Source organism: Lithobates pipiens, unplaced genomic scaffold (assembly GCF_037356315.1).
Source record: "Lithobates pipiens isolate NorthernLeopardFrog02 unplaced genomic scaffold, aLitPip1_a1.2 Scaffold_23, whole genome shotgun sequence".
Classification (NCBI taxonomy): domain Eukaryota; kingdom Metazoa; phylum Chordata; class Amphibia; order Anura; family Ranidae; genus Lithobates; species Lithobates pipiens.
The window spans coordinates 4176776-4248864 of NW_027507785.1; the positions used below are offsets into that span (position 1 = coordinate 4176776).

Consider the following 72089-nt stretch of genomic DNA (forward strand, 5'->3'; position numbering starts at 1 on the left):
CCTTGTAAGTGCAGTGGGTATAAGTAGAAGAATATTTTGGATTTATGGACATCTCTGCATGACTGCAGGGTATTCTTATCATTTATTATAATATTGCCAGGAAAAAGTTGTCTTTTTGAAACATGAAACTGGAGTTCTTACACAAACAGCATGATAGGAAAAAGCTATTGTTATATTTATGCAAGCTGGACCCAGTAATGAAGGGTTCACCCCGATATATCAGAACTGTAGCTTTATGCAAAGTTGCTATTAGACAAAGTTACAGACATTATTTTGGTTGAATATTTAATTTTTAATAGTCCGACATTCTGCACAGCAAATATATAGCTAAGTGTTTGTCTAATGAAAGGTTCAAAATATGAATTTGTTTTGTGTGTTTATGTACAAATCTAACAATGAAAAATGTGTACATTTGAATCCAGCCACCTTATTGCCTCTATTGGAGGAGGCTGGAGACAAAGAAAAAGCACATGTGTTAAATTGATGACGTGGGAATCAGCTGCTGTGAGCCCAGTGCAGGACACACTCCCTGAAGACCCGAGTATTTACTTTTTTGTAGTGTTATTCCTGGTTTTATACCGAGGATGAAGTTTATCACCCAGAAGGATACCCTGTATTCAGAGTCATTGGATCCTTTTCTCCCCAGCTCAAGAAGCAGAGCTCCATGTTTTAGAAAAGCCTGTGAGCTATAAAGAGAGTATATATGTATATAGATAGTCGAGATATAGAGAGCTTTTGGTTCTGTTTGAAGGGCCAGAAGTTTGTTTTTACTTCGGCGGGTAAACCAATCAAGCATGCCAAGTTAATTTGATCGGCTGTTTTCAGCCTTCCAGGTTCTTGCTGAGGTAGCCATACTAACAGTAAAACTCACATATGGAAGCAGACCAGGTGACTCTAAGGCCGCGTACACACGGGCGGACTGTTCGCCCAACTTTGTTCGTCAAACAGTTTGACAAACAGTCCGCTCAAAATTTGCATGAGCGGACTTGACCACACACGATGAACGAACAGTCCGCTGAAACCGTGCGCGATGACGTGAACGGCACGTACGACGGGACTAGAAAAACGACGTCCTATACACTGCAATGCAACCTTCGCCGTGTAAATTCTTTCTGAGCATGCGCGAGACTTAGTTTGACGAACAAGCCTACACACGAGCGGACTGTCCGCTCAAACCAAGTTTCAGCAGACTGTCTAACGGGAATTCCGAAAAACTTTGTTCGTCAGACTGTCCGCTGAAACTGTCCATTGAAGCCCACACACGAGCGGACTGTCCGCTGAAACACTGTTCAGCGGACAAAGTTGGGCGAACAGTCCGCCCGTGTGTACGCGGCCTAAGGATGCTGCATTTACAGCCCCGGACACTTGCTGGGTCTGTGCAACTCACAGATTCCACCCTAGTTCTGGCCCAGTATAGCTGGGATTAATAATTCAACTTTAAGGACCCCAGAACGAGAAGAACAAGTGGTACACAGAGGGCAACTTCTTACGAAACAAGACTTTGGAAAAGGTGATCATTTATGTTTGTCAGACACTCTTTTCCCTTCAGCTTGACACATGGACCATGTCATCAGTCACAAGCAGTTATGGCTGCCTTAGTAAATGAGCGTGGAATAGAGCCAGGGTTCTCCACAGTTGTTTTTATAACACACCACTTCTTGTTTTACCTGTTACCAAAGGTGTTACCAAAAGCTGAACATCCCTTCCAGAGATAACAAAAAGATACATCCAGATGCCCAAGTCAGGATCTTACGAGCGTGTATTTTGTTTGTATGGACATGTTTTCTGGATGTCCAGTGGCAAATGTTACTGCAAAGGCCACAGTGAAAAGTGTTATCAGAAGTAGTTCGTAAGTACAGAGTGCAGAATCTACAGAGAGTAACAGAGGAAATCATTTTTATAGGAGAGTCCTTACTAGAAGTTTTGAGGTTTTATTTTTACACCCCCTACTGTCTACAATGTAGCGGACAAAGTAGAGTAAGAAACTAGAAAACTTTTGCCTGAATGTTTTATTATATTTTAACAAGCCCGTAAGTGGATGTTGGACTCTCTCCCTTTGGGATTTGGGTTGGGAGTGTGTTACTCACTTGCTTATATTTTGTCTCAGCAGCTGAAGTCCTCCATTCGGATCTCACAGAGAATGTTGCAGATTTTTTTAAGGTTTTTGACAAACTTATTTATGTGTTTTCTCCCCAATTCCAGATCCTAAAAGTTTGGAAGGATCTAAAACTGAAGCCAGTTGACTTGTGGATTGTTAAGAGACATTTATATATAAGGAAATGTTTGGAGACTCAATATAGCATCTATTGCATGTACAGTTGTGCAAAACTTGAAGGAAAAGTCACCTGGATCCACACCAGACACTGTAATATGACCAAATGAAAGAAATCTCTGTGTTTGATTTGTTTCCCTCTTGCAATAACAGTCTAGGGTACTTTTTGATACAATTACTTTAATTGTAAGGGATATATATATATTTGAAAAGTGGTTTAGCCATGTTGAAGTCATATTTGTCTTTTGTACCTCTTTGTCACGTACCTGGTAAGCGAGCCCAGAATGCAGGGAGCGGCCTCTCTTAGCCTCTGGCTCGAGAACCCTTGAGGGTGGTAACAGGAATTCAAAAGTTCAGAGGGCACAAGTGCCTGGCAAGGGTAAGGCAGGTCCGGATTGTCAGCAGCAACACAAGCAGCAGGTAGGAACGGCTGGTGACAGTCGGTAGGTAGCAGCAGGCACAGGCAGATGGACTGGAATGGCAGACGATCGTCAGCAGGTGACAGCAGGCTCAGGCAGATCAAGGCAGGAAAGACAGGAGGTCGTCAGCGGTGACGGCAGGTGCTGGAAATCCGATCGGAACGGCAGGTAACAGCAGAGTCGGGTACAGGCCGGGTTGGCAACAGGCAGACAGCAGCGGTACAAGGGTAGAGGCAGAGACAGGGGCGGACTGACAACTCATGGGGCCCCCGGGCAATAGGAGATTATGGGTCTCCCAGGCAATCAGAGATTATGGGGCCACATAGCATACACAAACACACACACAGTATACAATCACACACACAGTACACACAGACATGTTTCTATTGGCTGAGAAGGTACTGAAGAGGTGAGGCAGCTATAATCTCAGGATTTACATACTGTACCTGGTTTTACTGAGGCTGACAACTCTGATGGGGCCCCTTAGTGGCATGGGGCCCTCGGGCAGTGCCCGAGTAGCCCAATAGTCAGTCCGCCCCTGGGCAGAGACGTAGTCAGACAGGCAGGTAGTCGGTGGCAGGCAGCAAACGAACATGGTCAAGAACAAGCCGGGTCACAGGAATAAAGATAACAGGTAACAGGCAATAGACTCTCCGAACACGCTGTAGACTGGACAACAAGAGGGGAGCGGAGGCAGAGTCCCTAAGTAACCTTTAGGGCGCCAAAGCGGTCGCACGACGAGTCTGCGTGCCCCCGCGAGTGGCCATGCGTCCGTTCGTGACCTCCGCGCACCCACGTGCGCTCGTTCGCCACATCGCGCACCTGCGTGCGCCCCGATCGTGCCAACGCGCACCCGCGTGCGTCCGTTCGCGTTAACACGCGCTAAAGGGAAGCGACAGGTTCTCAGCAACAGGCCCCTACGGGCAGATCTCCCATGTGCGATCGGATCGCCAGGACGGTCATGACACTCTTCCATTTTATGTAGAATTGTCTGTGTTTACATGTGCTGATAGATCAGCATACCAGCAATGAAGCTAGAAGGCCATTCTGGCCACAGGAGTGTACAGCCAGTACTCTGTAAATATGTCTTATCAATCATTTGTTTTTCACAGTGAAAAGTCATTTTGTAATGAAAAAAAGCTGCTCAGCTGTTATTTTCTCCACAATGGAGTTTTTGCCTCTTTGGCCAGGACTACGTCCACCTAAGGACGTGGAGGTTCCAGGTTAAAGGTGATAGCAGGTATGGTTAGTGATCAAAATATTGATCAAAAGAGAGGAGACTGTAATGGAAATTTGTAGGTTCTGTATATAATTGTATTCTATTTTATATGTATTGCACACTGCCCTCACTGTGCACACGGCACTAACAATGTTTTCAGTACATGTTTTGCATTCTTTCGAGTTCTGATTAGAATTAGCCTGCCTATGTTATGCCCCTTGTTACCATAAACGTACAATTGTAATATTAATGTGATACCTACGTAATCATGTGTATAAAAACCTTCACATGCGTCATAATAAAGGAGAACGGTTATTTGGAAAGATGCTGAGCGTATCTTTTGTGTCTGTTCCCTACTGCAGTAGTTATTATTAACCCCTTCCCGCCAAGCGTACGCAGATATGCGTACTCGGCTTCCGGGGGGTATACCGGGATGATGCCCGCACCTGCAGGCATCATCCCGGTACCGTTTTTTACAGCGGGCGATTGGCTTTCCAGCCATAACAACCGATGCGGCTAAAAGCCGCTCGGCTGTTATGCCGGAGGAGCGGGAGGGGACGTCCCCCCCTCCCGCCGCCTCCCGCCGCTGTTACCGGTGCTCCCGTTCGATCGGGAGCACCGATTCAACTTGCGCTGCCTCCGGCCGCTGGGGAGGAACTGGAACGAAGCCGTAATCGGCTTCGTTCCAGTCTCCTCATAGTAAACACGGAAGCGACGTCATGACGTCACTTCCCGTTTATTCGGCTGCCAATGGCGCCGGTTTTAAAAAAATATCCGGTATTCAGAATCGCCGTTTTCGGCGATCTGAATACACTGAAGTGTAAAGGAGGGGTGGGGAGGTCTTTTAGACCCCCGATCCCTCCATAAAGAGTACCTGTCACCACCTATTACTGTCACAAGGGATGTTTACATTCCTTGTGACAGCAATAAAAGTGATCAAATTTTTTTTTTTATTTTAAACAATTTAGTAATTTTAAAATAAATAAAATAAATAAAAAAATAAATAAAAATTTTTTAAAGCGCCCGCCGTCCCCGCGAGCTTGCAAAGCAAAGAAAACGCATACAGAAGTCGCGCCCGCGTATGTAAATGGTGTTCAAATCACACATGTGAGGTATCACCGCGATCGTCAGAGCGAGAGCAATAATTCTAGCACTAGACCTCCTCTGTAACGCTAACCTGGTAACCGTAAAAAATGTTTAAAGCGTCGCCTATTGAGATTTTTAGGTACCGTACTTTGTCGTCAATCCACAAGTGCGTGCAATTATAAAGTGTGACATGTTTGGTATCTATTTACTCGGCGTAACATTATCTTTCACATTATGCAAAAAAAATGGGATAATTTTACTGTTTTTTTTTTTTTTAATTAATGAAAGTGTCCCTTTTCCCAAAAAGTTGCATTTAAAACATCACTGCGCAAATACCGTATGACATAAAATATTGCAACAATCGCCGTTTTATTCTCTAGAGTCTCTGTTAAAAAAATATATATAATGTTTGGGGGTTCCAAGTCATTTTCTAGTAGAAAATATGGATTTTAACTTGTAAACACCAAATTCCAAAAACAGGCTTAGTCATGAAAGGGTTAATTTGGAACCACTAATCGATATGAGGATAGGAGTTGCCAATCATCAAAATATCCATTTCAGGTTCATCACTCTTTAGTGTAAATGAAGCGGGGGGGGGGGGGGGGTTAGGTCTGCCGGTCATTCTAGTATGTCCATTTGCTGTTTTCGGGTCTGAACATATCATTCCCAGCAGAGACATCATCTTCATAGTGAAGGAGAAGCCTCCCCCCGCGTTTCGTCAGGCAAGGGGACGATTTGATCTACGCGGCGACCATCGAAACTTGTGAAGGTAAAGGTTTGCGTCGCAAGCAGACCAAATAGTAATTTTGTAGAAGAGAAGCCCGGGATCTATTATTAGCAATCCAGATAAATCCAGTTTATTCATCGCAGCAGTTCAGAAACAAACAATCAACACGTTTCAGGAGCTGCGAAGCCTTCATCAGGGCTTGACAACGCTGGGTTGGAAAAGACGGTCCCTGCAAAGAAGTTTAGGAAGTTATTTTTAAAATGATAAAGATTGTTTAAAAATTCTAAGTTTAGTCAAAAATAAAATAAATAAATAAATAAAAAAAAATCAGCACAAGGGATGGCAATTATTTTCGAAGCCAAGTGCTGCTGGCTGCTATGTTAGTTAAAATTTGAAGTCCTCTGCACCCCCCCCCCCCATATCCCCGCAGCCATAATCATCTGATGACGAACCACGAACGCGGGCAAAAGTTTGCGAACCTCAAAGTTTGCGGCGGGCCCCATTGACTTCAATGGGAGGCGAACCTTAAAAACCTCCAGGTCATATTTTCACCCACAAAATACTTACTAGCTGTGCAAACATAGTCCCACCACATGGCCAATGACATAACACATGTATGAAGTGAATCTGGGATCGACAACTACAAGCATTCTTTTTTTATCTGTGAAATTCTGACAATTCAGGACTCAGAAGCGCATGAAGGCAATGGAGGAGAGGAAAGGTCAGGGTAAGCTATGAAGAGGGTGCAGAAGATGATCACCAGCACCGTGATATAGAGCACTGACACCAGCACCGTGATAGAGAGCACTGACACCAGCACCGTGATAGAGAGCACTGACACCAGCACCGAGATAGAGAGCACTGACACCAGCACCGTGATAGAGAGAGAGCACTGACACCAGCACCGTGATAGAGAGAGAGCACTGACACCAGCACCGAGATAGAGAGCACTGACACCAGCACCGTGATAGAGAGAGGGCACTGACACCAGCACCGTGATAGAGAGAGAGCACTGACACCAGCACCGAGATAGAGAGCACTGACACCAGCACTGTGATCGAGAGCACTGACACCAGCAATGTGATAGAAAGCACTGACACCAGCACCGTGATAGAGAGCACTGACACCAGCACCGTGATAGAGAGAGAGCACTGACACCAGCACCGAGATAGAGAGCACTGACACCAGCACTGAGATAGAGAGCACTGACACCAGCACTGTGATAGAGAGCACTGACACCAGCACCGTGATAAAGAGAGAGCACTGACACCAGCACCGAGATAGAGAGCACTGACACCAGCACTGTGATAGAGAGCACTGACACCAGCACCGAGATAGAGAGCACTGACACCAGCACCGAGATAGAGAGCACTGACACCAGCACTGTGATAGAGAGCACTGACACCAGCACCGTGATAGAGAGCACTGACACCAGCACCGTGATAGAGAGCACTAACACCAGCACCGTGATAGAGAGCACTGACACCAGCACTGTGATAGAGAGCACAGACACCAGCACCAGCACAGAGATAGAGAGCACTGACACCAGCACTGTGATAGAGAGCACTGACACCACACCAGCACCGTGATAGAGAGAGCACTGACACCAGCACCGAGATAGAGAGCACTGACACCAGCACTGTGATAGAGAGCACTGACACCAGCACCGAGATAGAGTGCACTGACAGCAGCACTGTGATATAGAGCACTGACACCAGCACCGTGATAGAGAGCACTGACGCCAGCACCGTGATATAGAGCACTGACACCAGCACCGAGATAGAGAGCACTAACACCAGCACCGTGATAGAGGGCACTGACAGCAGCACTGATACCAGCAACTGGCTGCGGGACCCAAAAATATGACACCGCTCAACTTCTTCAAACAGGAGGGTACGGGCATATAGTACGGTGTACTTTTTTTTGTACAAGGAAGTGAGCCAAATGTAGAAAAAAGGTCCGTGTGCTAGATTAAATGTGTTGAATTCCTCCGAGATCCATGCCTCATTCATTTTTATAAATGTGAGGTAGTCAACACTGTCGTGAGCTAGGCGAGTGCGCTTATCGGTCACGATCCTCCCTGCTGCGCTGAACGTCCTTTCAGACAGGACACTGGATGAGGGGCAAGCTAGTGATTTGCAGACTGTCCCTCAGTCCCTACACTGATAAAAGACTGCTGCAGAAACGAGCAGTAATCTGCAGCACAGCAGTGCACCACAACCCTATATATTGTACACCTATACCAGTCCGATACTCATCAGGAGTGTTGACTCCGCCTTGCCTTTTCTGTCCCCTCCCACCCATTCATAGAAGCCATACTATCACTCTGATTAATGACAAGTGCTCTATGAATGGAGGAGGTGGCCCTTTCATTCATCTACCCTTCCCCCGTCCATAGAGCAATTTTTTTTTTATGGATGGAAGCTATGGCTCGATGTCCGGTGGCCACCCGCAATCGCGGGGAGGAGAGGCAGAACAGGGATCTGCCTATGTAAATAAGGGGGATCCCTGTTCTGTCCGGGGACAACGCTGAGACCTGCTATTCTTAGTGATCAGGAACAGCGATCTCCTTGTTGTCCCAGGCAGCCCAGCCCCCCCCCCCACACAGTTAGAACACATCCAGGGAACACAGTTAACACCCCCCTTGATTGCCCCCTAGTGTCAACCCCTTCCCTGCCAGTGTCATTTATACATTGATCAGTGCGTTTTTATGGCACCGATCAATGTAATAATGTCACTGGTTCCCAAAAAGTGTCACTTGGGGGGTCAGATTTGTCCACCCGCAATGTCGCGCAGTCCCGCTAAAAATCTCAGATCGCCGCCATTACCAGTGAAAACATTTCAAAAATAATAAAAATCCATAAATCTATCCCCTATTTTGTAGACGCTATAACTTTGTGCAAACCAATCAATATATACGTTTATTGTGATATTTTTGGTAAAAAAAAATACTTTTTTTTTAAGACAATTTTTTTTTAAAATCTGTATTTTTTTTTGACTTTCTGCTATCATACATATTGATTTTTTCCCAAAATTTTTGTTTTTTTTTTGTTTATATATTTTTCGTAAAAAAAAAGTAGAATACATATTGGTCTAAACTAATGAATACTTTTTTTATAGCAGAAAGTAACAAAATATTGATATTTTTTTCAAAATTAACTTTTTTTTGTTGGTTACATTTTTATTTTTATTTATTTTTTATATTTTTTGATATGTATTATAGCAGAAAGTAAAAAATATAGATTTTTTTTTCAAAATTGTCTTTTTTTTTGTTAATACCACCAAAAAAAAGACAGACGATTTTGAAAAAAAAATCTATTTTTTCTTTAACTTTCTGCTATAAAACATATTTTAAAAAAACTAAAAATGTATTCATTAGTTTAGACCAATATATATTATTCTACATATTTTTCGTTAAAAAAAAAAAAAAAAAAAATCAGAAGAATGCATATTGGTCTAAACTAATGAATACATTTTTATTATTTGATATATATTATTGCAGAGTAAAAAAAAAATATTGATTTTTTTTTCAAAATTGTCGCTTTTTTTATTTGTTTATAGCACAAAAAAAGACCAAAAATTTTGAAAAAAATCTATATATATTTTTTTTTACTTTCTCCTAAATTACATATCCAAAAAAAATAAAAATGTATTCATTAGTCTAGATCAATATGTATTCTTCTACATATTTTTTGTTAAAAAAAACCAAAAAAAAAGGTATTGGTCTAAACTAATGAATACATTTCGATTTTTTTGATATATATTATAGCAGAAAGTAAAAAATATAGATTTTTTTCAAAAGTGTTGTTTTTTTTTTGTTTATAGCACACAAAAAAAGACCGACAATTTTGAAAAAAAATCTATTTTTTTTTTACTTTCTCCTATAATACATATTCAAAAAAAATAAAAATGTATTCATTAGTTTAGACCAATATTTATTCTTCTACATATTTTTTGTTTAAAAAAAATGTAGAAGAATACATATTGGTCTAAACTAATGAATAAATTATTATTTTTTTTGGATATGTATTATAGCAGACAGTAAAAAATATAGATTTTTTTGTTTATAGCACAAAAAAAAGGCAGACAATTTTGAAAAAAAATCTATATTTTTTTTTACTTTCTGTTATTATACATATCCAAAAATAAAAATGTATTAAAAAAAGTAGAAGAATACATATTGGTCTAAACTAATGAATACATTTTTTTTGGATATGTATTATAGCAGAAAGTAAAAAATATAGATTTTTTTTTCAAAATTGTCTTTTTTTTGTATATAGCACAAAAAAACAACATCATTTTCATTTAAAAAAAATGTAGAAGAATACATATTGGTCTAAACTAATGAATACATTTTTATTTTTTTATTTAATGTATTATAGCAGAAAGTAAAAAAATATAGATTTTTTCAAACTTGTTTTTTTTTGTTTGTTTATAGCACAAAAATCAAAAACTGTGATCAGATACCACCAAAAGGGACAACAAAAAGGGACAAAAAAAATGTGAAAAAAAAACATTTAAAAAAAAAAAATATTTGAAAAAAAATCATTTTTGAAAAAAGAAATTATATTTGAAAAAAAAAAACATTTTTGGAAAAATGTATTTTCTAGTTATTATTTATTTTAATTGAAATCAGCCAGTCCCCTTGTGCTCCCACGCAGAGAGGAACGTACACGCCGGTGGAGCGAGGATACGTATCACATGTGAGGTGTCGCCATCAGCGTTATAGGAAGAGCAATCGTTTTTCGCTCTGGACTTCCTTCTGCAACTTTAACCACTTGCCACAAATTCCTGTAGCTGTTTGTCATTCTGCTTCCAGGGGGATGTTTACATTCCTTGTGACAGCAATAAAAGGGATCAAAATTTTTTTATTTTTTAAGGGACAGTGTAAAAAAAAAAAGTGCCATCCGTCCGTGCACGCAGAAGCAAAAAAACAAAAAGTAGAAGAATACATATTGGTCTAAACTAATGAATACATTTTTATTTATTTTTTTATTTTATTTTTTTGGGATATGTATTATAGCAGAAAGTAAAAAATATAGATTTATTTCTTTCAAAATTTTTTTTTAATTTTTTTTTTTTGCCTATAGCACAAAAATCAAAAACGTAGATGAATACATATTGGTCTAAACTAATGAATACATTTTTATTTTATTTTTTTAAATCAAAATTAAAAATCAAAAAATCACGTGAGCAGCGCCCGCATATGTAAACGTTGTTCAAACCACACATGTGAGGTATCGCCGCGATCGTTAGAACGAGAGCGATAATTCTAGTACTAGACCTCTCCTATAACTATAAACAGGTAGCCATTAAAAATGTTTAAACTGTCACCTTTGGAAGATTTTTAAGTACCGTAGCGTGTCGTCTTTCCACGAGCGTGCGCCATTATAAAGCGCGACATGTTCGGTATTTATTTACTTGGCGTAACATCATCTTTTACATTTTACTAAAAAAAAAAAAATGGTTTCTATTGTGTATTTTTTTTTCCCCCCAAAAAAATGCGTGTTTGAAAAAAAATGCTGCATAAGCACCTTGTCACAAAAACAATTGCAATGGGCACTATTTTATTCGCTAGGTTCTCTGCTAAAAAAAAAAAAAGTATATAGTGTTTTGGGGGTTCGTTTTTTTTTTGTTTAAATTGTCGCTTTTTTTTGGTTTTTAGCGCAAAAAATAAAAACCGCAGAGTTTTTTTTTTACCAAAAATATGTAGAAGAATACGTATTGGACTAAACTGAGGATAACATTTTTATTTTTTATACATTTTTGGGGGATATTTATTATAGCAAAATGCAAAAAATTATGTTTTTTTTCAAAATTATTTATTTTTTTTGGTTTATAGCGCAAAAAATAAAAACCGCATTGGTGATCAAATACCACCAAAAGAAAGCTCTATTTGTGGGGGAAAAATAGGGACATCAATTTTTTTTTTTTTGGGGAGCCAAACTGCACGACCGTGCAATTGTCAGTTAAAGCGATGCAGTGCCGAATCGCAAAAAAAAAAAAAAAGTGCTCCGGTCTTAAGCCAGCAAAATGGTCCGGGGGCTGAAAGTGGTTAAGTTAGAAGAGAACACTATTTAAAGGGGCACTCCGGCTGCTTTTTTATTTTTTTTTATTTTTTTATTTTTATTTTTTTAAGTCAGCAGCTTACAAACACTGTAGCTGCTGACTTTTAATAAGGACACAAACCTGTCCAGCGAGCCCCTCCCATCCCCCCCTCCGAGGCCGATCCCAGAAGGCAACAGGAGGGGGGGGGGCGCTCGCCGAAGAGGGGGAAGCGCCACGGAATAGGAAGAGGCAGATTAGGAAGACTGCCTAGCAACAGGAGTTTCTGGTAAGTTAAAAAAAAAATAATAATTCTTCAATTTTTTTTTTTAAGAATATTAATGCTATTTTTTTTTTTATTTTAGGGGGACCCTCCGCTTTAATTTTTTTTTTATTGTAACCTTCATATTAAGAATTATACAGGGGGAGTCGCCCCCCCCCCCTCCCCCATCGATGTATTTATGGTTTAAAAGTTTAAAGTCACATGTGAGCTTCAGTTCTGTTATCTATAGAAATATTTTCATGGTTTTCTCCGCAGGTATATTTAGCCGGACGGTGGAGTTTGCCCTCCTTATGTTTGATTTAGATAAGCCAAGTGCTTTCTCCAAACACCTGTTCAGGAATACAGCCAAGTCCATAAATATTGGGACATGGACACAATTTTAATCTAACCAGGAGCAGGAGGATTCGGAGGCTGAGCAGCACGCGGCGGCGGCAGAATGATGAGCCCTACATCCAGGCAATGCCGAGCCCACAAGACGGAGTGACAGCCCAGCAAATGGTACAGCAAGTGATGGTGGCAGAGGGGGGTGGAGCCTGGAAGTAGGGGGTGATGGTGGCAGAGGGGGATGGAGCTGGGAAGTAGGGGTTGATGGTGGCAAAGGGGGATGGAGCCAGGAAGTAGGGGGTGATGGTGGCAGGGGGAGTGGAGCCTGGAAGTAGGGAGTGATGGTGGCAGAGGGGGATGGAGCCAGGAAGTAGGGGGTGATGGTGGCAGGGGGAGTGGAGCCTGGAAGTAGGGAGTGATGGTGGCAGAGGGGGATGGAGCCTGGAAGAAGGGGGTGATGGTGGCAGAGGGAGATGGAGCCTGGAAGTAGGGGGTGATGGTGGCAGAGGGGGATGGAGCCAGGAAGTAGGGGGTGATGGTGGCAGGGGGAGTGGAGCCTGGAAGTAGGGAGTGATGGTGGCAGAGGGGGATGGAGCCTGGAAGAAGGGGGTGATGGTGGCAGAGGGGGATGGAGCCTGGAAGTAGGGGGTGATGGTGGCAGAGGGGGGTGGAGCCTGGAAGTAGGGGGTGATGGTGGCAGAGGGGGGTGGAGCCTGGAAGTAGGGGGTGATGGTGACAGAGGGGGATGGAGCCTGGAAGTAGGGGGTGATGGTGGCAGAGGGGGTGGAGCCTGGAAGTAGGGGGTGATGGTGGCAGAGGGGGTGGAGCCTGGAAGTAGGGGGTGATGGTGGCAGAGGGGGGGTGGAGCCTGGAAGTAGGGGGTGATGGTGGCAGAGGGAGATGGAGCCTGGAAGTAGGGGGTGATGGTGGCAGAGGGGGGTGGAGCCTGGAAGTAGGCGGTGATGGTGGCAGAGGGGGGTGGAGCCTGGACGTAGGGGGTGATGGTGGCAGAGGGGGATGGAGCCTGGAAATAGGCGGTGATGGTGGCAGAGGGGGATGGAGCCTGGAAGTAGGGGGTGATGGTGGCAGAGGGGGTGGAGCCTGGAAGTAGGGGGTGATGGTGGCAGAGGGGGGGTGGAGCCTGGAAGTAGGGGGTGATGGTGGCAGAGGGAGATGGAGCCTGGAAGTAGGGGGTGATGGTGGCAGAGGGGGGTGGAGCCTGGAAGTAGGCGGTGATGGTGGCAGAGGGGGATGGAGCCTGGACGTAGGGGGTGATGGTGGCAGAGGGGGATGGAGCCTGGAAATAGGCGGTGATGGTGGCAGAGGGGGATGGAGCCTGGAAGTAGGCGGTGATGGTGGCAGAGGGGGGTGGAGCCTGGAAGTAGGGGGTGATGGTGGCAGAGGGGGATGGAGCCTGGAAGTAGGGGGTGATGGTGGCAGAGGGGGTGGAGCCTGGAAGTAGGGGGTGATGGTGACAGAGGGGGTGGAGCCTGGAAGTAGGGGGTGATGGTGGCAGAGGGGGGGTGGAGCCTGGAAGTAGGGGGTGATGGTGGCAGAGGGAGATGGAGCCTGGAAGTAGGGGTGATGGTGGCAGAGGGGGGTGGAGCCTGGACGTAGGGGGTGATGGTGGCAGAGGGGGATGGAGCCTGGAAATAGGCGGTGATGGTGGCAGAGGGGGATGGAGCCTGGAAGTAGGGGGTGATGGTGGCAGAGGGGGATGGAGCCTGGAAATAGGCGGTGATGGTGGCAGAGGGGGATGGAGCCTGGAAGTAGGGGGTGATGGTGGCAGAGGGGGTGGAGCCTGGAAGTAGGGGGTGATGGTGGCAGAGGGGGGGTGGAGCCTGGAAGTAGGGGGTGATGGTGGCAGAGGGAGATGGAGCCTGGAAGTAGGGGGTGATGGTGGCAGAGGGGGGTGGAGCCTGGAAGTAGGCGGTGATGGTGGCAGAGGGGGGTGGAGCCTGGACGTAGGGGGTGATGGTGGCAGAGGGGGATGGAGCCTGGAAATAGGCGGTGATGGTGGCAGAGGGGGATGGAGCCTGGAAGTAGGCGGTGATGGTGGCAGAGGGGGATGGAGCTGGGAAGTAGGGGTTGATGGTGGCAAAGGGGGATGGAGCCGGGAAGTAGGGGGTGATGGTGGCAGGGGGAGTGGAGCCTGGAAGTAGGGAGTGATGGTGGCAGAGGGGGATGGAGCCTGGAAGAAGGGGGTGATGGTGGCAGAGGGGGATGGAGCCTGGAAGTAGGGGGTGATGGTGGCAGAGGGGGGTGGAGCCTGGAAGTAGGGGGTGATGGTGGCAGAGGGGGGTGGAGCCTGGAAGTAGGGGGTGATGGTGACAGAGGGGGATGGAGCCTGGAAGTAGGGGGTGATGGTGGCAGAGGGGGTGGAGCCTGGAAGTAGGGGGTGATGGTGGCAGAGGGGGTGGAGCCTGGAAGTAGGGGGTGATGGTGGCAGAGGGGGGGTGGAGCCTGGAAGTAGGGGGTGATGGTGGCAGAGGGAGATGGAGCCTGGAAGTAGGGGGTGATGGTGGCAGAGGGGGGTGGAGCCTGGAAGTAGGCGGTGATGGTGGCAGAGGGGGGTGGAGCCTGGACGTAGGGGGTGATGGTGGCAGAGGGGGATGGAGCCTGGAAATAGGCGGTGATGGTGGCAGAGGGGGATGGAGCCTGGAAGTAGGGGGTGATGGTGGCAGAGGGGGTGGAGCCTGGAAGTAGGGGGTGATGGTGGCAGAGGGGGGGTGGAGCCTGGAAGTAGGGGGTGATGGTGGCAGAGGGAGATGGAGCCTGGAAGTAGGGGGTGATGGTGGCAGAGGGGGGTGGAGCCTGGAAGTAGGCGGTGATGGTGGCAGAGGGGGGTGGAGCCTGGACGTAGGGGGTGATGGTGGCAGAGGGGGATGGAGCCTGGAAATAGGCGGTGATGGTGGCAGAGGGGGATGGAGCCTGGAAGTAGGCGGTGATGGTGGCAGAGGGGGGTGGAGCCTGGAAGTAGGGGGTGATGGTGGCAGAGGGGGATGGAGCCTGGAAGTAGGGGGTGATGGTGGCAGAGGGGGTGGAGCCTGGAAGTAGGGGGTGATGGTGGCAGAGGGGGTGGAGCCTGGAAGTAGGGGGTGATGGTGGCAGAGGGGGGGGGGGAGCCTGGAAGTAGGGGGTGATGGTGGCAGAGGGAGATGGAGCCTGGAAGTAGGGGGTGATGGTGGCAGAGGGGGGTGGAGCCTGGAAGTAGGCGGTGATGGTGGCAGAGGGGGTGGAGCCTGGACGTAGGGGGTGATGGTGGCAGAGGGGGATGGAGCCTGGAAATAGGCGGTGATGGTGGCAGAGGGGGATGGAGCCTGGAAGTAGGGGGTGATGGTGGCAGAGGGGGATGGAGCCTGGAAATAGGCGGTGATGGTGGCAGAGGGGGATGGAGCCTGGAAGTAGGGGGTGATGGTGGCAGAGGGGGTGGAGCCTGGAAGTAGGGGGTGATGGTGGCAGAGGGGGGGTGGAGCCTGGAAGTAGGGGGTGATGGTGGCAGAGGGAGATGGAGCCTGGAAGTAGGGGGTGATGGTGGCAGAGGGGGGTGGAGCCTGGAAGTAGGCGGTGATGGTGGCAGAGGGGGGTGGAGCCTGGACGTAGGGGGTGATGGTGGCAGAGGGGGATGGAGCCTGGAAATAGGCAGTGATGGTGGCAGAGGGGGATGGAGCCTGGAAGTAGGCGGTGATGGTGGCAGAGGGGGGTGGAGCCTGGAAGTAGGCGGTGATGGTGGCAGAGGGGGGTGGAGCCTGGACGTAGGGGGTGATGGTGGCAGAGGGGGTGGAGCCTGGAAGTAGGGGGTGATGGTGGCAGAGGGGGTGGAGCCTGGAAGTAGGGGGTGATGGTGGCAGAGGGGGGGTGGAGCCTGGAAGTAGGGGGTGATGGTGGCAGAGGGAGATGGAGCCTGGAAGTAGGGGGTGATGGTGGCAGAGGGGGGTGGAGCCTGGAAGTAGGCGGTGATGGTGGCAGAGGGGGGTGGAGCCTGGACGTAGGGGGTGATGGTGGCAGAGGGGGTGGAGCCTGGAAGTAGGCGGTGATGGTGGCAGAGGGGGGTGGAGCCTGGAAGTAGGCGGTGATGGTGGCAGAGGGGGGTGGAGCCTGGACGTAGGGGGTGATGGTGGCAGAGGGGGTGGAGCCTGGAAGTAGGGGGTGATGGTGGCAGAGGGGGTGGAGCCTGGAAGTAGGGGGTGATGGTGGCAGAGGGGGGGTGGAGCCTGGAAGTAGGGGGTGATGGTGGCAGAGGGAGATGGAGCCTGGAAGTAGGGGGTGATGGTGGCAGAGGGGGGTGGAGCCTGGAAGTAGGCGGTGATGGTGGCAGAGGGGGGTGGAGCCTGGACGTAGGGGGTGATGGTGGCAGAGGGAGATGGAGCCTGGAAATAGGCGGTGATGGTGGCAGAGGGGGGTGGAGCCTGGAAGTAGGCGGTGATGGTGGCAGAGGGGCCGGTAACATGTACTTCATAGACTGCAGTGTTTTTATATAAACTGTATTGGAAGGTGGAGTAACCAAGTAGAATGTGCTGTACAAGGATTCTGATTGGTGCTGCGCTTTGCTCCTTCAACTATTCATCCATTATAAAATGTAAAAGGGTCATTAAAAGAAAAGCTGCCATCGATCTGTCTGAAGGTGATAGTTGGCTGGTGGTTTTAGGGCTACATGACCCACCTGACCTAATGGTGGCCATACACAATTGTATTTTATTATCCAATCGCTATGCAATTCGATCAACATCATCAAATCTGGGGGATGGAGGCAGAGGGGTGTTGGAGGCAGAGGGGTGTTGGAGGCAGGGGGTGTTGGGGGCATTGATGCCAGGGCCAATGGAGGCAAGAGGGTATTGGACTAAATAATTCACCCTTATTATAATCGAAAATAACAAAAAACATTTTTTACCTTAATATCTACTTAACTCACATTGCTATTTGCCTAGCGGATTTGTTTGTAGCCTAAATACTGAAATTTGCACCTAAAAATGTAATTTTGTAATTTTTCTGAAATGCCAGTAAAAACTTGGCTGTGCCAGTAAATTTTGGGTGTCGTGCCAGTAAATTTCAATCTGGTAGGTTGGCAACACTGACTGCAACCGTCTTCAGTTCCTGCTTGTTCTCAAGGCATTTTCCCTTCAGTTTTGTCTCCAGCAAGTGAAATGCATGCTCAATCGGATTCAGGTCAGGTGATTGTCTTGGCCATTGCATAACATTCCACTTCTTTCACTTGATGGTGGGAACCCCTCATAATGGGCACAGCGGGTGTACAGACCTGGGAACTCAGCACAGGGATGGTGGGAACCCCTCATAATGGGCACAGCGGGTGTACAGACCCGGGAACTCAGCACAGGGATGGTGAGAACCCCTCATAATGGGCACAGCGGGTGTACAGACCTGGGAACTCAGCACAGGGATGGTGAGAACCCCTCATAATGGGCACAGCGGGTGTACAGACCCGGGAACTCAGTACAGGGATGGTGGGAACTCCTCATAATGGGCACAGCGGGTGTACAGAACCGGGAACTCAGCACAGGGATGGTGAGAACCCCTCATAATGGGTACAGCGGGTGTACAGACCAGGGAACTCAGCACAGGGATGGTGGGAACCCCTCATAATGGGTACAGCGGATGTACAGACCCGGGAACTCAGCACAGAGATGGTGGGAACCCCTCATAATGGGTACAGCGGGTGTACAGACCCGGGAACTCAGCACAGGGATGGTGAGAACCCCTCATAATGGGCACAGCGGGTGTACAGACCCGGGAACTCAGCACAGGGATGGTGGGAAACCCTCATAATGGGCACAGCGGGTGTGCAGACCCGGGAACTCAGCACAGGGATGGTGAGAACCCCTCATAATGGGCACAGCGGGTGTACAGACCTGGGAACTCAGCACAGGGATGGTGAGAACCCCTCATAATGGGCACAGCGGGTGTACAGACCCGGGAACTCAGCACAGGGATGGTGAGAACCCCTCATAATGGGCACAGCGGGTGTACAGACCCGGGAACTCAGCACAGGGATGGTGGGAAACCCTCATAATGGGCACAGCGGGTGTACAGACCCGGGAACTCAGCACAGGGATGGTGGAAACCCCTCATAATGGGCACAGCGGGTGTGTACAGACTCAGGAACTCAGCACAGGGATGGTGGCAGCTAGGGATGAGCTTCGAGTTCGATTCGAACATCGCCTCTTTGGCGAACAGTGAACAATTTGGGCTGTTCACAGCAAATTCGAAAAGCCACAGAACACCCTGTACAAGTCTATGAGAGAAATCTAAAGTGCTTATTTTAACCCTTTCATGACTAAGCCTATTTTTGGAATTTGGTGTTTACAAGTTAAAATCCATATTTTTTGCTAGAAAATTACTTGGAACCCCCAAACATTATATATATTTTTTTAGCAGAGGCTCTAGAGAATAAAACGGCGATTGTTGCAATATTTTATGTCACACGGTATTTGCGCAGTGGTGTTTTAAACGCAACTTTTTGGGAAAAGGGACACTTTCATGAATAAAAAAAAAAACAAAACAGTAAAATTAGCCCAATTTTTTTGCGAAATGTGAAAGATAATGTTACGCCGAGTAAATAGATACCAAACATGTCACACTTTATAATTGCGCGCACTTGTAGATTGACGACAAAGTACGGTACCTAAAAATCTCAATAGGCGACGCTTTAAACATTTTTTACGGTTACCAGGTTAGCGTTACAGAGGAGGTCTACTGCTAGAATTATTGCTCTCGCTCTGACGATCGCGGCGATACCTCACATGTGTGACTTGAACACCGTTTACGTACGCGGGCGCGACTTCCGCATGCGTTTTCTTTGCTTCGCGAGCTCGCGGGGACGGCGGGCGCTTTGAAAATTTTTTTTTTATTTTTTTATTTATTTTATTTATTTTTAAATGACTAAATTGTTTAAAAAAAAAAAAAAAAAATTTGATCACTTTTATTGCTGTCACAAGGAATGTAAACATCCCTTGTGACAGTAATAGGTGGTGACAGGTACTCTTTATGGAGGGATTGGGGGTCTAAAAGACCCCCCACCCCTCCTTTACACTTCAGTGTATTCAGATCGCCGAAAACGGCGATTCTGAATACCGGATATTTTTTTAAAACCGGCGCCATTGGCAGCCGAGTAAACGGGAAGTGACGTCATGACGTCGCTTCCGTGTTTACGATGAGGAGACTGGAACGAAGCCGATTACGGCTTCGTTCCAGTTCCTCCCCAGCAGCCAGAGCCGACGGATCTTTAATCGGTGCTCCCGATCGAGCGGGAGCACCGGTAACAGCGGCGAGAGGCGGCGGGAGGGGGGGGCGTCCCCTCCCGCTCCTCCGGCATAACAGCCGAGCGGCTTTTAGCCGCATCGGTTGTTATGCCTGGATAGCCAATCGCCTGCTGTAAAAATCGGTACCGGGATGATGCCTGCAGGTGCGGGCATCATCCCGGTATAACCCCCGGAAGCCGAGTACGCAGATGTGCGTACGCTCGGCGGGAAAGGGTTAAAGGCTAATATGCAAGTTACTGTCCTAAAAAGTGTTTGGGGACCCGGGTCCTGCCCCAGGGGACATGGATCAATGCAAAAAAAAGTTTTAAAAATGGCTGTTTTCGGGAGCAGTGATTTTAATAATGATTAAAGTGAAACAATAAAAGTGTAATATTCCTTTAAATTTCATACAAGGGGGTATCTATAGTATGCCTGTGAAGGGGCGCATGTTTCTGGTGCTTAGAACTGTCCCTGCACAAAGTGTCATTTCGGCAGGAAAAAAAGTCATTTAAAATCACTCGCGGCTATAATGAATTGTCGGCTCCGTAATACAGATACAGAGAACAGTCATTGAAAGTCATTGATAAAAAATAAAAAAAAAGTGTGGGGTTCCCCCAAATTCAATTACCAGGCCCTTCAGGTTTGGTTACCAGGCCCTTCAGGTTTGGTATGGATATTAAGGGGAACCCTGTATCAAATTTAAAAAGAAAATTGACATGAGGGTTCCCCTAAAAATCCATACCAGACCCTTTATCCGAGCACGCAACCTGGCAGGCCGCAGGAAAAGAGTTTCTTGTTTTTGTTGTTCAAAAATAAAATATTTTTTTTTTTTACACAATACATTTGATTTATGATATTGCACCTTTTAAAGTCCCAATCTACCAGTGTCCTAATTTATTAAAACCTGGGATAAAAACGATTGGATGAGCCCATGTTTATATAATATCATGTTTAGATACATCGTTATCCATAGCTACTACCCCCCCCCCCTTAAAAAAAATGATAACTAAAAAAAAAGATTTTTTTTTTTTTTTCCTTTTTCCTTCCTAATTTCTTTCGACTTTACCCCCTCCCCCTTCCCATCTCTCCTCTTCCTCCAAATGAAATGTGTTCATTGTGCTTTACAGCCCCCCTTCCACCGAAAATCTGACTTATCATACTACCCTTCAAACCTTCCATCATAAATAAATAAATAAATACAAATAAAAAAAAAAAAAAATTCAAATAAAAAATGTAAAAATTTAAAAAATTTAAAACGAGAGCGCCCCCCCCCTCCTTAACTGTACCAGGCCACATGCCCTCAACATGGGGAGGATGTCCCCATGTTGATGGGGACAAGAGCCTCATCCCCACAACCCTTGCCCGGTGGTTGTGGGGGTATGCGGGTATGTGAATTGGTATATTGTAGCCCTACAATTTCACAAAAAAAGTGTCAAAAACACTATAATACAGCTTGGGACAAGTCCTTTATTAAAAAAAGAAAAAAGAAAAAAAATTCCGGCGATGTACATCCATCTCGAGCGGAGGATACGAGAAAAAAAACAACCGCCGAGAAGATCCGCCTCCATGGGTGGTTCCCGTCAAATGACATTACACCCGCAGTGACAGCTCTTAAATAGCTGAGGGTGGCGCCACGCGTCATGTGCGTGGGTAACCCCCCGCCCCCCTCTGCCACCACGTGGAAATGCCGCAGGGTTACCCAGTGACATGTACGGGTGTCCCCGCCCCCCTCTGACACCACGGGAAAACCCAATGCCTTTTTTTTCAATGACTTTTATCTGTATTGCCGGGATTGACAATTCATTACAGCCACCAGCAGTTTTAAATGACCTTTTTTCCTTAAGTAATTTTGCTCTCAGACAGTTCTAAGCACGGGAAACATGCGCCCCTTTACAGACATACTATAGACACCCCCAAGGTACGAAATTTAAAGGAATATTTCACTGTTATTGTTTCACTTTAAGCATTATTAAAATCACAGCTTTTTTGCCTGTTCGCATGTTCTGGCCGTGAACCGAACTGGGGGGGGGGGGTGTTCGGCTCATGCATAATGGTTGGTAACCCTGGTTTAGTTCAGCATCAGAACTTCCCTGAACCTCGCATGACATCCAGGTCACTGTTTACTTTGTGGGGGCAAAACATCAAATCCAGGAACTCTGTGAGACCGGAGGAGACCGGGGGGAAAACCAGGGGGCGGGGCTTAGTATAAGGTCGCCACCTTTTCTTCAAGTCAAACCCGAACACCTTAGCGGCGCACAGCATTTTTTTTTATAGTATATACTATTCATATATTTTGCTATTGAATAACATTTCTAATCATATGAAGTTGATAACAAGAGTCCCCCTTTACATCTGGATCCACAGAGTTCCCCTTTTACATCTGAACTTGCAGAGTTTCCTTTCACTGTAAGGGGGGACTCTGCAGACTCTGATGTAAGGGAGAACTCTGGAGACTCTAAGGGATGTGCTGGTAACTCTGATTTAAGGGTTAACACTGAGAACTCTGATGTACGGAATAGACTCTGATGTAAGGGAGAACTCTGGGGATTCCAACATAAGGGAGGTTCTGGGAGCCCTGATTTAAGAGGGAACACTGAGAACTCTGATGTAAGGGAGAACCACGTTGAAACCTGATTTAAGGTTTAACACTGAGAACTCTGATGTACGGAGAGGACTCTGATGTAAGGGAGAACTCTGGGGACTCTAACATAAGAAATGCTCTGGGAAGTCTGATTTAAGAGTGAACACTGAGTACTCTGATGTACGGAGAGGACTCTGATGTAAAGGGGGAACATTGTGGCCTCTGGTGTAAAGGGGAACTCTGATGTAAGGGGTGCTCTGAGAAGCCTGATTCCCCTTAGTGTACTCACTCAAAGACAGGGAAGAGAATGGGGGAGACTTCAGTCACAGACAGGGATGGATGGTGAGCTCACTCACCCCTCGGCAGTCAGCACCTCTCATCCAGATGGATCTGAGGTTGCTGGGCTTCAGTCCCCGGCACTGTGCCTCGGAAAAGGAAAGTTGGGGGCTGGAAATTTGGAATGTGGACAGACACAGAGGGGGAGGGGCGGGGGGAAGAGGTGCAGATTGAGCCCTCTCTCCTCCCGTCTGTGTGTGTGTGGGGGGGAGGGGTTATTAATGCTGGTGGCTTTGGGCTGTGAAAGAGTAACAGACACTCAGCTTAGACAACTGCACCCGGAAACCCTGCTGGGAGGCCACAGTCCGGTCTGAATAGTGTGTCCGGGTTTCAAGCAGTCTGAAACCCGGACACATGATTCCAAACCCGAACTGTCCGGGTTAGTCCCGGGCAGGTGCTGCCCCTAGCTTATTATCAATTTGTGAATATCGCGCTTCTTACCAGAATGTCAATTCCTTCATCTCTGGTTCTGTCTTTATCATTTGATTTTTTCATACACACAATAACGGTGCACCGAGATGACAATTCAGGATGGGTGTGGCCAAAAATCAAAACACAGTTTTTTTTTTGTTTTTTTTATCATTTTTTATTTAATTAACATGGCTGGATTTTTTTTTATTGAAGTCAATGGGAAGTGATTTTGCATTGCAGTCAATAAGGGGCATTTTTACATTGAAGTCAATGGGACAAAATGTCGCATTGCATTCTATAGGGGGCGTTTTTGCATTGTCTGGTCTTTAAGTTAGAAGAGAACACAATTTAACCGATTCCCATCCGGCGCACGCCGATGTACGTCAGCAGAATGGCACGGACAGGCAAACGGTCGTTCAGGTACGTCCCTTTAAATTTGCTGCCGTGCCATCCTCGGGCGGGGGGGACCTCTGCGAGTGCGGTCGCGGGTCCCGCAGACTCGATCGCCACAGGGATACCTGCGATCGTCTCATGGGGGGAAGAAGAACGGGGGAGATGCTAATGTAAACAAGCACCTCCCCGTTCTGCCTAGCGACAAGTGACACTGATCTCTGCTCCCTGTGATTGGAGCAGAAATCAGTGATGTGTAAAACACAGCCACGCCCTCCCACAGATAGCAACACGCCCCTAGGACACACTTAACCCCTACACTGCCACCTAGTGGTTAACCCCCTTCACTGCCAGTGTCATTTACACAGGAATCACTGCATTTGTATAGCACTGATCGCTGTATAAATGACAATTGTCCCAAAAATGTGTCAAAAATGTCCGATGTGTCCGCCATAATGTCGCAGTCACGATAAAAATCGCTGATCGCCGCCATTACTAGTAAAAAAAATAAATAATAATAATTAATAAAAATGCCATAAAACTATCCCCTATTTTGTAGACCCTATAACTTTTGCGCAAACCAATCAATAATCGCTTATTGTGGTTTTTTTTTGCTTTTGTTTTTTACCAAAAATATGTAGAAGAATACGTATAAACTGAGGGAAAAAAAATTTCTAAACATTTTTGGGGGATATTTATTATAGCAAAAAGTAAAAAATATATATATTTTTTTTTTCAAATTTGTCGCTCTTTTTTTTGTTTTTAGCGCAAAAAATAAAAACCGCAGTCTTTTTTATTTTTTACCAAAAATATGTAGAAGAATACATATCAGCCAAAACTGAGGAAAAATTTTTTTTTTTTATACATTTTTGGGAGATATTTATTATAGCAAAAAGTAAAAAAAAAAAAATGCGTTTTTTTTTTCAAAATTGGCGCTCTAATTTTGGTTTATAGCGCAAAAAATAAAAAAAATATGCAGAGGTGATCAAATACCACCAAAAGAAAAGCTCTATTTGTGGGGGGAAAAAAAAAGGACGTCCATTTTGTTTGGGAGCCACGTCGCACGAAACCGCGCAATTGTCGCTTACAGTAACGCAGCGCCGAATCGCAAAAAAGTGCTCCGGTCTTAAGCCAGCAAAATGGTCCGGGGGCTGAAGCGGTTACGTTAGAAAAGAACATTATTTAAAGGGGCGCTCCGGCCGTGTTTTTTTAATTTTTTTAATTTTTTTAAGTCAGTAGCTACAAACACTGTAGCTGTTGATTTTTAATAAGGACACAAACCTGTCCAGCGAGGCCGCCCACCCCCCCCCCCCCGGGGCCAGTCCGCCCATCCCCCCCCCGGGGCCAGTCCACCCATTCCCCCCCCCCCCCGGATCAGTCTGTCCATCAGACACACATGCCTGTCCCAGAAGGCAACGGGGGGGGGGGGCGCTCGCTGAAGAGGGGGAAGCACCACGGAATAGGAAGAGGCAGATTAGGAAGACTGCCTAGCAACAGGAGTTTCTGGTAATTTAAAAAAAAAAAATTCTTCACATTTTTTAAAAAAATTTTTTAAGAATATTAATGCTATTTTTTGAATTTAGGGCGGACCCCCCCCCCGCTTTACGTTTTTTTTTTATTGTAACCTTCATATTAAGAATCATACAGGGGGAGTCCCCCCCCCCCCCCCAGCCGGTCGGTGGAGTTTGCCCTCCTTATGTTTGATTTAGATAAGTCGAGTACTTTCTCCAAACACCTGTTCAGGAATACAGTCAGGTCCATAAATATTGGGACAGCGACACAATTCTAATCTTTTTGGCTCTATACATCACCGCGATGGATTTGAAATGCAACGAACAAGATGAGCTTCACCTGCAGACTTCCAGCTTTAATTTGAGGGGATTTACCTGCAGACCCGGGAACTCAGCACAGGGATGGTGGGAACCCCTCATAATCAGCACAGCGGGTGTACAGACCCAGGAACTCAGCACAGGGAGGGTGGGAACCCCTCATAATGGGCACAGCGGGTGTACAGACCCAGGAACTCAGCACAGGGATGGTGGGAACCCCTCATAATGGGCACAGCGGGTGTACAGACCCAGGAACTCAGCACAGGGAGGGTGGGAACCCCTCATAATGGGCACAGCGGGTGTACAGACCCGGGAACTCAGCACAGGGATGGTGGGAACCCCTCATAATGGGCACAGCAGGTGTACAGACCCGGGAACTCACCACAGGGATGGTGGGAACCCCTCATAATGGGCACAGCAGGTGTACAGACCCAGGAACTCAGCACAGGGATGGTGGGAACCCCTCATAATCAGCACAGCGGGTGTACAGACCCAGGAACTCAGCACAGGGAGGGTGGGAACCCCTCATAATGGGCACAGCGGGTGTACAGACCCAGGAACTCAGCACAGGGATGGTGGGAACCCCTCATAATGGGCACAGCGGGTGTACAGACCCCGGGAACTCACCACAGGGATGGTGGGAACCCCTCATAATGGGCACAGCAGGTGTACAGACCCAGGAACTCAGCACAGGGATGGTGGGAACCCCTCATAATCAGCACAGCGGGTGTACAGACCCGGGAACTCAGCACAGGGATGGTGGGAACCCCTCATAATGGGCACAGCAGGTGTACAGACCCGGGAACTCAGCACAGGGATGGTGGGGATCCCTCATAATGGGCACAGAGGGTGTACAGACCCGGGAACTCAGCACAGGGATGGTGGGGATCCCTCATAATGGGCACAGAGGGTGTACAGACCCGGGAACTCAGCACAGGGATGGTGGGGATCCCTCATAATGGGCACAGAGGGTGTACAGACCCGGGAACTCAGCACAGGGATGGTGAGAACCCCTCATAATGGGCACAGCGGGTGTACAGACCCGGGAACTCAGCACAGGGATGGTGAGAACCCCTCATAATCGGCACAGCGGGTGTACAGACCCGGGAACTCAGCACAGGGATGGTGGGAACCCCTCATAATGGGCACAGCGGGTGTACAGACCCGGGAACTCAGCACAGGGATGGTGGGAACCCCTCATAATGGGCACAGCGGGTGTACAGACTCAGGAACTCAGCACAGAGTTATAAAAGGAAAGAAGATACGATAGAGCTGATGGATGGGTTCAGATCTCTGTTTAGCCAGTAGAAACCTTTCTCTGTAAACCATCTGCACAATCTTGATATTTCAGCGCTGCACCTTTATACTTTTGACCAGCAGGGGGCATTGTAGTAGCGTGTTAACAGTTATCTCTCCTGTTGTATGTTGGACTCTGACCAGCAGGGGGCGTTGTATTGCAGTGTTAATAGTCATCTCTCCTGCTGTGTTCCAGGCTCTGTCCGGTGTTCTGCCGAGAAAGGTCCCCCCTGTCAGATGGCGTCTGCCCTGTACTGTGCAGGCGCAGCGCTTGTGCAGTACGGAGGACAAAGGAGACGCTGAAAGTCTCCGAAAATGAACAGCTGCTCATCAGCTGTACACGGCGCATGCGCAATTAAGAGGACATTGTGCCACGCACTCCCGATGTTCGTGCAACTCTGCAAGGGGCGGGTGTAGGGGGCGGATGCATACAGAAGAGGCCGCATGATGGGCAGAGCTCATACGATGGGGGTGGATTTCTCAAAGGGGCGGCTTCTACTGTATGTATACGCCCCTTGCAGAGTTGCAAGAGCACCGGGAGCGTGTGGCACAATGTACTCTTAATTGCGCATGCGCCGTGTACAGCTGTCCATGTTCGGAGACTTTCGGCATCTCCTTTGTCCTCTGTACTGCGCAAGCACTGCACCTGCGCAGTACTGGGCGGACACCATCCGACGGGTGACCTTTCTCGACAGGACACCGGCAATACAGATAAAAGTCATTGAAAAAAACGGCATGCCCCCCCCCCCAGTCCATTACCAGGCCCTTTGGGTCTGGTATGAATATTAAGGGGAACCCCGTACCAAAATTGAAAAAAAGAAATGGTGTGGGGGTCCCCCCAAAAATCCATACCAGACCTGAAGGACCTAGTATTGAATTTGGGGGGACCCCCACGCCATTTTTTTTAAAAATCTTGTTCGGGGTTTCCCTTAATATTCATACCAGACCCAAAGGGCCTGGTAAGGGACCCTTATCCGAGCATGCAACCTTGCAAAAGAGGGGAGGGGGATGAGAGCGCGCCCCCACCTCATGAACTGTACCAGGCCACATGCCCTCAACATGGGGAGGATGTCCCCATGTTGATGTGGAGAAGGGCCTCATCCCCACAACCCTTGCCCGGTGGTTGTGGGGGTCTGCGGGCAAGGGGCTTATGGGAATCTAGAATTGGCTTCACTTCCCAGTTCCCTACTGCACATGCGCGAGTCGCGCAGCGCAATAGGAATTCTCTGCGCTGTCACTGGGACCCGTGTGTGTCCCAGCAGACAGCGCGGCAGGACAGGATATGACATAGACTCCCACGGGAGTCTATGCCCGGAAGTGGGTGTAAATACCTGTCTTTGACAGGTATCTCCACCCCCCTCCCCCCTGTAAGGTGCCAATTGTGACAACAGAGGGGGGGAGGGTTCCGATTAGCAGAGGTTCCACTTTAGGGTGGAACCCCACTTTAACAAAGGGGACCACCATATCCCGACCCCCCCCCCATGTGAATTGGTACTGGGATACATTGTACCCCTAACATTTCACAAAAAAAGTGTCAAAAACACAGTAGCTTGGGACAAGTCCTTTATTAAAAAAAAAATAATAAATTCCGGCGATGTACATCCATCTTGAGCGGAGGATACGGAAAAAAAGAAAACCCGCCGAGACGATCCGCCTCCATGGGTGGTTCCCGACGAATGACACTACACCCGCCGTGACAGCTCTTAAATAGCTGAGGGCGGGGCCACCCGCCATGTGTGCGGGTGGCCCCCGCACCCCTTTGCCACCACGGGGAAATGCCACGGGGAAATGCCGCGGGGTTACCCAGTGACATGTACGGGTGACCCCAGCCCTCTCTGAGGCCGCGTACACACGCGCGGACTGTTTGCCCAACCTTGTTCGTCAAACAGTTTCGGCAAACAGTCCGCTCAAAATTTGCATGAGCGGACTTGCCCACACACGAGCGGACTGTTTCAGCAAACTGTTTGCCAAACAGTTCGCTCAACTTTTGAAATGAACGGACTCGCCCACGTAAGGAGGAGGCAAATCCGCCCATTTCGAGCGCGTGTACAGGTAGGCGGGGCCCGCGAAGGAGACGTCGCGGGCTCCGCCGCCTGGAATGGGCTTAAAGGGGAACCCCAACGCCGAAAAAAATCGGCGTGGGGGTTCCCCCAAAGTCCACACCAGACCCTTGTCCGAGCACGCTACCCGGCCGGCCAGGAAAGGGGGGCGAGCGAGCGCGCCCCCCCTCCTGAGCCGTACCAGGCCGCGTGCCCTCAACATGGGGGGGTGCCTTGGGGAAGGGGGGGCCGCGCGGCCCCCCCACCCCAAAGCACCTTGTCCCCATGTTGATGAGGACAAGGGCCTCTTCCCGACAACCCTGGCCGTTGGTTGTCGGGGTCTGCAGGGGGCTTATCGGAATCCGGGAGCCCCCTTTAAGAAGGGGGCCCCCGGATACCGGCCCCCCACCCTATGTGAATGAGTATGGGGTACAATGTACCCCTACCCATTCACCTGTGAAATAAAGTACAAAAAAAAACACAACACAGGGAAAAAATATTTTATTGCACAGCTCCGGGGGGTCTTCCGTCTTCGGGGGTCTTCTCGCCGGACTCCTCCGCTATCTGTGTGTAGCTCTTTTACTAGCGGAGGAGTCCGGCTTTCTTCCTCCCCGCCGCCGGCCTCTTCTCCTGACTTCGGGGGTCTTGTCCCCCTCTTCGGTTCTTCTGCCGGGCCACCGCGCCTTCTTGTAGCTCTTTTACAGGCGGTGGCCCGGTCTTCTGTCGCCGCTGTCGTCGCCGCCGCCGCCGCCGCCGCCGCCTTCCGTTCTTGTTCTTCTTCTTGTTCTTCTTCTTCTTCTCCTGGAGATGTTGACTCGACGAGCTCTCCGGCCGGAATGCCAGGGCCGCGCTGTGCGGTCACTTATATAGTGACAATGGGGCGGTGTCACATGGTATATGTCACATGGGTTGGTCACATGGGTTGATGTCACATGGGGACTATGACATCGTAAGGGGGCGGGGTCACCATGTGACCAACCCATGTGACATATACCATGTGACACCGCCCCATTGTCACTATATAAGTGACCGCACAGCGCGGCCCTGGCATTCCGGCCGGAGAGCTCGTCGAGTCAACATCTCCAGGAGAAGAAGAAGAACAAGAAGAAGAACAAGAACGGAAGGCGGCGGCGGCGGCGACGACAGCGGCGACAGAAGACCGGGCCACCGCCTGTAAAAGAGCTACAAGAAGGCGCGGTGGCCCGGCAGAAGAACCGAAGGCGGCGACAGAAGAACGGAAGGCAGCGGCGACAGAAGACCGGGCCACCGCCTGTAAAAGAGCTACAAGAAGGCGCGGTGGCCCGGCAGAAGAACCGAAGAGGGGGACAAGACCCCCGAAGTCGGGAGAAGAGGCCGGCGGCGGGGAGGAAGAAAGCCGGACTCCTCCGCTAGTAAAAGAGCTACACACAGATAGCGGAGGAGTCCGGCGAGAAGACCCCCGAAGACGGAAGACCCCCCGGAGCTGTGCAATAAAATATTTTTTCCCTGTGTTGTGTTTTTTTTTGTACTTTATTTCACAGGTGAATGGGTAGGGGTACATTGTACCCCATACTCATTCACATAGGGTGGGGGGCCGGTATCCGGGGGCCCCCTTCTTAAAGGGGGCTCCCGGATTCCGATAAGCCCCCCGCCCGCAGACCCCGACAACCAACGGCCAGGGTTGTCGGGAAGAGGCCCTTGTCCTCATCAACATGGGGACAAGGTGCTTTGGGGTGGGGGGGCCGCGCGGCCCCCCCTTCCCCAAGGCACCCCCCCATGTTGAGGGCACGCGGCCTGGTACGGCTCAGGAGGGGGGGCGCGCTCGCTCGCCCCCCTTTCCTGGCCGGCCGGGTAGCGTGCTCGGACAAGGGTCTGGTGTGGACTTTGGGGGAACCCCCACGCCGATTTTTTTCGGCGTTGGGGTTCCCCTTTAAGCCCATTCCAGGCGGCGGAGCCCGCGACGTCTCCTTCGCGGGCCCCGCCTATCTGTACACGCGCTCGAAATGGGCGGACTTTCCGAGCGGGAACAGTCCGCTCATTTCGAAAGTACAGCGGACAGGCCCACACACGGGCGGACTGTTCGCTCAAACACAGTTTCAGCGGACAGTTTTTCGGAATTTCCGAAAGACTTTGTCCGTCCAACTGTCCGCTGAAACTGTCCGCTGAAAGCCCACACACGAGCGGACTGTCCGCCCAAACACTGTTCAGCGGACAAGGTTGGGCGAACAGTCCGCCCGTGTGTACGCGGCCTGACACCACGGGAAAACCCATGCCGGTTTTTTTCAATGACTTTTATCTGTATTGCCGGGACCGACAATTCATTACAGCCGCCAGCAGTTTTAAATTACTTTTTTTTTTCCTTTAGAAATGTCATTTTGCTCTCAGACAGTTCTAAGCACGGAGAGGACTCTGATGTAAGGGGGGAACATTGTGGCCTCCGGTGTAAAAGGGAACTCTGATGTAAGGGGTGCTCTGAGAACCCTGATTTAAGGGTTAACACTGAGAATTCTGATGTACGGAGAGGACTCTGATGTAAAGGGGGAACTCTGTGGATTCTAACATAAAGGATGCTCTGGGAACCCTGATTTAAGGGTTAACACTGAGCACTCTGATGTACGGAGAGGACTCTGATGAAAGGGGGGAACACTGTGGCCTCCGGTGTAAAGGGGAACTCTGATGTAAGGGGTGCTCTGAGAACCCTGATTTAAAGGTTAACACTGAGAAGTCTGATGTACGGAGAGGACTCTGATGTAAGGGAGAACTCTGGGGACTCTAAGGGAAGCTCTGGGAACCCTGATTTAAGAGGGAACACTGAGTACTCTGATGTACAGAGAGGACTCTGATGTAAAGTGGGAACCATGTGGCCTCCGGTGTAAAGTGGAACTCTGATGTAAGGGGTGCTCTGAGAACCCAGATTCCCCTTAGTGTACTCATTCGGAGGCAGGAGAAGAGAGAAGTGGGGGGACTTCAGTCACAGACAGGGATGGATGGTGAGCTCACTCACCCCTCGGCAGTCAGCACCTCTCATCCAGATGGATCTGAGGTTGCTGGACTTCAGTCCCCGGCACTGTGCCTCAAAAAAGGGAAGTTGGGGGCTGGAAATTTGGAATGTGGGCAGACACAGAGGGGGAGGGGCGGGGGGAAGAGGTACAGATTGAGCCGTCTCTCCTCCCCCGTCTGTGTGGGGGGGAGGGGGAGGGGTTATTAATGCTGGTGGCTTTGGGCTGTGAAAGAGTAACAGACACTCTCAGCTTAGACAACTGCAGCCGGAAACCTTGCTGGGAGGCCATAGTCCGGTCTGAATAATGTGTCCGGGTTTTAATCAGTCTGAAACCCGGACACATTTTTCCAAACCCGAACTGTCCGGGTGAGTCCCAGACAGGTGGCGCCCCTAGCTTAGTATCAATTTGTGAATATCGCGCTCCTTACCAGAATGTCACTTCCTTCATTTCTGCTTCTGTCTTTATCATTTGATATTTTGATACACACAATAGCGGTGCACCGAGATGACAGTTCAGGATGGGTGTGGCCAAAACCCCCCAAATTTTTTTTTCTTTAATTAACATGGCTGCCATTTTTGCACTGAAGTCAATGGGATGCGATTTTGGCATTGCAGTCAATAGGGGATGTTTTTGCATTGCAGTTAATAGGAGGCATTTTTGTACTGAAGTCAATGGGATGCGATTTTGCATTGCAGTCAATAGGGGGCATTTTTGTACTGAAGTCAATGGGACATAATTTTGCATTGCATTCTATAGGGGGCGATTTTGCACTGAAGTCAATGGGATGCGAGTTTGCATTGGTGTCAATGGTACGCTATTTTTGCATTGCAGTCAATAGGGGGCGTTTTTGCATTAAAGTCAATGGGATGCGATTTTTGCATTGCAATCAATAGGCGGCGATTTTGCAGTGAACTCCATTGCATGTGATTTTTGCATTAGGCTAGGTTTCCACTATTGTGACCCCGAAGTCGCATGATTGTGACTTGAGTCACATCAATTAAAATGGGGACCATTGAAATACATCGATTTTGACTTGTCATGTGACAAGTCACACAACAACTCGCAGTAGTGAAAACAGAGCCTTAAAGCCGAAGAGGCGTGATTTTGCATTGCAGTCAATAGGAGGCGTTTTTTGCATGGAAGTCAATCGCACGCAAATTTGCATTGCAGTCAATGGGGGGTGTTTTTGCTTGGAAGTCAATGAGGGGGGGGGGGGGCATTTTTGCATTGAAGTCAATCGGACGCCATTTTACATTGCATGCAATAGGGGGTGTTTTTGGATTGAAGTCAATGGGATGTGATTTTGCATTGCAGTTAATAGCCAATTTAGACAGAATCCATGTCTTTGGAGTACCTGGAGGAAACCCCCGCAGGGACAGGGAGAACATGCAGACTCCAGGCAGACGGTGTTGTGGGCGGGATTTGAACCTGCGACCCTTTTTGCTGCTAGGTGATAGTGCTACCCACTACACCACTGTGCTGCAATAGAAGGCACTTTAAGATTGAAGTCAATGGGGGGGGAATTTTTGCACTGAAGTAAACAGGATGTGATTTTGCATTGCAGTCATTAGGGGGCGTTTTTGCATTCAAAATTGGATGTGTTTTTTTTTTTTTTGCATCGAACCCAATCGGATGCCATTTTGCATTGCAGTCAATAGGGGCTGTTTTTGCATCAAAGTCAATTGGATACGATTTTTGCATTGAAGGCAATCGGACGGGATTTTACATTGCAGTCAATAGGGGATGTTTTTTGCATTAAAGTCAATTGGATGGGATTATTGCATTGCAGTCAATAGGGGGCGATTTTGGATTGAAGTCCATTGGATGCGATTTTTGCATTGATGTCAATAGGGGGCGTTTTTGCATTGGAGTCAACAGGATACAAATTTGCATTGCAGTCAATTGTATTGAAGTCAATGGGATGCGACTTTTGCATTGCAGTCAATAGGGTGCGTTTTTGCATTGAAGTTAATGGGGTGAGATTTTGCATTGGAGTCAATAGGGAATGGTTTTTGCATTAAAGTCAATTGGATGGGATTTTTGCATTGGAATCAATTGGATGGGATTTTGCATTGAAGTCAATGGGATGCGATTTTGCATTGCAATCTATAGGGGGTGTTTTTGCATTAAAGTCAATAGGATGGGATTTTTGCATTGCAATCAATAGTGGTTGTTTTTGCATTGAAGTCAATGGGGATGCGATTTTGCATTGCAGTCAATAGGGGGCGTTTTTGCATTGCAGTCAATAGGGGGCGTTTTTGCATTGCAGTCAATAGGGGTGTTTTTGCATTGAAGTCAATAGGGATGTGATTTTGCATTGCAGTCAATAGGGGTGTTTTTGCATTGAAGTCAATGGGGGTCATTTTTCCATTGCAGTCAATAGGGGGCGTTTTTCCATTGCAGTCAATAGGGGGCGTTTTTCCATTGCAATCAGTCAATAGGGGGCATTTTTGCATTGCAGTCAATAGGGGGAGTTTTTGCATTGCAGTCAATAGGGGGCATTTTTGCATTGCAGTCAATAGGGAGTGTTTTTGCATTGAAGTCCATGGGATATGATTTTGCTTTGCAGTCAATAGGGGGTGTTTTTGCATTGCAGTCATTAAGGGGGCGTTTTTGTATCGCAGTCAATAGGGGTGTTTTTTGCATTGAAGTCAATGGGGATGTGATTTTGCATTACAGTCAATAGGGGACAGCTTTCCATTGAAGTCAATGGGATGCAATTTTGCTTTGCAGTCAATAGGGGGTGTTTTTGAATTGAAGTCAATGGGATGCGATTTTGCAGTCAAAAGGGGATGGCTTTCCATTGAAGTCAATGGGATGCGATTTCGCTTTGAAGTCAGTGGGACACAGCAAGCCATTATCGGCACTTTTTTAAAATTCTATCAGTAAAATGCTGATAGTTGTATTGTTGGTCAATGGTAATTTTTGGCGGGCGATTGTATCGGTGCCCCCCATACAATATGTACTGGTCACACACATCACTTGTCACTGACGCTGCTTATTGACCCCCCCCCCCCCCCCAACTGCCTCAACTCACTTTCTATTTTTTCTTATTTATTTTTGCATTTGTATCTTCTTTTTTATATTATTTTGTCGCCGTGTTTTTGCTGTTTTGGTTGTTCCCCAACACCCCCAACATTTCCAACAGTCCCAACATTCCCAACATTCCCAGCATTCCCAGCATTCCCAACATTCCCAACATTTCCAACATTTCCAACACCCCCAGCATTCCCAACATTCCCAGCATTCCCAACACCCCCAACATTTCCAACACCCCCAGCATTCCCAACATTCCCAGCATTCCCAGCATTCCCAGCATTTCCAACATTCCCAACACCCCCAGCATTTCCAGTATTCCCAACATTCCCAGCATTCCCAACACCCCCAACATTTCCAACATTCCCAACACCCCCAGCATTTCCAGTATTCCCAACATTCCCAGCATTCCCAACACCCCCAACATTTCCAACATTCCCAGCATTCCCAACACCCCCAACACTCCCAGCATCCCCAACATCCCCAACACCCCCAACATTCCCAGCATTCCCAACACCCCCAACACCCCCAGCATCCCCAACATCCCCAACATTCCCAGCATTCCCAGCATTCCCAGCATTTCCAACATTCCCAACACCCCCAGCATTTCCAGTATTCCCAACATTCCCAGCATTCCCAACACCCCCAACATTTCCAACATTCCCAGCATTCCCAGCATTCCCAACACCCCCAACACTCCCAGCATCCGCAACATCCCCAACACCCCCAACATTCCCAGCATTCCCAACACCCCCAACACCCCCAGCATCCCCAACATCCCCAACATTCCCAACACCCCCAGCATTCCCAGCATTCCCAACACCCCCAACACTCCCAGCATCCCCAACATCCCCAACACCCCCAACATTCCCAGCATTCCCAACACCCCCAACACCCCCAGCATCCCCAACATCCCCAACATTCCCAACACCCCCAGCATTCCCAATATTCCCAACACCCCCAACACCCCCAACACTCCCAACATCCCCCAACACTCCCAGCATCCCCAGCATCCCCAACACCCCCAACATTCCCAGCATCCCCAACATCCCCAACATCCCCAGCATCCCCAGCATCCCCAACATTCCCAACATCCCCAACATTCCCCAACATTCCCCAACATCCCCAGCATTCCCAACATTTCCAATGTTCCCAACATTCCCAGCATTGCCAACATTCCCAGCATTCCCAGCATTCGCCGCATTCCCAACACCCCCAACACCCCCAACATCCCCAACACTCCCAACACTCCCAGCATTCCCAACATCTCCAACACCCCAACACCCCCAACATCCCCAACATTCCCAGCATTCCCAACATCCCCAACACTCCCAACACTCCCAGCATCCCCAACACCCCCAACATTCCCAGCATTCCCAACATCCCCAACACCCCCAACATTCCCAGCATCCCCAACATCCCCAGCATTCCCAACATTCCCAACACCCCCAACACCCCCCAGCATTCCCAACACCACCAACACCCCCAACACTCCCAACATCCCCCAACACTCCCAGCATCCCCAACACTCCCAGCATCCCCAACACTCCCAGCATCCCCAACATCCCCAACACCCCCAACACCCCCAACATTCCCAGCATTCCCAGCATTCCCAGCATCCCCAACATCCCCAACATCCCCAGCATTCCCAACATCCCCAAAATCCCCAGCATCCCCAACATTCCCAGCATCCCCAACATTCCCAGCATCCCCAACATCCCCAACATTCCCCAACATCCCCAACATTCCCCAACATCCCCAACATCCCCAACATTCCCCAACATCCCCAACATCCCCAACATTCCCCAACATCCCCAACATTCCCCAACATCCCCAGCATTGCCAACATTTCCAATGTTCCCAACACCCCCAACATTCCCAGCATTGCCAACATTCCCAGCATTCGCAGCATTCCCAACACCCCCAACACCCCCAACACTCCCAACATCCCCAACACCCCCAACATTCCCAGCATTCCCAACATCCCCAACATCCCCAACACTCCCAACACTCCCAGCATCCCCCAACACCCCCAACATTCCCAGCATTCCCAGCATTCCCAACATCCCCAACACCCCCAACATTCCCAGCATCCCCAACATCCCCAGCATTCCCAACATTCCCAACACCCCCCAGCATTCCCAACACCCCCAACACCCCCAACACCCCCAACATTCCCAGCATCCCCAGCATCCCCAGCATCCCCAGCATTCCCAACATTCCCAACATTCTCAACATTTCCAGCTTGTCCTCTTATTGAGGTCTTTTCTCTCATCATTTGTTCTTTTACTTTTCCTGCTGTTTTTGTTTTTTTCTTTCCTCTTTTTTCTTTTCTTTTTTTTTTTTATGTTGTTTTATACTTTTCAGCTCTCCGTACTGCACCCTCTGTATTTATCAGTTCTGTTTATTCTGTCAATTTAGCCAACTCATCAGAAACTCCAACTACGAGACTTCCGGAGTCTTTAACCCCTCGCCGCCCCTCATGTAGCAGAATGACGACGGCAAAAGTGCTTTCAATGTCCTGACCGGGCGTCATATGACGTCCTCAGGATTTTGAGCCGCTACGCGCCCCCGGGGGCGCGCAACGTGGCGATCGTTGTTACGGGGTGTCAGTCTGACCCCCCGCAACTACGATCTCAGTAAAGAGTCTCCGACGGAGACTCTTTACCATGTGATCAGCCGTGTCCAATCACAGCTGATCACAGTGTAAATAGGAAGAGCCGGTGATCGGCTTTTCCTCACTCGCGTCTGTCAGATGAGAGTAGAGGAGAGCCGATCGGCTGCTCCTCTGACAGGGGGGTCTGTGTTGATCGATTATCAGTGCAGCCCCCCCGAGGATGCCCACACTGGACCACCAGGGATGCCACCACACCACCAGGGATGCCCAGCACCAGGCATGCCACCCTAGACCACCAGGGATGCCAGTCAGTGCCCACAATGGATGCCAATCAGTGCCCACAATGGGCATCACTGTTTGGCATGCATTATTTTTTGGCACTGATTGGCATCCATCAGTACAATACATTACACTACAATGCCTCTTAGTGCCCATCCATGCCACCTACCCATGCCAATCTGTGCCACCTATCAGTGCCAATTTGTGCCACCTATAAGTGCCCATCCATGCCCATCTGTGCTGCCTATCAGTGTCCATCCGTGCTTTCTATCAGTGCCCATCTGTGCCGCCTATCAGGCGCCATCCATGCTCTTCCATACCGCCTATCCATGCCCATCCGTGCCGCCTATCCATGCCAATCCATGCCACCTATCAGTGCCAATTTGTGCCACCTATCAGTGCCCATCCATGTCACCCATCAGTACCGCCTATCAGTGCCGCCTATCAGTGCTAGATATCAGTGCCCATCAATGCCACCTCATCAGTGCCACTTCATTGGTGCCACCTCATCAGTGCCCGTCAGTGCAGCCCCATCAGTGCCCATCAGTGAAGGAGAAAACGTACTTATTTACAAAGTTTTGAAACTGAAACAAAAAAAACATATATTTTAGTTTGGGTACAGTGTAGCATGACCGCGCAATTGTCATTCAAAGTGCAACAGCGCTGAAAGCTGAAAATTGGTCTGGGCAGGAAGGTGTTTAAGTGCCCCCCGGTTTTGTAGTGGTTAAAATGCCAAAATCTCTCGTTTGCTGACAGTTTAAAGAAACCGGAAGTTAAGTTAGTTGCAGTTTCTGATGAGTTGCCTATTTTGACAGAACACCAGAAAGCCCTCCTTATGAGACCAATCCAGGAAATGGCGGTCTGAGCGTGTGCGAAGTGCCTCTTCCTATCTCGTTTTGCTGTTTTCTGACATTCTAGAGCTGCCCTTCCATATGCTCAACACGTTTCCAGTCTCCATCCACGCGGTGGGCACGTTCTCAGTCTCCATCCACATGGTGGGCACGTTCTCAGTCTCCATCCACACGGTGGGCACGTTCTCAGTCTCCTTCCTGAAGACGCGGCCACCATCGGCGTTCTTCTACCTCCAACCACACAGGTAAGTCATGGTGGATGTCCTATTCGTATTTCGGGGCTCCTGTCTCTGCTTTAGGTGTATATATGATGTGTGACCGGCTCTTCCTCCATGTGACCAATCATCTGGGTGGGTGTGTATACAGGATCTCACAAAAGTGAGTACACCCCTCAGTCGCATATCTGTAAATCTTTTCTTCTATCTTTTCATGTGACAACACTGAAGAAATGACACTTGTCTACAATGTAAAGTAGTGAGTGTACAGCTTGTATAACAGTGTAAATTTCCTGTCCTCTCAAAATAACTCAACACACAGCCATTAATGTCTAAACAGCTGGCAACAAAAGTCAGTACACCCCTAAGTGAAAATGTCCAAATTGGGCCCTAAGTGTCAATATTTTTTGAGGCCACCATTATTTTCCAGCACTTGTTAGAAAAGTTTTAAATGTTTATTGTGTGACTATTAGAAAAACAATAATCCTGAGACTGATTTGTTAAAAAGCTTACTTCTGAGCACATTATTGTATTAACTCATTGTATTGTTTTGTCTTAATTAACTCCATAGTAAGTTGTAGGATGATTACATTTAACTAAATATGATAGCCTAAGAATGTACAGGGAATATGTATAGCTTATAAAGTGCAAGCCTGTGCCATGACACGTTAATTTATGTTCTTTCAGCCAATAGAAGCACAGAGATGTTATTCTTGTGGGATATGTGAGGGCGGAACACTTTCTTTTGTTGAGACTTTTTCTTCAGCTTTCGTCCTGTAAGCATGTCTCCCTGTTGTGGGCCACATCAGAAATAAATTGTCTGCTTCTCAAGAACACCTGATGTTTTTTTTACTGATCACAAGGGAATTTCCTAACATTTTTGGTCTTTCGAGCCGGGAGCAACACGCTGGTTTTCAGATCAGACGGCCCGACAACACTTCGGTGAGTATTGGACTTTGAAGCTCACCGAACCTTACAAGTCCCCCCAATCAATGTTATTTGGTGAAAAAGGGGCGGGGCCATAGATCTGAATTCCACTGTCTGTTTCCGAACCTTGTGTGATCCAGTCCAGGTGTTTGAGAGGTAAGATAATTTAAATTATTCTTAATTCTTTCTGAGTCTTTTCTTCTCTTTCTCTTGCTTCTGGTTTAATGTGTTGTAATTGCCGACATTGGTATTGATCGTATAATATCTAGATAATCCAGTGCTCGTAGACAGAGACACTTGGGGACGTTGTCTAAGGTAAAAAATTACGTCGCCCGCTGTCCGGACAGATAACAAAAAGATTTGAGGTATACCGAATGTCAGAGGTTAATTGCCTGACTGTTTTAAGCGCTGTCTGTTTAGTTAAGTGATCTAAGATCGCAAGGCTAATTTTCTTCTGTGTGTGTTTACTTTATCTTTGTTTATGTTTAACCCTTTCTGATTCTCTCGATAGTGTGGGAATGGGTTGTTGTTTTTTTTTCTCTTGTATTGACATGGTTTTTGTGCTGCATATTTCTAAGCAGATAAGAAGGCAAATTCACTGAACTCTCTCCCCCTCCCCCTCCCCTCATGGAAGAATTTCTCCTGATCCTGCAAGACCGTTGTAAAAGTTAACCCTTGATTAGCTATGATAATACAGAAGGGTTATATTGTATATATTGAAACTTAGCATAAAAGAAAAAGAAGGTATATGGCATTTTGGAGTAAATAGAATGTTGTAGAATTATCAGGTGGTTTGATGAATGTGAAAAGAAATGAAAAAAAAAAAGGGCTGTGGATTTTTTCATTGCTATGAAGGTCAAGAAGTTGTTTCTCAGAAACAAGAAAATGCAGATTGCCTGACAGAGGTTAATTTGTGCATCTGTGAAAATATTAGGACTTTTGGTGGGAAAAAGAGTTTGAAAAATAGTCTTAAAGTAAATATTTATATTGGATTGGAGTTATTTTTAGAATTCATAGACTTTCAACTGTGAAGTGTTAATGATGCAATGCTGTTTATATTTGGGTACATTTATAAGTCAAAAGGCTAAGTTCTGAATCAGAATACTAAAAAAAATTAAAAAGAAAGAAAGTTCTATTTTGGGGTCCTGTGGATAAGCTTAAAATATCAGGACCCAAAGTTCAAAAAAGGTATCGGTTAAAAAAATGGCGGAATATTGGCTTCAGCATGCTAGAATTAGGGTAGAAGGAAGAACAAAGGAAAAATGCCAAGCCCAATTGCCCCTAGTGGACAAAGAGGATGATCTCATCTGCTGTACCCAGAGACCACCTCCCTATAATGGTCCTCCCCCTCAGGTGCAAGTAACTGCCCAGAGTAACACCTTCCCTGTGACATCCACCCCTGTCAAAGGAACCGCCTCTGAACAAACCCCCAATTCCACTTCCTCAATCTCTCCAGACAGTAGTTCAGTCCTGGAGATGAACAGATCGATCCTTGAAACATTAACTGACGCCATAACTCATGCACAGGGACGGGGGGGGGGGGGGATCCATTGCCTCCAGAAAGCCCAGACTTAGGAAACAGGTTGACTGCCCTACTGAACAGATGCCAGCTTAGATGGGTATAACGGACTGATTGGCAAAAAAATAAATAAATATGACAGTACAAGAAGACAAAGAAAGTGTCAGTGACTACCTAAATAAATTACGAGAGATTTTTAGAGTGTTCTCCGGGCTCCCCGAAACTGAAGATGTGTATAGTGCATATTAGCAACAGCTAAAGATTGCTTTTTTTAAATGGATTGAAACAGGATCATAAGGATTACATTGTTTAAAACATGGTTACTTACCGAACTGTATCAGTTTTAGATGTTTTACAATATGCTAAGCATTCTGAGAAGTATTTGAAAGCAAAAGCAAAAAAGAATGTGAAAATAAAAGGTTCTTATGCAAGGTGATGAAAGAGAGGAGGATGCAGAAGAGTACACTGCTGAGGCAGAACCAGAGGGGTCTCATAGAGGAAGGATTACTCTACAGAAATAGACAGTGCAACGAGAGTACTTCCACCCTGTGTACAAGCACTGGTAGCATCAGCGGTGTAGTGGTTAGCACTCTCGCCTAGCAGTGAAGGGGGTCACTGGTTCGAATCCCAATTATGACGCTGCCTGCCTGGAGTTTGCATGTACTCCCTGTGCCTGCGTGGATTTCCTCCGGGTGCTCTGGTTTCCTCCCGCACTCCGGGGACATGCAGGTGGGTTGATTGGCTTCTGTCCCGGTTTGGCCCTGGTATATGAATGGGGACGTTGGATCCTTGGGGGTGGAGAACGATGTGGGTGTACAGGGGTAGGGGCTAGACGCTCGCTCAGGCTGAACCGGATGGACTGGTGTCTTTATTCAACTTTACTAACTGAAAAGGTACCACATGCAGTGTTTGTTATCCTGTTACAGCAAAAGATATCACATTTGAGCCCAGCACGACACTTTTCCTGTATGACAATACTCTTGACACAACCTCACTTAACAATACAGAGGTGTACTACATTAAACCCATCCACGCTACTACCACTTCCTACTGACGGGTATAAACATGACTGCACTGTTGCCATCGCTGAAAAGGTACTGCCACGAAGTGATCTGAAAGATGTACCATTATCTAACCCTGACATGATACTTTTTGTTGATGGTTCTAGTAAGAAAAAATCCAGATGGCACAAATGCAACAGGATATGCAGTAGTGACACAGGATGAGATTTTGGAAGCGGGGCCACTACCAAAACATTATTCAGCACAAGTTGCAGAACTTGTAGCACTGACAAGAGCATGTATACTGTCAGAAGGAAATCTGTAACCACATACACTGACAGTCAATATGCCTTTTCAACAGTGCATGTTTTTGCACAACAATGGAAAAACAGGGGGATGGTCACCTCCAGTGGTAAACCAATTTCACATACGGACTTCATTTTAGAACTCCTAGATGCAATACAGTTACCAAAAAAAAAGCTTGCAATCTGTAAATGTCAAGCACACACAAAATATACGGACCCCATCTCAAAGGGAAATAAAAGGGCAGATGAAGCTGCACATAAAATAATGACGAGAAATCATAGTGATAGATCATACAGTCCTTACTGATATGCAGCAAAATGCCCCCCCTGGGGAAAACAATATTGGAAAACAAAGGGTTGCACAATAATTGATGATATTTACACATCACCTGAAGGGAAACCGGTATTACCAAAATCTTTATTTAGGTATGCAGCAGTATTGACACATGGAGTAACGCATGTGTCAAACAGGGGGATGACTGAGATGTTAAATAAAGTATGTACAGCCTATGGATTCACAAATTATTATTAAAAAAAAAACTTTTTGCTCTCTATGTCTTATATGTGCAAGACACAATGCTCAGGGAGGTATAAGACCACAGAAAGGGAAGTTCCCTACACCACAATATCCATTCCAACACATTTGCATGGATTTTATTGAATTAGACAAATGTGAAAGGAAGAAATATTGTTTGGTACCCAGGCACCCTGACCAAATGGGAGGAGATATTCCCGACAGGAAGTGCAGATGCACAGACTGTAGCCAAAGCATTACTAAGAGATATTATTCCTAGATTTGGAATCCCTGAAAGGATTTACCGTGATAATGGACCCCATTTTGTAATTAAAAAATATACAACATTTGATAGAAGTGATGAGAATTAAAGGGAAATACCATTGTGCCTATCATTCCCAATCAGCTGGATTGGTAGAAAGACATAATGGCATTCTAAAAAGCAAACTGAGAAAAGCTATGGAAGAAACAGGTAAAAATAATTGGATGTATTGCCTACTAGTAGCTGTGACCAGTATGTATATCACACCCCAAAAAAAAGATGAAAAGGTGCATGTGGGAGATTGGGGTCTCAATAAAAAGTAATAAGAAAAAAGCAGTGGTACTCCCCAAGGTGGGATGGTCCTTTCAAAGTCCTTTTAACTACCCCTACTGTGATAAGGATTGCAGAGAGGTCTACCTGGATTCACCAGTCCCATTGTAAAAACGTTTTACAGGCAGAGTAGGGCCAGTTGGCTACAAGAGGTCCAGAAAGTCCGGCTACAAAGGGAGGTCTCACACAAGGTGGGACTTGTCTCAAACCGGTGAAGTCTCCCTCCCCTTCCAACTCCCCTATCCTATCCGCTGGAACTCTGTAGCTGGTTAGGATGAAAGGGACAGAAATTATCCTTGGGTTACTGGTGACACTAGGAGAGGCATCCATAAGAGGGGGTAGGCGCTATGGAAGAGTAGAGGAACTTTTGGATTGGGAAAGAACAGGAAAAGCATTAAATCCAAAACTTTATAGAGGGAATAACTAGCACTATACTGGTAGACTTCTGTCAGATTGCAGATTGTGGGGATACAACTGGGGCTAGAGGACTTCTATGGGCAGATATATACATCTGCTGACTCTGGAATAAGGCAGGATGTCAAGCATGGGATCAGGCCCTGTGGACTACAGCGCATCAAGATTGGGGGTATAATCAACCAGGGGCTAAAAAGAGTGGTATAAAGGAGAGACTCATAATCACAAAAGCGGCCAACTCCCCCTGCACAAATAGTAAGAACTGTAACCAACTATTAATAACATTAACGGAGCCGAGGAAGGAAGATCAGCGGTTGTATTCCATGGGAGCATGGGTGTCAGGAACATTTTTCCCTGAGGTATTACTACCTAATAAAATTAAACAGGAAAAAGTAGACTCAGAAGGGAAAGAAGAAGGCCATACTAAAATAGAAGTTCTGAGTATAACTATAAGATTCACTAACCTAACAATAGAAGATGCCATAGCTTTGGAGACGGGCGACCAAAGAAAAAATGAGTGGTTAGAATGGTTGAGGTACACGGTTAGAACTCTGAAAAAGGAAAACTGTTTAGTTTGTGCCGGAGCCAGACTACATTTAGCAACAGTTCCTTTTCCTCTAGATCACAATACAGATCCAGAAGGTTTAAAATGTATGTTGCAATTGTATAATAAGAGCTATAAACCTGAAACAAATTCTACTTGTCACACATTGAGTTTGTTGTTCCCCCAGTACAGAGACCTCAGATACCTCCAGCGGTTGCCGCTTATACGGGCAACTTTACTTGTTTTGCACTCCCAGGGAACCGTAGCGCGGTGGATCTTGGGTCATTACCTGATGACTACTGTGTGGAGAGGATTAACACGGACAACGGTGACTGGGTTGGACATGACATTCAGAGAGCTGATGTCTGGTGGATGTGTGGGGATAAGAAACTGCGAGCTAGACTACCGGCCAATGCCCAAGGGGATTGCGCTATGGTCCAGCTGGCTATGCCCCTGAGAATCCTGTCAGAATACCCGTGGACTAAGAGTCACCGACAGTATCGTAGGGACACCTCTCCCTTGGGGTCATTTGACTCTCAGATCTACATAGATGAGATTGGGGTTCCTCGCGGGGTGCCGGACGAGTTTAAAGCCAGGAATCAGGTGACAGCTGGGTTTGAGTCTCTTCTCTGGTGGGTGACTATAGATAAAAATGATGACTGGATTAATTATATATATATTATAACCAACAACGATTTGTAAACTATACTAGGGATGCTGTGAGGGGCCTAGCAGAACAGTTGGCCCCCACATCTCTAATGGCCTGGCAGAACCGAATGGCTTTAGATATGGTCTTAGCTGAAAGAGGAGGGTATGCAAAATGTTTGGTAGCATGTGTTGTACCTTTAATCCCCAACAATACAGCTCCTGGAGGGACAGTGACCAGAGCCTTGGAAGGACTGACTGCGCTATCGAATGAATTGGCGGAAAACTCAGGTATTAATGATCCATTCACAACTTGGTTTGAAGGATGGTTCGGTAAATGAACTGGATTTATCATATCATGTTTGATCTCAATCGCTGTGGCTTTGGCTGTTTTGGTCACTTGCGGATGCTGCTGCATTCCCTGTATTCGAGGACTTTCACAAAAACTCATTGCAGTCTCAAGAACAATGTATCAAACCCTCTCTACCTCTGAGGAGACCTATGTGGACATTGAAGCTCAACTTAATGACATACAGTCCGAAAGTGTATAACACAGGGACTTTCATCGAAATGTGTGGAGATAAAATAGTCACACAAAGAGGAGGGAATGTTAGAAAAGTTTTAAATGTTTATTGTGTGACTATTAGAAAAACAATAATCCTGAGACTGATTTGTTAAAAAGCTTACTTCTGAGCACATTATTGTATTAACTCATTGTATTGTTTTGTCTTAATTAACTCCATAGTAAGTTGTAGGATGATTACATTTAACTAAATATGATAGCCTAAGAATGTACAGGGAATATGTATAGCTTATAAAGTGCAAGCCTGTGCCATGACACGTTAATTTATGTTCTTTCAGCCAATAGAAGCACAGAGATGTTATTCTTGTGGGATATGTGAGGGCGGAACACTTTCTTTTGTTGAGACTTTTTCTTCAGCTTTCGTCCTGTAAGCATGTCTCCCTGTTGTGGGCCACATCAGAAATAAATTGTCTGCTTCTCAAGAACACCTGATGTTTTTTTTACTGATCACAAGGGAATTTCCTAACACACTGCCTTAACCCTCTTGGGCATGGAGGTCACCAGAGCTTCACAGGTCACCACTGGAGTCCTCTTCCCCTCCTCCATGATGACATCACAGAGCTGGTGGATGTTGGAGACCTTGTGCTCCTCCACCTTCCGTTTGAGGATGTCCCACAGATGATCAATAGGGTTTAGGTCTGGAGACATGCTTGGCCAGTCCATCACCTTTACCCTCAGCTTCTTTAGCAAGGCAGTGGTGGTGTTGGAGGTGTGTTTGGGGTGGTTATCATGTTGGAATACTGCCCTGCGGCCCAGTCTCTGAAGGGAGGGGATCATGCTCTGCTTCAGTATATCACAGTACATGTTGGCATTCATGGTCCCCTCAATGATCTGTAACCCCCCAGTGCCGGCAGCACTCATGCAGCCCCAGACCATGACACTCCCACCGCCACGCTTGTCACCATCTGAACCAAATACATTTATCTTGGTCTTGTCAGACCACAGGACTTGGTTCCAGTAATCCATCTCCTTAGTCCACTTGTCTTCAGCGAAAAGTATAGTGTCTACAAAATAGGGGATAGTTTTATGGCATTTTTATTAATATTTTTTTTTTTTTACTAGTAATGGCGGTGATCAGCGATTTTTATTGTGACTGCGACATTATGGCAGACCGGACAATTTTGACAAATTTTTGGGACCATTGGCATTAATACAGCGATCAGTGCTATAAAACTGCATGGATTACTGTAAAAATGTCACTGGCAGTGAAGGGGTTAACCACTAGGTGGCAGTGTAGGGGGTTAAGTGTTCCTGGGGGCGTGTTTCTAACTGTATGGGGGTGTGGCTGTGTGTGACATCACACTGATCGCTGCTCCCGATGACAGGGATCAGACGATCGGTGTGCTGTCACTAGGCAGAACGGGGAGATGCTGTTTACATCACCATCTCCCCGTTCTTAAGCTCCGTGACACGATCGCGGGTATCCCCGTAGTGATCTAGTCCACGCGACCCACGAATCTCAACCTCCCCACTTACATCAGGGTCCCTAGAGAGCCTCCCCTTAATGGTTAACCCCTTCCCTGCCAGCACTGATCACTGTATAAATGCCAATGGTCCCAAAATAGCATCAAAGGTGTCCAATGTGTCCGCCATAATATCACAGTCATGATAAAAATCGCAGATTGCCGCCATTACTAAAAAAAAAAAAAAAAATTATAAAAATGCTATAAAACTATCTCTTATTTTGTAGACGCTATCAATAATCAATAAACGTTTATTGCGATTTTGGTATATAAAAAAAAAATGTAGAAGAATGCGTATTGGCCTAAACTGAGGAAATAAATTGTTATTTTTTATTTATTTTTTTGGGGGATATTTATTATAGCAGAAATAAGTAAAATATTATATATATATATTATATAATATTATTTATTATTATTATATTTAGTATATTATTATTATTATTATTATTATTATTATTATTATTAAAAAAATAATGCTTTTTTTTTTTTCAAAATTGTCTCTCTTTTTTGTTTAACCCCTCCCCGCTGAGCGTACGCAGATCTGCGGCCTTGGCTTTCGGGGGTTATACTGGGATGATGCCTGCAGCTGCAGGCATCATCCCGGTACATTTTTTTTTTTTTTTATTTTTTTTTTTTAGAGCCGGCGATCGGCTTTCCAGGTATAACAACCGATGTGGCTAAAAGCCGCTCGGCTGTTGCACTGGAGGAGTGGGAGGGGACATTTCCCCCCCCCCCTCCCCCCGCTGCTTTTACCGGGCCTTCCTTCCCACCGGGAGTCCTGATCTACGATGTGTCACCTCCGGCGCCTTTTGACAGACTGGAATGAAGCCAGAAAAGTTTTCCCGGCTCCTGAATCTAGACACGGAAGCGACATCACGACACGTCACTTCCCGTTTACTCAGCTGCCAATGGCGCCGGTTTAAAAAAAAAAAAAAAATGTTATTCAGATTCGCCGTTTTCGGTGATCTGAATACTTTGAAGTGCAAAGGAGGGACTGGAGGTCTTTTAGACCCATTAAGAGGACCTGTCACCACCTATTACTGTCATGAGGGATGTTCATATTCCTTGTGACAGCAATAAAAATGATCCATTTTTTTTTTTAAAACACAATTTAATTATATAAAATAAATAAGAATTTATTATTTTATTTTTTATTTTTTTTAAATCGCCCCCCCCCCCCAAAGAAAACGCATACGGAAGTCGCGCCCGCATATGTAAACGGTGTTCAAATCACACATGTGAGGTATCGCCGCGATCGTCAGAGCGAGAGAGAGAGAGCAATAATTCTAGCACTAGACCTCCTCTGTAACTCTAACCTGGTAACCGGAAAACATTTTTTAAAGCGTCGCCTATGGAGATTTTTAGGTACCGTAGTTTGTCACCATTCCACGAGTGCGTGCGATTATAAAGCGTGACATGTTGGGTATCTATTTACTTGGCATAACATTATATTTTTACATTATACAAAAAAATTGTCTAACTTTACTGTTTCATTTTTTTTTAATTCGTGAAAAGTGTCTTTTTTTTCCCAAAAAGTTACGTTTAAAACATCGCTGCACAAATACCACGTGACATAAAATATTGCAACAATCGCCATTTTATTCTCTAGATTCTCTGCTAAAAATATATTTTTTTTTATATTATATATATATATATATATATATATATATATATATATATATATATATATATATATATATATATATATATATATATATATATATATATATATATATATATTAGAGCTGCACAATTAATCGCCAAGAATCGTTATCGCGATCTTGACTAAAGTGTTTCACAATTCTTTCTATGCAAAGAATTCTCTTGGCTCTTCTGAAGCCATCAAAAGAAAGGAAGGAGAAAAACCGGGCAGTCTGCCAAGAATCAAAACATTCTTTATCAGTTGAACTTAAGTATAAACATTGTAACGATTTGTCAATGAAAGAGACTTTGTGTGTAATTGAGGAAAGTTTAACACTAAGGGCCGGTTCACACAGCGAGCCGCGGCGAGGCGTCTCCGACTTACCTCGCCGCGACTTGCGGGGACCTCAGCGGCGACTTGCAGAGGACTTCTGCATAGAAGTCAATGCAAGTCGCCCCCGAAGTCGCCCCGAAGTAGTACAGGAACCTTTTTTCTGAGTCGGAGCGACTCGAGTCGCTCCTCTCAGAACGGTTCCATAGCACTGTATGGGGGCGACTTGCGGGAGCGAGGCGAGGCGAGCCGTGTCGCCTCGCCTCGCGTCGCAGTGTGAACCGGCCCTAATCCTTTTTCTGACATTTGTTAAATTCAAGTTAAAATCTTTTTTTCTGCTAGAAAGTTACTTAGAACCCCCAAACATTATATATATATATATATATATATATATATATATATATATATATATATATATATATATATATATATATATATTTTTTTAGTAGACACCCTAGAGAATAAAATGGTGGTTGTTGCAATATTTTATGTCTCACTGTATTTGCGCAGCTGTCTTTCAAATGCAATTTTTTTGGGGAAAAAATGACTTTAATTAATTTTAAAAAAAAAACACAACCAGTAAATTTAGCCCATTTTTATTTATTTTTTTGTATAATGTGAAAGATTTTACTCTGCGAGAATCGTGATATTTTTATTCTAAGCAAAAAAATAAATAAAAAATAGTGATTGTCATTTTGGCCAGAATCGTTCAGCTCTAATATCTATATCTTATAATATATTTATTACACACACATATAAAATATATATACATACATACATACATACATATACACACATACACACATACACACACACATATATAGAATAAAAACCTAAAAAATACAGCGCTGTTCCTATATAAACTTAATGTGAAGTAATGAAACAATAAAAAAAAAAAATTGTGAATTATAAACGCAGCAGCAGCTTTAACCGTGAGATACCCACAATTCAAATAATTATTCCCAAATAAGCTGCGCTATACTGATCCGATAAATGCTATGTGAAGCAAATAAGTGAATAAATAAAGCATAAAATCAAAAATATTAACAAAGTGCAGACAGGAAAATGCATATACTAATGTTCAAATATTAGTCCCTCATCCCATCAACAAAAAATGTTTTGCTTGTAATCTCTAACGTGTTTTAAACACACCACACCGATATAGGAAAAGTGTCATCAGAGTTTGCAGGAAAAAAGAGGACTTCCACCACCAACACTACTGCCGCTTACCAGCTACACTGATCCCATCTCAGAGACCAGATATCGCCAAATCAAAAACGCTTCCTCCGAGTCAGGACTGCATGGAGGGTGTATCCTCTTTAAGCGCTTGGTTCAAGTGGTTAGAAGAATCCTACGGCCACACCGCTCATTCCAATGGTTAGAAAAATCCTACGGCCACACCGCTCATTGCCCAGCACATATAATAACGAAAGGAATCGCCATAGTGTGATATAGTCACGAAATTTAATATAATAAATAAAGATTGCACTTACATCAAGTAGAAAAAACTTTGCTTTGTAAAACAAACAAATTCGCCGGCCGGCTTAGTAACGCTGCCCGTCGCTTCCGGGTCCAGCGTAGATCACGGTGACGTCAGTACGTCGCTCCTCCCTACGCCGTTTCGTTATAGGTAACGTCTTCCAGGGACACTCACACACATATATACTTAGTCATGAAAGGGTTATAGCACGAAAAAAGAAAAACCGCAGAGGTGTCAAACACCACCAAAAGAAAGCTCTATTTGTGGGGAAAAAAAGGACGTCAGCTTTGTTTGGGTGCCACGTTGCACGAAACCGCGCAATTGTCAGTTAAAGCGACGCAGTGCCGAATCGCCAAAAGTGGCCCGGGTCATTTGGCAGCCAAATCCTCCGAGGGGCTGAAGTGGCCAAAGAAAGAAAATAAAATAAAATAAATGTGAAACGCATGAAGGTAGTATCCACACATATACCAGGGATTTTTTTCTCAAACAAAAGGTGTTGGAACTCAACCACGGCCCCCCAAAACCCCTCCACCCACCCACACACGCCCTCCAAATCACATCAAATAGTGGCAGGGGTGGACTGACAACTCATGGGGCCCCCAGGCATTCAGAGATTATGGGGCCACACAGTATACAATCACACAGTATACACAGACATGTTTCTATTGGCTGAGAAGGTACTGGAGAGGCGGGGCAGCTATAATCTCAGGATTTTTAGACCAAAAGGATGTCAGCGAGGGACATTTCAGAGACAGATGTAAAAAAAACAAAAAAAAAAACTGATTCTTACATACTGTCCCTGGTTTTACTGAGGATGGCAAGCCTGACGGGGCCCCCTAGTGGCCCGGGGCCCTCGGGCAGTGCCCGAGTTGTACGTGGTCAGTCAAATTTCATGAACAGTAGGAGGGTCTTAAAGGGGCATTAAATCCCAGGATTGCATTACATACAGAGTGCAGAGCTGTCACTTGTAAATACAGAAGTGCGGTTTGTGATGAATGGTAGAGTCTTTAGATGTTCCATTCCGCAGTGGCAGTAGGCCGCTCTCTCTGGAGACCTCCTCGTGGGTCCTTACAGGCAGGCCATGCGTCGAGAAGAGAAAGAAAATGGCCGCACATGCTCTTTTATAGCCTACCCAGCATGCAGTTCAGTACAGGGCGATCATGGGTAGGTCACCTGGCATTCTGGGTAGGTAGGTCATAGCAAAAATGTAAACAACAGTCACTTCCTATTATCTTTCCAATGCTATATAAAAGAAAAATGCTTAGAGTCCATTTCTTGTATTTGGCGCTAGATAACGCCAAATACTAAGCTATAACACTGTCCATTGGTTAACATTGCAAAGCATTAATAGGCAAAAATATCAACGCTACAAAAATAACATGTACAATTGCCACACAAGCCATATTGTACCTCAATATTAAAAATGACCTTTCCTTTATCACTGTGCAGTTGTAACTTTCTTTAGGCTGGGTTCCTACTGATGCGAATTAGATGACCGTTTCACCCATCCAATTCACATGACAGGAGTTTGTGACCGGCTCTCTATGGAGCCGGTTCCCATATCTCCGTGGCGGCTGCGGAGCGCATTGCACAGGCGTCCTGTGTGTCTTTCGGCTCAGTTTCAGGTCCAAATTCAGGCAAACATTTTGGCCTTATTCATTCCTGAAACTGAAAACAGGGTAGCACTGGACCCTGATTGTCAGCCACATCCGTCTGCAGTGTGAACCCAACCTTTAAAATGTAATGCAATTTGGTAGTCCGGAGGTGTTCTGTACACAGTTGATGTACGAAACTCCCCCGAGAGAAATGTAATGCTTGTGTGATTGGCTCACTGTGTTTCCCACAAGTCTGGACTAACATACAAGGCAACTTTAAGGCATCCTCTAACAAAATTTCATATTTGGTGAGATACTCTCAAAAGCCTAAAGGAGGCGTACAGGCCAAAGCTCGTTTGGCCGTACTTCTCCTGTGGATCACATGAGGAGTGCAGTTTTTTGTCCTGTGACAAATTTTCAACAGAAAGTGGGCTGAGTTTACACAGCTGGTCCAGGCTCGGAAAGGGTCGGAACCATATGGTTGGCATCCAACCACATGCCTGGACCGGCACCCGCTGAGCGCCTAAGCCAATTGCTCCCGCAGTTGAGCGCAGCGCTCCAGTGAACATGAGGGGGGAGGGTAGAGCAGAGAGCCAGTGACTGACAGTCACCAGCTCTTTGCTCACAGAGCTCTGAGAACTGAGCCATCGGCGGTGTTTGATCACTCGGTTCTCCCCCTACTTCTTTTAATCACTGCACTGGAACTTTCTATATTCGATCACTGCAATTGCATCAGCTGAATAGTAATGAAAGATTCACGCCCAGATTCACTTTGCACGTCGACATAAGACAAACAGCTTTTTCTTCAGAATGGGAAAAGGTAGAAATTTACAACAAAGTTTTTTTTGTTTTTTTAAAGTTCCTGGCAATAAACATTGATCACCCAGAGGGGATTGTGTTTTCAACAAATCTGGTTGCACGTTAAAATTAAAAACAAGTTTATTCTTCTCTTTTTATGTAGAATGCTGACTTTTTTCTTTTTTTTTCTGTATAGGTGGACCATGGAATCGATCTTCTTGTCATGTTGGTCATTATAGTTACAACAAAGTCCCACAGGAAATGAGTCATATGGGTGTTTTAAGGGACTGAAAGTCTTTATTGCAGTTCACTGGAGGATTCCCACACAGAGCACAAGCCATATTGGTGTTCTCAATGTCATAAATGTGTTAGATGCCCTTCAACATCGTCCAGGTTCAGAGGACATCAGGCAATTCGGTGTTCTGAAAGTAACAATAGCTTTACAGCCCATGTATACATAAGAGGAGTCATTTCAAAAGCTATTGTTTTGGAATGTGACAAAAGGTTTTACCATGAAGACGAAACGTATCGGACACCAGAAGCTTCACGCTGTAGAGAAGCCATATCATTGTTCTGAATGTGATAAAGCTTATTTATACAAGACAAATCTTTTGGTACACCGGATGATTCACACTGGAGAGAAGCCATTTCAGTGTTCTGAATGTGACAAAGCTTTTACATTGAAAGCAAATCTGATCAAACACCAGAGGGTTCACACGGGAGAGAGGCCATATCGGTGTTCTGAATGTGATAAAGCTTTTAAAACTAAGGAAGGCCTTAATGTACACATGAGGATTCACACAGGAGAGAAACGATTTCAGTGTTCCAATTGTGACAAATCTTTTCCACGGAAGGCACAGCTCATCTCGCACCAGTGGGTTCACACTGGAGAGAAACCATATCAATGTTCTGAATGTGAAAAAACTTTTATAAAAAAATCAGATCTTAAGCTACATAAGATGATTCACACTGGAGAGAAGCCGTATGCGTGTTCTGAATGTGATAAAGCTTTCAAAGTGAAGGCTTATCTTATCTCACACCAGAAGATTCACACCGGTGAGAAGCTCTATCAGTGTTCTGAATGTGATAAAGCTTTTTCACAAAAGGAAAGCCTTAAACAACACCAGAGGATTCACACTGGAGAGAAGTCACATGAGTGTTCTGAATGTGGGAAAGCTTTTGCAATCAAGCAAAATCTTACCCAACACCAGAGGATTCACACTGGGGAGAAGCCGTATCGGTGTTCTGAATGTGGCAAAGCTTTTACACTGAAGCCAACTCTCATCAGACACCAGAGAATTCACATTGGAGAGAAGCCATATAAATGCTCCGTATGTGATAAAGCTTTTCGACATAAAGAAAGCCTGACCGCACACCAGAAAGTTCACACTGGAGCAAAGCCACATCAGTGTTCTGTATGTAACATGACCTTTGCATTGAACTCAGAGCTTCTCGTTCACCAGATACTTCACACTGGAGAGAAGCCATATCGTTGTTCTGAATGTGATAAAGCTTTTTCACACAAGTCAAAGCTTTTCGCACACCAGAAGATTCACACTGGAGAGAAGCCGTTTCAGTGTTCAGAATGTGAAAAAGCTTTTACAGTGAAGTCAAGGCTTCTCGTACATGAGAGGATTCACACCGGAGAGAAGCCGTATCAGTGTTCTGAATGTGACAAAGCTTTTCCCGGCAAGAAGGCGTTCGTCAGACACCAGAGGATTCACGCTGGGGAGAAGCCATATCAATGCTCCGAGTGCGACAAAGCTTTTACAATGCGGCCAGAGTTTATCAGACACAATATGGTTCACACCGGAGAGAAGCCTCATCAATGTTCTGAGTGTGGCAAAGATTTTTCACGTAAGGAAAGCCTTGTCAGACACCAGAGAGTTCACTCTGGAGAGAAGCCATTTCAATGTTCAGAATGTGATAAAGCTTTTAAATATAAGGAAAGCTTTACTGTACACCAGAAGGCGCACAAGGGAGAGAAACCATATCGGTGTTCGGAATGTGGCAAAGCTTTTACCGTGAAAAAAGAGCTCGTCAGACATCAAAGGATTCACACTGGAGAGAAGCCTTATGAGTGTACTGAATGTGATAAAGCTTTTAATCATAAGATAGGTCTTATCAGACACCAGAGGGTCCACACTGGAGAGAAGCCAGAATGAGACCAAGCTTTTATGATTAATGCAGGGATAATCAAACACCAAAGGATTCACAAGCTTCAGCTACAGTGAGAAAATACGGAGAAGGGGGATTATAAAAGGGGTAACATCCTAAGCCACAATAATGCCGCGTACACACGACTGGACTTTTTGACAAAAATCCGGCGGATTTTTTAACAAAAATCCGGCGGATTTTTTAACAAAAATCCGGCGGACTTTAGAAATAGAACATGTTATCATTTTTCCACCGGACCAAGAAATCCGTTCGTGTGTGTGCTAGTCCAACGGACAAAAAACGACGCTAGGGCAGCTATTGGCTACTGGCTATGAACTTCCTTATTCTAGTCCGGTCGTACGTCATCACGTTCGAATCCGTCGGACTTTGGTGTGATTGTGTGTGGCCGTTCATTGGGAAAGTCCGTCGGAACTCCACCGAAAGTCCGTCGGAAAGACCGTCCGGACCTAGCCCCTGGAAAAGTCTGGTCGTGTGTACGCGGCATTAGAGTTGCACGTTACTCTTTAGTTTCACACCTCATGCCATGCCACAACCTAGTGAAAAAGTCTAAGCCCTTGTACACACGGTCGGAGAATCCATCGGAATGTGTCCTATCGGACCATGTCGTCGGATAATCCGACTGTGTGTGGTATGTATCGGACTGATTCCGTCGGAATATCCGTCGGACCCAATTTTCCAACATGTTGGAAATATTTCCCGACCAACTGGGCCGATCGGACATACTCCGATCATGTGTAGAGAATTTTGATCGGACCAAGTGCCACGCATGCTCAGATCAAATTCCTACATCAAAGCTATTGGCTACTAGCCTGAATGTAGTCCCATCGTAACGAAATTACGTCATCACGTTCTGAAAGATCGGATTTTTCTCCAACTTTGTCCGACCGTGTGTATGCAACAGTTTCGGACAAGATCCGACGGACAAAAGCCGATGGGCAAAATCCAATGGATTTGGTTGTGGAAATCTCCGACCGCGTGTACAGGGGCTAATGCTACCTTAAAAAAAAACGAAATAAAAATTGTGAGCAAACAAGAATTTAATGGGTGAATTCCTAGAGATTAGTACTTATCTCCATCTGCACACACCTATAGTCTGTAAACATTTTACCTTTTTTGATAATTTTTCCTCAGAGAAGCCCCAACGACTGAACTGTGTTTCCTCATGATTCACCACTTGCTCATCTCCTGTTTTTTTTTTTAAGAGGTTTGATGGAGCATGTAATGCATTTTCATCCTTCACTAACTGAGGTGCATTCCCAAGTGCCTTTTCCTTGCCAGATCCCGAGCTAATGCAATAACAACACTGCTTCAGTACCAGAGGCTAGGTAGTAGTCAAGTGGCATCTTGCCACGCCTTTAAAGTCTTAGCGGCAAAGTCCTTTTCCAAGTTCTTCTGACTGTTGATTCATCATCAGTGATGCTTGAAGGTTCAAGCTAATTCAACCTTGTCCACATCTCCCATTATACATTCCACGTCTCCTCCCACAATCCACACCATCTTTCAACATTCCATCCCACGGATGACATCTTCAAAGGCGGGTCTCCGGCACAGACATCAGTTAAGGAGAAGTCTTTGTTCAGTGAGACTTCCTAAGCTAGCCTAAGCCCCTGTACACACGGTCAGAGATTTCGACAACCAAATCCGTCGGATTTTGTCCATCAGATCTTGTCCGAAACTGTTGCATACACACGGTCGGACAAAGTTGTCGAAAAATCCGATCTTTCAGAACGTGATGACGTAATTTCGTTACGATGGGACTACGTTCAGGCTAGTAGCCAATAGCTTTGATTGTAGGAATTGGATCTGAGCATGCGTGGCACTTGGTCCGATCAAAATTCTCTACACATGATCGGAGTATGTCCGATCGAACCAGTTGGTCGGAAAATATTTCCAACAAGTTGGAAAATTGGGTCCGACGGATATTCCAACGGAATCAGTCCGATGCATACCACACACAGTCGGATTATCCAACAACACGGTCCGATAGGACACATTCCGACGGATTCTCCGACCGTGTGTACAAGGGCTAAGACTTCCAACATGGAGTTGCTACTGTTTTTTGGGATGAGCTTGACAGTACCTCTTAAACCCAGCTGGTCACATGTTGTGAATTTTATGAAGAAATAATATATGTTATAATATTCTGATGGAGATCTTGAAATTCAAATAGACAAGACAGGTGAACTAAAAGGTCTTTGTGAGTTCCGATGTTTTCCAAGTTTTCAATGGATCAAATATTTTCTACAAACTTTGTGTTGAAACAGAATTGCGGGAACAATAAGGTCCAGTTTTCACAAAACAAAGAAGATGTATACTTGTCTGTGGTTTTGTACATAAAAGCAACAAACACAGCCATAGAAAAAAGTTACACAACTACGTGACTGGACTGTTATCACATCGAAATGACCCTCACCTGGCCTAAACCATTGTGTTTCGGTAAGGAACTGTTTTAAATAGCTAACACCTTGGCTAACACAATTCATGGTGTGAATTTGTAGGAACTGGATGGATAGCTAATCCACCTCTAAACATCCATTGGGACTGTTCAAAGTCCATCTCAACACATGTTAGAAAAATGTGAATTTTGTGCAGTCAGGAATATTTTAAAAATATATGTGACTGTCAGTCATACCAATTTATATGTGATATTTTAGGCCACAGAGATATTATCATTTCGGTATCTGCTGATATAATAACTTTGTTATAGGGTAAAAATATAAAAGTTGTGATTATAAGTAGAAGTGTTTTAAGAAACAAATTAGTATTATGAAAAACATATAATTGTAATTATAACTGTATAAGAATTTACATATGTTTTTAGATAAATATTCATCGGATATACCCGAATTATACATGTATCCATATAGATAATCATTTTATGTGATATTGATTAATATATTGATTATATTTTGATTATATATTGATCAATATATAGATTTCTTTTATAGATAGACCAGTATATATATATATATATATATATATATATATATATAACCATTTTATGTAATAGGGATTAATCAAAATTATACTGAGTGTATTTAATATTAGACCGGTTACTAGAAAACGGTATAGAATATATTAAAGGGGTTGTAAAGGTTCATTTTTTATTTTCTACATAGGTTCCTTTAAGCTAGTGCATTGTTGGTTCACTTACCTTTTCCTTCGATTTCCCTTCTAAATGTTTTTTTTCTTTGTCTGAATATCTCACTTCCTGTTTCTCCTCAGTAAACTTCTCACCATCATCCGAGCTGGTGGTTAGTCAGCCAGAACAGCTTACTGAACAGCTTACTGAGGAGGAACAGGAAGTGAGAAATTCAGACAAAGAAAACAAAGAAAAAAAAACATTTAGAAGGGAAATCAAAGGAGAAGATAAGTGAACCAACAATGCACTAGCTTAAAGGAACCTATTTAGAAAATAAAAAACGAACCTTTACAACCCCTTTAACTAATAAACTCCAAACACATGTGAGACACCTGGTGGTTGAAGGTGATATTACCTTGAAATCATTGGGCCCCCGGAAAAAAAAGGTTAATTATTAAATCTTGCCTACCAATGAAAAAGGAACACATACCTTTTGGGCTGAGCATATTATAGGTTTTATGATCTTATTGTCTGAGATGGTATTTAGAAGCAAGAAAGATACCATGAAAAGGAGAGACACTGAGGGGCCCACCCTGAGGGGGGACACTGGGATATACACGCACTCCCAGACAGACAGACACCCATGCACCATGCATGAATACATATTTTGACATTCATGAAGATTCCTGAACTCTGATCCTTGGAACTTGGAGGTCGCAAGAAGTAAATCCTCTTTAAGAATATCCATTTTTGAAAGCTACGGCACCCTTCTTAACTCTGGTAACCAGCCATTAGGAACAGTAGCCATTTTGGAATGGGTAATTTTGCCTTGTTGATTTTATCTTGTATTTTCTCTCAAATATTTAATGTATTGAATATTCTACTATTGATAATCGTTCTCCCGAATCAATAACCGCCTTTTTAGATTTTTTTTTTTTTCTCTAAAGATTCAATTTTTCATTATTTTTCTTTTTTTGCATAGTTGCCACTTTTATTGACAAACAAATGTCTAATTTATTTCACATTGTTAACCACTTACTTACCTGCAGTATAGTAACGGTTGGACGTATGAAATACAGGCGTTCTGTTTGATTGTCAATTTCACAAGGTTATTGATTCTACCGAGAAGTTAGCATGGTGGTATTGTGTCAAAGGGACTGCACGCTCATTTTGCGGGTGATTTTATGGATTTTCAAGACATTCATGTAACACAATCGGTATTTTAATCAAAATAAATATTTGTTTTTTGTCAACCAATAAATGTAAGAATTTTTATTGATCACTTGCCTCTGTGAATTAGTTTCATATGTATAGACAGTGTCATATAGATTGATCTTTTATCCTAAAAATATCCTTGTTAAAAATTACTGCATAATAAATACTGTGCGGGAAAATGGTCCTTAACCGGTTCCCAACCAGCACACGCCGATGTACGTCGGCAGAATGGCACGGGCAGGCATATTGGCGTACAGGTACGTCCAATCTTTAATGCCGCCTTGCCATCGCGAGCGCGCCGGCGGCGGTGCACTTGCGTGCTGGTCGGGAGTCCGTTTGCGGGTCCCGCGGACTAGAACGCCCCGGGCATACCCACGATCGTCTCACGGGGCGGCTGAACGAGGAAATGCTGTTGTAAACAGCATTTCCCTGTTCTGCCTAGCAACTAGTGACGCTGATCTCTGCTCCATGTGATTGGAGCAGAGATCAGTGTTCACTAAATTAAAGCCCAGCCCCCAATAGTTAGTAACACACCCCTAGGAACACTTAACCCCTACACTGCCACCCACTGGTTAACCCCTTCACTGCCAGTGTCATTTACATAGGAATCACTGCATTTATATAGCATTTATATGGAACACTGCCATAGGCTAATCACACAGTATAGCTATATTGCTACAATTGGGGTTCTCTTTATTGACTTTGAGTGGACAGAGTTCTTCTTTGGCAAAGTTTTTTTGTTTGTGGAAAACAATATTTGGTCCTAGAAACGTTATGATGTCGGTGGCCCTAAGGTGTAATTGTGGGCGATGCTGAAATCTGTCATTAACCATTTTAGTTTCCCAGTCTTTCTCCCCTTAAGTCCCAAAGTTTTTGTTTTTTAGTTTTTTTTTTCATTTTTGGTAATGTCTTAGTTCTGTGCATTTATACCTTTTTAGCATTTAGTAGTCTACCAAAGTGAATTCTACTTCAGTTTTTTTGGGACGGATATTTAGATACATATTGTAGGGGTTCAATTTTACCATTGGTCTCCCTCTTATCTTGTGAAAGTGAAAAAATACTGCGCTAAACCCAAAATGATAAAAAAAACTGCTAACACTTAAAGTCCAAAGATTACATACAACAAAATTAGTGTAGCGCTAATACATACAAGAAAATATTAATGTATTCAAACAGTGACAATATATATAATATCAAAAATAACCCTGAAGGCGAAAACATTCAAAGTGAAAAAAATTATACATGCAAAACCTTGTAGGATGTCACCCACAAAAAGCAATATAACCAAGAGTCCCACAAATTAGATAGTCCGATCAGGTGATGAATAGGGATGAGCTTCGAGTTCGAGTCGAACATTGCCTGTTCGGCGAACAGTGAACAATTTGGGGTATTTGCAGCAAATTCGAAAAGCCGGAACACCCTGTACAAGTCTATGGGAGAAATCTAAAGTGCTAATTTTAAAGGCTAATATGCAAGTTATTGCCCTAAAAAGTGTTTGGGGACCCGGGTCCTGCCCCAGGGGACATGAATCAATGCAAAAAAAAAGTTTTAAAAACGGCTGTTTTTTCAGGAGCAGTGATTTTAATAATAATTAAAGTGAAACAATAAAAGTGTAATATTCCTTTAAATTTCGTACCTGTCTATAGTATGCCTGTGAAGGGGCGCATGTTTCCCATGCTTAGAATTGTCCCTGCACAAAGTGTCATTTCTGCAGTAAAAAAAGTCATTTAAAATCACTCGCGGCTATAATGAATTGTCGGCTCCCATAATACAGAGAACAGTCATTGAAAGTCATTGATAAAGCGTGGGGTTCCCCTCAAATTCAATTACCAGGCCCTGCCTTTTGGCTAAGATCAAGTGTAGTATCTGTTCTTATCAGTTACCAGTTACCAGGAGGTGGCGCTTGCTTCCGTCCCTGTTCTACGGCGAGGTGGAGCAGGGGTGGCAGTTGCTATGCAAAACCTGCTGGTGTGAAGGTAACCTGGAGCGGTTCGTAGCCAAAAGGGAAGCCTTCTGATGAGGACGGAGAACCACTGGTCGGCGCCAGGGGAGGGGACCCTGCCTTCTGGCCTGGATTGGGGCAGCTTTAAAAAAAAAAAAAGAGCTGAGTACCCCCAAATTCAATTACCAGGCCCTTCAGGTCTGGTATGGATTTTAAGGGGAACTCCACGCCAAATTTAAAAAAAGATGGCGTGAAGTTCCCCCTAAAAATCCATACCAGACCCTTTATCCGTGCACGCAACCTGGCAGGCCGCAGGAAAAGAGGGGGGGACGAGAGAGAGCCCCCCTCCTGAACCGTACCAGGCCACATGCCCTCAACATTGAGAGGATGCATTGGGGGTCTGTGACCCCTCAAAGCACCTTGTCCTCATCAACATGTGGACAAAGGGCCTCATCCCCACAACCCTGGCCGTTGGTTGTGGGGGTCTGCGGGCGGGGGGCTTATCAGAATCTGGAAGCCCCCCTTAACAAGGGGACCCCCAGATCCCGGCCCCTCCCTGTTTGAAATGGTAATGGAAAAGTACCCCTACCATTTCACAAAGAAAGTGTAAAAGAATGTTAGACAAACACACTTTTGAAAGTCCTTTATTAAAAATAATTTTTTTTTTAAAAAGATTCCAGCTGTGGTAATCCACTCTTGCTATCCAGCGACGGATGATCATCTCTCCAAAGTCCAGCGATGGCTGATCTGATCCAGCGACGGGTGAGCTCTCCGTCCAGCGCAGCGCAGTCAATCTATCCTCTGTCTCCACTGGCGGAGACACAATGCGGGGATCCCGGCAGCTGAAATTTCTTATATGAGGAGGGCGGGGGCACCCGTCACCTGACCCCGCCCCCCCTCTGACGCAAGTGGGGAAGCCTGGCTTCCCCATTGACGTGTGGGTGACCCCACCCCCCTTTGATGTAACGGAAACCTGCATTGCATTGCATGAATCTATCTATTGTTGCCACTGCCGCCCCCTATTCAGGTGTCCGGCCCCTTGTGGGATGCCAGGTATCTGAATTACAGCGGCTTTTTTTTTTTTTGGAATAGGCTTAGGCTCTAATAGGCTTCTAAATTGGTAAACAGCGGGCGCAATGCTGTGTGTTCACTGTTTACTTAGTGTTGTGTTACAGAAGCAAATAAATTACTTTCCTAACTCTGACCCGCCAATCAGGTGCTCGGGTCTGGTTACCTGTCACCTGATAGGCGTCTGTAGCGGTGGCTCCTGAAGAGCACGCACTATGCATTTTTCAAAGTTAAAGTTATGCCTAAACTGCAGTTTGGTTTGGGTACAATTGTCTAAATTTAGACTTTAGCATCAGTCTGACTGGACTGTGAGATGTTCAGCCTGGCCATGAGGGGCGCTGTCTCTTCTGGCAGGCATGGAACTATGGTCTGGTTAGGTGCTTAAGTTACTTTCTCTCAGAGCCTGCCCAGTGGGAGGTGCTCTCGCGCTGTGCTTTTTGGGAGAGGGTATTTAAGATGCAGACCTCATGTGGTTCGGGGTTCAGGTCCAGAATGATGTGCTGACTTCATGGTCCTGCTCCTCCTGACTAGCCCCCTGGAAGGCTATGGCCTGGGGTGCGGATCCACCCAATTTTGATGTCTCCGGGCTGACTAGCCGAGGCAGGGAAACTAAAGAAGGATTCTGAGGTGGTTGGGTGCCGTCTCCGGTTTGGGAGAGACCCAGTGACTTCAAGCATTCCAGGGTAGGACTCTTCAGAAGAACACCACATATGGGTTGGTTTTTTAGTAAGAGCCTGGAAGGGCTGAAGTACCCAAGAGAATCCGGTCGCCAAGCTGGGTGAAAGATCTAGCTATCACACGAGTGTTTTCAAGCTTAGTTTCCTTACTTGTTCTACAACGTCTGTGGCAGAGACATTATCTTGTACATTCTACAACAACGTTCCTGAGTAAGCACCTTGTTGTCTGCTAGGCCTTGTGAGAGAGGGACTGTCCAGTTACGAATGGCTATTCTCTGGATGCAGTCAAAGTAAGCAAGTTCTTCAACATTTTGACTTTGACACTGAGAGTACCTGAATTTCCTTTCCAACCTAATTTAAGAGACTGTCTACATTTTGCAAATAAAATCCATTCAAGTGGATCTGTTGTCAGTCTCTCGAGTTACGGGGCCATTTACCACTGGACATTCCTAGACGTGCAACGAGGAGAACAGAAGGTAAGGGTAAGCCCAAATCTAACCAGCAGCTCCTTCGGGGGTTAGTTCTACACGTCCAATCACAGCGCCTGTTGCTTAAGCCAATTAGGCATCCAATCATAGCAGAGGATGAGAGAAGACATCGAGGACTTGGAGCATGGAGGACAGCGCCGTGACCTGAGACAGGTAAGTGCTGGGCAAGGGATGCACACTGGCAGCATTTGATGGGGCACGGTAGCGGCAATTGATGAGGCACACTGGCGGAAATTAATGGGGCACAGTAGCGGCAATTGATGGGGCACACTGGTGGCAATTGATGGGGCACAGTGGTGGCAATTGATGGGCACTGTCATGGCAATTGATGCGTACAGTAGCTGCGTTTGATGGCACAGTGGTGGGAATTTATGGGCACAGTGGCTGCGCTTGATGCGCACAGTGGCTGCAATTTATGGGGTTTTTTTTCAGTTTGTTTGCGCCCCCCCAAAAATTTTGAGCACCAGCCGCCACTGCTGTGCAGAAACAAGCATTAGCTGCATGAGAATGAGCACCAGCTAGATTCGCTTCTTGACGATTGTAATGCATGTGGTGGCTATAGATTGTCCCACAGAACTTCAAATTGTCATGCCTGTGGTGCACGTAGATTGTCCTACAGGACTCAACATTTTTCTGCATATGAAGGACACCACATTGCCTACATGTGACCGACATGACAAAGATCATTCCAGCAAACTCCATATTGCCCTGTATGTACCAGATATTGATTGTCCCATGGAACTCTGGCAGTTTGGGACTCCACATTGTCCTACATGTGGTCAGCAAAGATTGTCCCCCATGACTCCACAATGTTAGCAAGTTGTGGGCAAAAAAAATATGTTTTCCCTGAACTCAATTTGGACCTGCATGTGGCATATATATAGCCACAGAAGTCCACATTTTCATGCATGTGGTGAAGCTATTCTAAGGGACGGGACTCCATGTTGTTCAATACACATGGTAGACAAATTATCCCACATGATTCCACATTTTGCAATCCGTTTTGTGGTCAAAGATTGTCCCAAGGTGCTCCACATTGTCCCGCATGTGGCAAGCCTAATTTGTCCCTTGGTTCTATACACATTTTTACCATGTGACACACTAGATCATCTCACAGAACCTCACATGATTTGGATGTGTTAGACAAGGATTGTCTGCAAGACTCCTCATTGTCCAATCCATGTGGTGGAACATAAATTCTCCCATGGGGCTCCACATTGTTCTACATATGACAGATATTGATTGCTCCACAGTAGTGAATAAAAATTAAAATAAGAATTCCCCCAAAAAATCCCCATCATGTCTGAAAGGCCAACAAGGAGAGGCAGACACTCACAGGCCACTAAAAGAGTGGCCAGCCTCTGTGTCTACAGTGAAAAGTGGTGGTTGCGGACATGGTGCATCCTCTGCAGGTGGGGCACGCTTGTCCTTTTTTTTCCCCACTTCTTTAAAGCCACAACATGCAGAAGAGTTGGTGGAGCGGATAACTAATCTGCCCTCATCCTCTGTCACTCATACTAGTTTGCCTTCCACTGCAGCTGCCAAAGTGGCCTATTCCACCAGCTCCTTGTTCACAGCTACTCCTTCATCATTAGCCCCACCATCATGCATGGAGGAGTCACCAGAATTATTCGATCATAGCGTCGGTTACATGCTGCTGGAGGATTCACAGCAATGTGAATGCTCCGATGTTGGTTCCCAGGTTGAAGAAGGGAGTAACGTGAGCCTAGAGAGAGGGGGTGCCACAGAAAGACAAGAACCTAACAGTCATGTTCCCTCAGCTATAGCATACTGCCAACCTGCTCCAGTAATGAGGAGGGAGGGGATGATGAGGTCACTGACCGTATTTGGGTGCCTGAGAGAACAGAGAAGGAAAGTGAGGAGGAGGCACAACTGCAAGGAGCCAGGATGTCCTCCAGGGGACATAGCATAGCATACTAGCTCATTATGTAATACTCACCTGAGATCAAAGCCCTTGCTGCGGTGCCCATACACAGCACCGGCCGCCGACATCACTCCCAAAGTTACTTCTGGGTATCGCGGCTCTGGCACTGTGATTGGCCGGAGCCACGATGACGTGACGGGAGCCGCCGGTAAGGGCACACACGCTGAAGCAATGGCACGTATGTAACATCTGTAACATCGGCACATGCAAATACAGGGGGATATCTCCTAAACCGCTCCACTCAGGGCCGTTTTTAAGGCAGGGCAAAAGGGGCAGCTGCCCTGGGCCCTGTCATTGTTGTGGGGCCCAAAGTAGCTACCTCATACTTGCCAAACTATCCTGGTTTAAATTCCCTTGCCCCTTGAGGTTTTAGTCCTGTGTTGTGTCCCAATAGCTCAGTGTGAAGTGCTGTTACAAATGCTGCCCAGCTCTGCCCTATTGTTCTGTACAGGTGACTCACCTGCAGACCCTGTGTTTACAAGTAAATTACCGGCATTCATGTGTAAATAGAGGAGGTCGGCGGCATTGATATGTATATCATGCCCCCCTGAGGTCATATTCAGAGTAATCTCTAACAACCAATCAACAAGCAGAAATCATGCAGAAATCATGTGCCGTAACCTCTAGCAACTAATCAGTGAGCTGTAATGTGTGCTGTAACCTTTAGCAACCAGTCAGTGAGCGGTAATGATACACTGTAACCTCTGGAAACCAATTGCAATAGCTGCCTGATCTGATTCAGTAAACTGATTTTGAGTCTAGCTGCTATTTATTGTATGTCTCAGAGTAGGTGGAAAGCAAAACTGCATGGGGGGGGGGGGGCAAGAAAAGTTTTGCCCGGGGTCCAACCAATATTAAAGACGGCCTGACTCCACTGCCGAAAGCCTCTGCACCTCCTATAACTCTTCCAAAATAGATCCAAACCTTCAGGTTTTACAAAGGGAGAACTCCTTTGGTGTGTCCTCCTCCTCCTCCCCACTGACCACCAATGTAAGGAGCTTTCTTACATTGGGAGTGCTTTGTAATATTTGCAACTAATCAACACTATTCTGTACTCCTACTCCTGGACCTCTCTGCTGCCTTTGATATGGTTGATCACCCCCTCCTCCTCAAAAAAACTCCACGCCATTGGTCTCTGTGACTGTACTCTTCGCTGGTTATCTTCCTACTTATCCGGCTGCACCTTTAACGTTTCTTACAACTCTACTTCCTCCTCTCCTCTTCCTTTCTCTGTTGGGGTCCCCAAGGTTCTGTTCTTGGACCTCTCCTATTTTCAATCTACACCACTTCCCTGGGTCAACTGATGGCCTCCCACGGCTTCCAATACCACCTCTACGCTGACGACACCCGAATCTATTTCTCTACCCCTCAGCTCACTCCCTCTGTCTCCTCACGTATCACTAATTTACTATCAGATATATCAGTCTGGGTGTCACACCGCTTCCTCAAACTCAATCTATCCAAAATAGAACTTGTAAATCTTCCTCCTCCATATGCTTCTTCCCCTTCCCCTGATCTCTCTGTCAAAATCAGTGGCACAACCATAAGCCCGTCCCCACATGCCAAAGTTCTAGGTGTAGTCCTGATCTCTGAACTCTCCTTCAAGCAACACATCCAATCACTGTCCAAATCCTGCCGCCTCAACCTCCGCAACATCTCCAAAATACACCCCTTTCTAACCAGTGACACAACAGAGCTCTTAATTCACTCGCTGGTCATCTTTCGCCTCGACTACTGGAACTTCCTTCTCATTGGCTTACCTCTACATAGTCTATCACCTCTTCAATCCATCATGAATGGTGCTGCCAGACTTGTCCATCTTGCCAATCGCTCGGTGTCTGCCACTCCTCTCTGTCAATCCCTCCACTGGCTTCCGCTCAGCCAACAAATTAAATTCAAAATACTAACAACTACATACAAAGCCATCCATAATTTCACCTCCAGCTACATCACTAGCCTAGTCTCTAAATACCAACCTACTCGTTCTCTTCGTTCCTCTCAAGACCTCCTGCTCTCTAGCTCCCTCGTCATCTCCTCCCATACTCGCCTCCAGGACTTTTCCAAAGCCTCTCCAATCCTATGGAATGCCCTACCCCAATCTGTCCGTGTATTTTCATTTTCTCCATCAGCTCATCCCCCCACAGTTATTACCTTTTTGTTTCAACTTGACCCTCCCTTCTAGATTGTAAGCTCTAACGAGCCGGGCCCTCTAGTCCCTCCTGTATTGATTTGTATTGTAAGTGTACTGTCTGCCCTCATGTTGTAAAGCGCTGCGCAAACTGTTGGTACTATATAAATCCTGTATAATAATAATAATGAGGTGTTCAGAGCTGAGAACTGAAGAGTAAAGTCCTTGTGGGAGATAAAAGTGATCACCTAAGTGATTTTAATTTGGGGTGGAATCTTATATAAGAGCTCCGAATCTGATCCACCACATCTGGACAGAGATGGTGGCCATGGCTCTCTATAAGAGCTCCAAATCTGGTCCACCACATCTGGACAGAGATGGTGGTCATGGCTATCTATAAGAGCTCCAAATCTGATCCCCCACATCTGGACAGAGATGGTGGTCATGGATATCTATAAGAGCTCTGAATCTGATCCACCACATCTGGTCAGAGATGGTGGCCATGGATATCTATAAGAGCTACGGAATTTACAAACTCTCAGTAAATGATGTATAATTGGCACCCCTGGATTTGGCATCAGAACTTCTCTGAACTTTCCATGACATCCCGGTCACTGTTCACTTTCTGGGGGCAAAACATGAAATCCAGGAACTCTGTGAGACGGTCATTTATCACTCCTGAACCCCAAGGAGACATTTCTACTTCACTCCTTCTGGATCCACACCTTACACAGGGGGGAAACCCAGGGGGCGGGGCTTAGTATCAATTTGTGACCGTCGTGCTTCTTATCAGAATCTCAATTCCTTCATTTGTGCTTCTTCATTTATTATTTCATTTGATGTTTTGATACACACAATAGCGGTGCACCGATATGAAAATCTGGTGGCAAAACCAACAATTCAGGATGGATGTGGCCAAAAAAACCAAAACCTGAATTTAAGAAATATTAAATTTAATTAACATGGCTGACATTTTTGCATTGAAGTCAATGGGACACGATTTTTGCATTGCAGTCAGTAGGGGGCATTTTTGCATTGAAGTCAATGGGATGAGATTTTGCACTGCAGTCAATAGGGGGGTTTTGAATTTAAGTCAATTGGAATGCGATTTTTGCATTGCAGTGAATAGGGGGCATTTTTGCATTGGAAGCAACGGGATGCAATTTTGCATTGAAGTCAATGGGACGTGAATAGTGATGGACGAACTTCCGACGGGACATTTCGTGAACGCGAACCGCGAGCGCAGCCAAAAGTTCACGAACCGCAAGGTTCACGGCGGACCCCATTGACTTTAATGGCAGGCGAATCTCAAAAAAACCCAGGTCATATTTTCAGCCACAAAATACTTACTAGCTGTGCACACATAGTCCCACCACATAGACACTGACATAACAAAAGTATTAAGTGAATCTGGGATTGACAACGACAAGCATTCTTTTTTTATCTGTGAAATTTTGACAATTCAGGAGCGCATGAAGGCCATGGAGGAGAGGCAAGGTCAGGCCAGGCTATGAAGGGGGTGCAGGAGATGATCAGTGCCACAGTCAGGGCAGCGCAGTCCTGTGCCAGTGTCCCTCACTGTATGAAACCAGCACCGCGATAGAGACTAAGCACTGACACCAGCACCGTGATAGAGACTGAGCACTGACACCAGCACCGAGATAGAGAGCACCGACACCAGCACCGAGATAGAGAGAGAGCACTGATACCAGCACCGTGATAGAGAGCACAGACACCACACCGGAACCGTGATAGAGAGAGAGCACTGACACCAGCACCGAGATGAAGAGAGAGCACTGACGCCAACACTGTAATAGAGAGCACTGACACCACATCAGCACCGAGATAGAGAGCACTGACACCACACCAGCACCGTGATAGAGAGCACTGACACCAGCACTGGTACCAGCAACTCGCTGCAGGACCCAAAAATATGACACCGCTCAACCTCTTCAAACAGGAGGGTACGGGCATATAGTACGGTGTGCTTTTTTTGTACAAGGAAGTGAGCCAAAGGTAGAAAAAGGGTCCGTGTGCTAGATTATATAAATCATTTATAGAGTTATGCATATACATGGTCTATTGGTCACATGTGTTGAATTCCTCTGAGATCCTTGCCTCATTCATTTTTATAAATGTGAGGTAGTCAACACTGTCAAACTGCTGGTTGCAAGCTGAACAGTGGAGCCTTGAGTGGAGTGTGAATAAGTATTGCTTTTTGACTGCTGGTGACTGCTGGGTTGCATTTTTAGGTTCTTTTGGGGCTTTTTCTTGTAGCTTTTTATACCCTTTTCTGTCACTTTTTAAATAGTTTTTTTTTTGTTTTTTTTCTTCCTTTCCTTCCTTCAGCCTACTAATTAAGGGGAGGGTTTAATTGGGCACAGGTGCTTGAGGTCTATATAAGCTTGGGTTGAACTCATTTGAGCCTGCTCATCTTGAGTTTGTGAGAACTCTGTGTAAGTGGAACTGGTCAAAGTGGTGAGTTAAAACCCAGAGTTTAAAACAGGAGGTTATAACAGGGGTCATAGTACCTGTGTAGTGAGTACCTGAGTGTTGTCTGAGTAGTGTGTGTGTATCATTAGTACTTGTGTATTGTGGGTGCACAGTGGTCTGTGAGTACCTGTGTACTGTCTTGTTGAGTATTAGTGTCAGGAAGCTAGTTGTTATGTAATTTGGACTGGGTATAATCTCTAATCCTCATTAAATTAATAGGTACGATGACTGGCGGGTGTGGAGAGGCGACTCGGTGTACATCTTGCGGCATGTATGCGTTCCTTGATCATCTGATCGAGGGTGAATACTGCTGTGCAAAATGTAAGCACATTGTTTCCCTGGAAGCCCAGGTTCTGAATCTGGGGAAGCAACTGTCAGCACTGAGAGGCCCCTCCACCCTAAATGAGAACCAGGATAATACACGGCAGGTGCCGGCACAGAGGTGGGTGGAGACAAGGAGGTGCAGGCAGTAGCAGAGAGTAGATGGGTGACAGTCAGGAAGGGTAGAGGGGCCAGTGCCAGGGAGGCCGATCCAGGTCTGGAGCATCCCAATAAGTACGCTCCATTGAGTGACATTGGTGATCCCAGTCAAGGACCAGCACTGCTGGAGCTGAGGGATTCTCCTAGCTGCCAGGAGAAGAACTCCTCCAGTGAGAGTGGGGGGGGGAGCGAAGGGAAAGGAAAGACAGATTCTGGTGGTAGAGGACTCAATTCTTAGGAGGACAGAGAGGCCAATCTGTAACAACAACCTGAAGTGCCGAACTGTATGTTGTCTGCCGGGCGCTCGGGTTCGGCACATCACGGATCTGGTGGACAGATTACTGGGAGGGGCTGGGGAAGACCCAGCTGTCATGGTGCACGTTGGCACCAATGACAAAGTCAGAGGCAGATGGAGTGTCCTAAAGAATGATTTTAGGGACTTGGGAGCTAAGTTGAGGAAAAGGACCTCCAAGGTAGTATTCTCAGGAATAGTACCGGTACATCGAGCCACACCAGAAAGGAAGAGGGAGATTAGGGAAGTAAACAAGTGGCTCAAAAGCTGGTGTAGTAAGGAGGGGTTTGAGTTCCTGGAGGACTGGGACGACTTCTCAGTCGACAACCGGTACTATAGAAGGGATGGACTGCACCTAAATGAGGAGGGTGCAGATCAGCTGGGATTGAGGATGGCCAAAAAGTTAGAGGGTTTTTTAAACTAGGTGATGGGGGGGTGGGTTCAGAGATAGAGATAGTCAGCGTGGAGCATATTCCAGAGGGTAATATTAGGGGCATTAGTGGTGGGGTAACCGAAGCACATAAACCCAAGGTAAATATAGTAGCAAGTCCTAGTTGTAATCTTGGAACACCCAAGAGGATAGTATGTGACCGGTCAAAATATATTAATACATTAAAATGTTTGTTCAGCAATGCCAGAAGTCTGCCAAGCAAAATAGGCGAGTTGGAAGCTCTGGTGCATCAGGAGAGCTATGATGTAATCGGTACTGCTGAAACTTGGCTTCATTCCTCACATGACTGGGCTATTAATATTCCTGGCTATGCACTCTTTCGGAAAGACAGAGTAAAAAGGAAAGGTGGCGGGGTCTGTCTGTATGTGAGAAATAATCTCAAAGCGAGTGAGAAAGAGGACCTGTTGGGCGGAGAGTGTGATGAGTCTGAGGCATTATGGGTGGAACTGCATACAGATGCGCGTAGTTCAAAGTTAATCATTGGAGTTTGTTATAGACCACCCAATGTTAATGAGGAGGTGGAGACTCAGCTCCTTGCACAGATAGAAAGGGCTGCAAGGGATGGGACAGTGATAATAATGGGGGATTTTAACTACCCAGAAATTGACTGGGGTAATGTCACTGCTGGGACAGTTAAAGGGCAAAAATGTGTAAACCTATTACAGGACAATTTTATGGTACAGTTTATTGAGGCCCCAACTAGGAATGATGCTCTGTTGGACCTGGTAATCTCAAACCATGCAGAACGTATTACTAATGTTCAGATAAAGGAACATCTGGGTAGCAGTGACCATAACATGATTTCA

General features: G+C 45.9%; 1 protein-coding gene across 1 annotated transcript; it reads left to right on the forward strand.

The window, feature by feature from the left end:
* The first annotated feature begins 12414 nt into the window (after positions 1-12414).
* Positions 12415-57969, forward strand: LOC143927163 (uncharacterized). Its single transcript, XM_077451113.1, has 2 exons — positions 12415-12549; positions 53041-57969. Exon 2 carries the CDS (start codon positions 53357-53359, stop codon positions 55007-55009), a length of 1653 nt encoding a protein of 550 aa, XP_077307239.1. The 5' UTR covers positions 12415-12549; positions 53041-53356; the 3' UTR covers positions 55010-57969.
* Positions 57970-72089: the final 14120 nt, after the last annotated feature.

Coding starts and splice junctions, on each gene's coding strand:
- LOC143927163 (XM_077451113.1), top strand. CDS start 53,357: ATGAAGACGAAACGTATCGGACACCAGAAGCTTCACGCTGTAGAGAAG.